This window comes from Sciurus carolinensis, chromosome 11 (assembly GCF_902686445.1).
Source record: "Sciurus carolinensis chromosome 11, mSciCar1.2, whole genome shotgun sequence".
In the NCBI taxonomy this organism is placed as follows: domain Eukaryota; kingdom Metazoa; phylum Chordata; class Mammalia; order Rodentia; family Sciuridae; genus Sciurus; species Sciurus carolinensis.
In genome coordinates, this window is record NC_062223.1 from 7257830 (window position 1) to 7326661 (window position 68832).

Here is a 68832-nt window from a genome sequence, read left to right on the forward strand (position 1 = left end):
TCCCACGGGGCCTTTCTCCACCGGTGTGAGCAGAGCTGCCACAGCATGCTCAGGTACGCGCTGCCAGGGCGGACGCGCAGAGCAGGCTCGCTGCATCTGATCAGGGAGCCCCGCTGTCTTCCAAAGCGCGTGGCCACCTCGGGCTGTGAAAGTCCCACCTGCTCCACGCGCTCCCCCGCGCTTGGTGTGGGAAGTGGTCTTGCTCCGCTCTCCTGATGGCCGGATCGGGGTCTCTCATCCTGGCTCTGACTTCCATTTCCTTGTCAGCTAATGATGTTGAACAACTACTTATGATGCAGTCTAGATGTGACATGTCCCCAAAGGCTCATGTGCGAGACATGTGAGAGGTGACAGGACTGGCTTAGGAGAGCTTCGACCTAACTGGCGCCTTCATCCCCTGGGGGGTGACTGGGGCAGGTGGGGGTGATGGGAGGAGAGGGGGTCACGGAGGGCAGCTCTTGGGGTGAGTCCCTGGTGGGGCCTCTGCTGCTTGGTGGTTGTTCCGCCATGATGTTCAGCCTCACTTGGGGCCCAGAATCATGGAGTTGAGCATCTATGGACGGCGACCTCTGAAACCATGACCCTCCAAATAAACTTTTTCTCCTCTGAAATTGTTCTTGCCAGATCTTTCGGTCACAGCCGTAAAGAAGCTGACTCTGACATCCGCTCTCCGTGTTTGTTCTTTGGTGAACCATTGGAGTAATTTGTTGCACACTTTATGATGGAGTGCAGTTTCCATACCGCTGAGCTCTTAGAGTTCCTTATATATTCGGCACAGAAGTCTTTGATGGATTTGCAGTTTGCAAATATTCGTTCTCAGTCTGTAGTCTTTTTCTTATTTTAGCAGTGTTATTCTCAGAGCAAATGTTTTCACTTTTAAAGAAATCCAATGTCTCAGCTTTTTCTTCTACAGGTTATGCTTTTGGGGTTCATATCTAAGAACTCTTTGCCTAATCCAGGGGACAAAGATATTCTCATGTATTTTCTTGTAAAAACCAGATAGTTTTATGAATCCATTATCTACTTTGAGCAGTTTTCACATAAAGTCTGCGGATTTGGTTGTGGTTCACACTTTTGCACATGAACCCGCCAGCATTGTGTTAAAAAGACTATAGTTTCTCCATCGGTATTGTATGATTGGATAGTATGCTTCCTATAAGTTGATTATTTTTTAATGTCATTTCAAGCGATTTTAGTTCACTTGCCTGGCCAAATAAATTTTAGAATTTGTTTGTCTATATCTACAAACAGTCATGCCAGGCTTTTGTTTGGAATTGCATGAAATATAAATCAATTTGGAGAGAACCGAAATCTTCACTATGCTAAATTCCAATTTATGAATATGGCATTTCTCTATTTATTTAGGTGTTCTTTTTCTTCCACAGCATTTCACAGTTTTCAGTTGATCCTGTGCATGTTTTCTTTGATTTACATCTCAATTTTCACTTTTTAGATGTCATTGTAAGTCAAATGTTTTAAAGATTTGGTTTCCAGTTGTGAGAGGCTAGTATATAAAAATATGGCCGTTTCGTGTGGGAAGCTTATATTCTGTGACTTATTTGTTACAAGAAGCTTTCTTGGGTAGATTTCTTGGGATTTTCTGTGTGAGTGGTGATGTTCTCTAAGACTAGGGGCAGTTTCATCTCTTTCTTTTCCATCCCTACATGTCCTATTTCTTTTTCTTGCCTCGTTGCGTGGGCTAAGGTTTCCACTCTGGTGTCAAGTGGGAGCGTTCACTGTGGACATCTTTGCCTGGCTTCAGTCTTTGGGGCAAGGCGTTTCAGCACCAAGTGTGTGCCAGGACTTTTGTAGATGCCCTTCCTATGTTGAGGTGTTCTCTTCTGTTGGTAGTTTGCCAAGAACTTTATTGGGAATGAACACTCAATACCGTAAGTGCTCTTTCTGTATCGGCTGAAGAGGTCCCATGTTTTTTCTCTTCAGGGTGTTGGTGTGGTTGGTTCCGTAGACGGGCTTTGAGGACTGAGCTAGCAGTGCATCTCCCGGTCACCTCCGCTGAGCGGTGGCGTGTTATTCTTTTCACATGTTGTTGGACTTTATTTGCTAACGTTTTGGTGAGGACGTTTGGTGCTTGTGTTGATGCAGGCTGCTGGCTTTCAGGGTTCCTTTCTGTACAGTCTTTGTCTAGTTTTGCTGGCCTTGTAACACAGGTTGGGAAACAGTCCCTTTTCCCCTTGTTCTGGGATGGGCCGTGCAGAATTGGTGTTATTTTTTCTTTCAATATTTGGCAGAATGAACCAATGAGACCATTTGGGACTAGGGTTTTATTTATTTGGGGGGGTAATTTTTGAAACCATGAATTAAGTGTATTTTATAGTTAATGGCTATTCAAGTTACATACTTCATCTTGCGTGAATTGTCAGTTTGTGTCTTTGGAGGAATTTACCCATTTCATCTAGGATGTAGGTTATGGGCCTGGGATTGTTTATAGCAGTCCTTTAAACCACTCTGGATGTCTATGAGGTCCCTTTTCTTTTGTTAGTCTGATAAAGTGCTGTCGATTTTTTTGATTTTTGTTTTTAAAGAAGACCCTACTGCGGTTTTATCCATTTTTCCTTTTTTGATTTCTGTTTAAGCTTTATTGAGTTCTGTTCTTGTCTTTATTGTTTCCTTTGTTCTTCTTATTTCAGGGTTATTCTACTCTTCTTTTTCTTGCTTCTTAAGCAAAAGCTTTGATTATTAATTTGAAACTTTCATTCTCTTCTTAAATAAGCCGTTGATATTCTTAATTTCCCTCTGAGCACTGCTATAGCTATATCTCACACATTTTAATATGTTGTATTTTTGGTTTTATGCAGTTCAGAATGTTTTCTAGTTTCTTTGAGATTTCCTCTCTGATTCATAGAATTTCAAAGCATGTTGTTTAATTTCTGATGCTTGCATGTATTTCTCTTATCTTTCTGTTATTATTGTGCAGTTTAATCACATTAAAGGACATATTTTGTATGATGTAAATTCTTTTAACCTTGTTAAGATTTGTTTAATGGCCTAGGACATAGACTGTCTTGATGACTACTAAAAATAATGTATTTTCTGCTGTTTTGGGGTAGAATGTTCTAAATGACTATGAGACCTAGATGTCAGTGGTTTTATTTCATCCTTCTATCATTGATGCTTTTCTGTGAGTTTTGTTGTTGAGAGAGGAGGACTGAAGTCTCCAGCTGCAGTTGTGGATTCACCTATTTCTTTTCAATTCCATTAGCTTTTGCTTCAAGCCTTTTGAAGCTCCGCTCAGGGGTTATGCACGTTTGGGGTCATTGTGTGAGCTGTGAATTGGCCTTTTGTTTCAGTGGTAATGTAGTGTCCGTTCTTTTAATCCTAGAGATTTTCTTTGCTCTGAAGCCTACTTTGTCTGAAACTATAGCTATTCAACATTTGGTGAGTTTTTAATTTTACTAATTATATATTTTTTGTTTCTAGAAATTCTATATCCTTCTTTTCCAAACCTGCTTGGTTGCTACTTATAGATTTTTTTCCCCCCTTGATGGTGTTTTAAGCTTTGCTTTTATCTCTTTAAACATATTAAACATTCATATTATTTCTCATGTTGACCTTTTCGACTTTGGAGTATTCTCGGGCTTGGTTCTGCTGTCCATTATTTCTGCTGGCTTCTATTCTGATATTCTATCGTTGTTGATTGTGAGCTGCTGATTTTCTGAGACGCTTCGTCTGCAGGCGCTTTTGAGGCTGGGTTTGACGTCGTACCCACCTTCTCCTCCCCTGGTAGCACTGTCAGGGGAGGTCATTTCCATCTCGCAGATAAGACAAGCTCAGGAGGTCTAGAGCCTTGTCCACGCTCGCTGGCAGGAAACGGCAGACCGAGGCAAGGGCTTGGCCCCAAGTTCAAGTTCTCAGCCTCGCTCATCCGGGCAGAGCTCCTCACACCCAGGCCCATCCTGCCTCCACTCCGCCATCCCCCCGCAGGGCCCTCTTCTGCACTGTGCCTTGCAGATGACCTCTGACTTGCAGTCCCACCAGGCCGGAGCTTCCAGGATTCGAGTGACAGGCTGTCTGCTGGCCGTGGCAGCCCGTGTGCCAGGTGGCTTGAAGCAGCGGAAATGTTGTCCTCTCACAGTACGGGCTCCCAGAAGTCCAGGGTCGAGGTGTGGCTGGGTGGGTCCCCTGCCTCGTCCCTGTGGTGGTCTGAGTCTGTCTTCGTGTGGCCTTGCCTGTGTGCTGAGGGTCTCCAAGTGTCCCTCTCGTTAGGAGGACACTGGGCCCTGTGTCTGGGGCCGCTGTCCCGTGCTAGGAGCTCAGTTGGACTTGATCACAAGTGCAGAGACCCTGTTTCCCAATAACGTCACATCCACAGGCACAGGGGTTGAGATGTGACCAGGACTTGACCTCCCCAAGGCCCACATTCCTGCTGCCACTGAGAGCAGAGCCGGGCAGAGCCGGGCAGAGGCTGCCGGCGCCGCCCCTCTGGCCCTGCCCGCCACTCTGGGTGAAGTAGGACCCGCCTCGGGGGCGGGGGTTCAGGAGGGCACAGGGACACCGTCCAGAGCAGGGCACTCAGCTCAGCAAGCTCCTGCCGGCCCCTCCCTGAGTGCCCTGCTTCCTGGCCACTCCTGGGCCTGCTCAGGGGTGCCCTCCCCTGAGCCTCATCCCAGGCCAGGCCCCTGTGGTCCCCACTGTGGCCCCAGGGCACTTGTGGAGGCTTCGCCCAGCTCAGGCCAGCCAGCAGCACTGCCCCTCAGCGGGGGCACCCAGAACCCTCTGGGGACCGTCAGGCTTCTCCTTCTGCCCAGCCCTCAGCGGAGCCCATCAGCTTGACCTGCAGGTGGACCAGGGCTCCACCCCTCCTGCCTCTCACTGTCCCGGGCACCAGCCCCTTCCACGACCCCCTTCCTGGCCTTGTGGGATTGTCCCCAAAGTGGCCCGACTCAGACCTGGCACAGACGTGGACCAGGCTTCTGTTTCCAGACTCCCACAAGTCCCCAGCCCCTCGGCCTGGTGGGAGGAGGCCTCGCCCGGTCTCGGGGTGGTCTGGGGCGCTCTGCCCCTCCACACCCTCCATGGCCGCCCCCTTGCAGGCTCCGCGAATCCTGGCTCCAGCTGCTGGCGTGAGTTGCTGCAGGCAGATCTCCCCTCCCCCGTGGTCCCACTGCACTCTGGGCAGTTGCCGCCTCCTCCATGAAGCCTTCCTGGGCCTCCCGCAGACGGCGGCTTCCCCGTCCCTGGGAGCCCTCTCCTGACATTCTCTGGCCCTGACTTTCTCTTCAGGGTTCATTTATTTCCTTAAACCCATTTCCCACTCCAGAGAGGCAGAAACTAGAACATAAAGACAGGGACTGGAGCAGTGCCAGCTTCTAGAACATTCTTGAACCAGGTTGGATAGTGTCCCCACAAAATCCACTTTTGAAATCCACGTCCCGCGCTTCAGGCCATGACTGGTAACAGGGTCATTGCAGACGGGATCTGATGCAGTGAGGTGAGGTCAGAACGGGGTGGAGCGGGCCCTAAATCCAATGTGACCTTATGAGAAGAAGGACATTCAGTCACAGGGACATGGGAGCAGCCACGTGGCTGTGGAGATAGAGGTGGCCACAGCTGGTCACCGCCACACAGTGATTTCCATCCATCCGGGAGCTGAAAGAGGCGGGCGTTCCCCCGAGAGCCTCGGGGGACAGCAGGCTGTGGCCCTGGATTGCGGCCTGCAGCCGCCGCCAGAGCCACGTCGGTACATCTCTGTGGTGTAAGCTGCTCGGTCTGTGGCACTTTGCCCCAGCGACCCAGGAACTCCTGCACTTCTCAAGGAAGTGCGGCTGGGTGGACGAAGGCCGGGTGGCAGGTGACAGGTGGACACAGGCTTCCCACCCTGGTTTGCTACATCTTCTGGGGGGTCCCCCACCCGTGAGTGGTTCCAGGTCACAGGGGTCTTATTCACTCGGGCATCTCTGGCACATAGTGGGCCTGTGACATAGCTCCGCTGTGGGACCTGGGCCAGCAGCGCTGTGACACAGGCCCACCTTGCTAAACGTGGCCCTGAGCGCTAAGACCTTGCTGGAAGGGAGCGTGGGACGCGCCCTGGGCCGACCCTGGCGCCTCAGGCAGCAGGAAGGGCGAGGCCCTGGGAGGGAGGTTCCAGCAGACACACAGCGCCGCTGGCTGAGGTGCCCAGCTCGCCTTTGCCCCAGAAATGGACCGGGCGGCTCTCTGTCAGCTGTGGTGCTGGCAGCGAATTTCCTGGAAGCTGCTGAGATATTTCAGACGGTGTCCCCAGGGCCTTCTTGGAGCCCAGGGCCCGAGAGCAGCCTCCTCACACAAGATGGCATAGCCGAGGGTGGGCCTGCCCCACCGCTGCGCATCAGGATCCAGGGCCTGGCAGTCTCCCGGGCGAGGGCGCCTCCAAAATATCTCTGCAGAAGTCCCGCTGGAGTCTGCCCCGCTGGGCGCTGTTGAAGTTGAGAAGAGGAGGACCCAGAGGTGCACCCAGGGGCGGTGGGAAGCGGGGGTCCTGACGGATCCCGTCCCAGGGAGCCTGACCCCCGACACGGAAGGAAGAAAGCCCGCAGGCCTGAGGCTGCCACACGTGGCGGGCACTCGCCCCGTGCCAGGGGCTGCCCTTTGAATAGGACGGACCCCGCCCGGGTGGGATTAGTCCAGCAGCTTTTCAGAAACGCTCTGGGTTCAGCGAAGCTCCACATCTACTTGCCAAGCTATTTTTTGTTCGATTGTTAAGCGGGGTGTATTCCAAGGGAATACCCTCTGTGCCCTTGGAGCCTCCTGGGGCTCCCCTCGCCCCTCCCCCGGCCCCCGTAAACAGGAAGCCGACTTGTGCCAACGCTGAGTGAACTTGAAGGCCAGGAGCACCCGGCTCGGCATGCAGGGCCCAGCCCTGGAATCTCAAGAGGGCTCTCGCCTGTCCAAACATCCTCTCCCGCTGCTGTGACGGCTCTCCACGTGGAGAGGGCGGAGGGCCAGCCCAGGAACTTCCGCGGAGAGGAGAAGTGCGGGCAGAGGCTGGGGCCCCGGGTCCTGGCGTCCGGGCAGGTGCCTCAGTTAGCCTCCTGCTCCGGCAGCAGGGACCCCAAGTTGAGATTCCCACTGTTTTCTGCTCAGGTGAGCGTGTCCCCAGGGTCCACCGCCCCCTCCCCAGGGGCTGGAGACTGACTGCAGGAGCCCCGTCCTTGGGAGACCCCATCAGGAGTCACTGCCTCCCTGGGCCTCGGGTTCTTGACGTGGGATGAAAGTTCAGCTCTGCCGGACTCTGAAGTGCAGTCCAGTGTGCTTCTAAAGGGAGACCGTTCCGGCCGGGCAGAGGCCCTGGCCAGCTACCTTTCCATCTCTGAGGACGTGGCACAGTGACCCACCCGCCACAAACCAGCCCAGAGAAATGGTTGCAGGACCCGGGCTGCCCCCAGAAGGGGCCCCGGCCCTCGTTTCCTGCAGGGGGACGAGGGGGACTCCTTGATCTCGACGTCGAGGGCGGGTGCCGGGGTGAGCGACGGGTTACCTGGGGCTCAGGGGTACCGGGGACAGGCTGAGGCCAGGGTCCCCGGCCACGCCGCACCTGCGTCTGATGTGTGGCGCCGCCCGCAGAAGCCCAGGTTATGGCTGCAGCCTCGCGGCGGGACCCCGACCCTTTGCCAGGCTTCATGGGACCCCTTTATGTCGGTGGTCACCACGCATGTGCAGCGGCATCCGTGTTGTCACCTGGGGGGTGACTGAGGGGGCTGGGGCGTGGAGTCAGGGCGCGGGCCCCACCGTCCCCGAGCTGTGTCCCGTGGGACCGTATTCCTCCTGCCTGGGGGCCAGTGGACGCCGTCCGAGCCCCGGGGAAGGCAGCCACACCCCGCGGTCCTTCCTGTGCTGTGCTCTGCCCCAGGGGATTCCCACGGGGCTGCCCGGGGCGCCGGCCAGCGGGCCTTCCTGCTGGCCAGTGCCAGGGAGAGCCCGGCATGGCACCTGCTTCCCTCTGCCACCCAGGCTGGGGCTGCATGGGTGCCTTTTGTTTGGGGTGAGCTGCTCTGTCCCAGGAGGGGCTGGGCCCTTGGGAAGGAGAGGAAGGTGAAGGAGAAGCAGAAGCCGGGCCGCGCTCACGGAAGTCCTCCTTTCGATTCTTCTTTGTCTGTTTCCCTCTGCGCGGGGCTGGGGCCGGGCCGGGAGCGGGTCACAGGATTTTCAATTCCTCCTGTGAGACTCCGGTCAGGTGGTGCTGGGGGAGGCTTGGTGGCCTCTGGGGCAGGGACGTCCATCTGTGGTGGAGGGGCTCCGTCCTGGGGGCCACCCAGATGGAGGGCAGAGGGGCCCCTGTGGACGCGGAGCCTCAGCGGCACTGCCGTGCCCGGTGGGTGCCAGGCCTTCGGAGGCAGAGTTTTCGACTCGGTAGGTTTGATTTTGGTTCCTGTCGTGGGTGGGGAGGACCTTGTCCCGCGCTGAGGAGCCGCGGCAGGAAGGTCATGCCAGCCCAGGAGTCGGGGGCAGTCCGGGCGGTGTCCTGAGTCCCTGTCACCTAAGGCGCGCACGCACACACACACCAAAACCAAATATCCCTAAAAGCAGAAGTGAAATGACAGCCCCATGACACCCGCTGTCCCACCCACGTGACACCCGCTCCCCGGGGTTGCATGCACCACGACCCCTCCTGTCCCTGCATCCGGGCAAGTGCCGCGCGGCTGTTGGCTCGGTGCCTCTTCACGCAGGCCCCACAGGGGCCTTGGGCCCGCAGCGCTGGGCCTGCAGCCCGTTCTGAGGCGGCTCTGGTGCGGGACTCGGGAGCAGACGACAGGCCCCGAGCCCCTGGGGCGAGGCCCCTGGGTCCCCTGGCTGACGCTGGTCCAAAAGCCGGGCTTCCCAGACCAGGCTACGCCCCACCTGTTACTGGCGGGGGCCTGGGAGCGGGGTGGCCACGCCTGCTGCTGTTCCCCTTGATGAGAGGTCAGTTCCGTGGCCACACAGGCTTGGAGCTGTGTCCTCACAAGGCCTCCGTCCCCAGCCTCTCCCTCAGGCCGGCATTTGGGTGCCCTGGAATTTCCCCTGAAGCCGTGCCTTGGACAGGCCCCTCCGCCAGCTCCCGACTGGGCTGTGCTCCTCGGCCTGGGAGGGGCTGAGCGGTTCTGCTGGGGTCTCCCTGGACCGGCTTCCCGCCCTTCGGGATCTGATTCCCAGGAGAGACTCCTCGGCATCTCTAAGAACCACAGCATCGGCCCTCCCTCCTCCCGCCCCTCCCTCCCTAACCAGAACCCAGTGACTCCATCCAAGGAGCTCCTAAGGGGCACTGAGGACCGTGACATGCCCTTGTCCTGGGGAGGACATCTGGAGTGGAGGGCAGCTGTGACCGCTGCCCGCTGCAGGGACGAAGCAGGACAGGCGTTTCGTCCAGCTTTGTGTCACGGCAGGACGGGGAGACCAGCCTGGGAGAGCTGGGGCCGAGGCCCAGAGGGGCAGCGGGCGGTGAGTCAGAGAGCAGCTTCCCGCCCGAGGCCTGTCCCTCTGTGCCCCTGGGCTACAGCTGAGCGCCTGGAGGAGGGCGTTGCTGCCCCGGCCTGAGTCGGCCCTTCCCACCGAGCCTTACTCGGGCCTCACGCTTCAGAGCCCTGGGGGCCTGGGCACCCCACCCCGATCTCCATCAGCCCCACAGACCTCGAGTGTCAACGGCACTGTCATTATGGACAGCATCACCGCCGTCCAAGGAAAGTGCCCAGACTGTCTTCATGTCGCTCTCACTGATTTGTAACCTTCGTGGGGGGAAAGGTGTGACCTCTGGTTTACGGTGGCCTCAGGGCCCAGGGTCGCCTCCGCTGAAGGACAGGTGGACTGTTCCTGCTGGCCCTGTGGGTTCTCCCCTCCATCAGCCCCGGAGCCCGTTCCCACACCGGCGGCCACCAGGTCCCTAGCACTGTCTGCCGGTGTCTGGTGACCCCTCCTTACCACCTGTGTCCCCCGCCCAGCAAGCCACCTTTCTAGGTGGCCACTGAGGACAGCTTGTCAGTGTGAAACAGAATCTTCCTTGTGACAGAAGCAGCCGCGCTGCAGCAGAGGCAGCCCTGGAGCGTGGGGAGAAGTCGTCTCACTCCTCACCTCGAGACCCGGGGTGCGCCCAAGGGTGTCCCCGAAGCCAGGCCGTGTGCGGCCGCGTCACCGGGGTCTGTGTTAGTCCAGGATCATCAGCCTCGTGACAGACGTAGTCATCAGCGTCATTCTTAAAAAAGCTCTTTACCAGAACTGGGTCGGTTAAAAAAAAGGGCGGCGAAAATGTTTCACGATGCATTTTTTTTTTTTTTTTTTTGGCTATTTTTTATGAGAGTTTATTGCATTAGGAATAAGTTTGGCTTTTATTTCACAGAATACTTTAAGAACATTTCAATTTATTATGCAAATTTTACAGCAGTTTGTGTAATACATTACAGTTTGATTTATATTTCAAATTAGTTTATCAATAAATAAATCTGCAAGACTACTTTTCAGTAGGATAAAATTTTTTCCCCAAGTCTTGTCTCTATAATCATTTTTTGTTGTTATTTTTATAACTCAGACCAGTATCGTGCATCTATACTCAGGAGAGTATTGTACATTTATGTAGTTTTTTTGTTGTTGTTGCTATTTTTTTAGTTGTAGATGGACACAATACTTTTATTTTCTTTATGTATTTGTGTGTGGTACTGAGGCTGGAACCCAGTGTCCCGCACATGCCAGGCAAGCTCTCTACCACTGAGCCACGACCCCAGCCCTGTAGGGTTTTGTTTTGTTTTGTTTTGTGGTGCTGGGGATTTGAACCCAGGGCTTTGTGTTTACAAGGCAAGCACTCTACCAACTGAGCTATACCCCCAGCCCTAGTTTTTAAAATATATTTTATCTCTCATATATTTGCACATACTGCCCTTTAGTTTTTTTTTTAATTTATTTTTATTGTAAACAAATGGGATACATGTTGTTTCTGTTTGTACATGGAGTAACAGCATACCATTTGCATATTCATACATTTACATAGAGTAATGATGTTTGATTCATTCTGTTATTTTTTTCTCCCCCCACCCCTCCCACCTCTCTTTTCCCTCTATACAGTCCCTCCTTCCTCCATTCTTGCCCCCCTCCCACCCCCCATTATGTGTCATCATCGGCTTATCAGTGAGATAATTCGTCTTTTGGATTTTTGAGATTGGCTTCTCTCACTTAACATGATATTCTCCAATTTCATCCATTTGCCTGCAAATGCCATAATTTTATTATTCTTTATAGCTGAGTAATATTCCATTGTATATATATATACCACAGTTTCTTTATCCATTCATCAATTGAAGGACATCTAGGTTGGTTCCACAGTCTGGCTATTGTGAATTGAGCAGCTATGAACATTGATGTGGCTGTATCTCTGTAGTATGCTGATTTTAAGTCCTTTGGGTACAGGCCGAGGAGTGGGATAGCTGGGTCAAATGGTGGGTCCACTCCAAGTTTTCTAAGGAATCTCCACATTGCTTTCCAGAGTGGTTGCACTAATTTGCAGCCCCATCAGCAATGTATGAGTGTACCTTTCCCCCCCACATCCTCTCCAACACCTATTGTTGCTTGTTTCACGACGCATTTTTGATAAATGGGTGAGGTGGGAGGGGTGTGCAGGCAGGACGGTTCAGTCTGCCCCTGAGGCTGCCGGAGACAGGGCTATGCGGAGGCAGGAGTGGGTCCTTCGTCTACACGTGGCCCAGCACGGGCTGCCCGGCGCCTCGCTAGGCCTCGGGGGCCAGGCAGAGCTCCGCTCCAGGTCCCCCCTTCCCAGGACCACAGCCCCTGCTCGGGGCGGGTCTGCTCCCAGAGAGAAGAGAAGAGTACAGACCCGGAGGCTGGAAGCTGTTCCAGCCCGAGGAAGGAGCCAGAGGCCAGTGGGGGAGAGGTCAGCAAGGGAGGCCGCCTGTCAGGCTGGACCAAGGAGGTTCAGATCCCGGAGGCTGAAGCTTAGCTGGGCTGGCGGCTGAAACCAGACTTAGTTCCTCACGTTCTGAGGCTGGAAGTCCAAGACAGGAGTGCCGGCTGAGGCAACTTTCCTGCAGGCAGGTGGCCACCTTCTCCGTCCCTGCGAGGGGTCTCTCTGGGTCTCTTCAGAGGCACCAACCCCACCACTCTGTCCCACCCGGGGTCCCCTCCCCAGGGTCTCCAGAGGCCACCCCACTGGGGCTCTGGTGCCAACAGGGGAAGGTGGCACGTGTCCCATCTGTAACACGAGGTGGCAGCAGCTTGGGGACAGGGTCTGGCCTGCAGCTGCCAGGCTCTGATGGTGGGTGGCAGAGGCCTGCAGGGAGCCCTGGCCTGAGGCTGCAGCCTGGCCTGCGGGAGGGCCCGGGGGAGGGACGGAGGCCCGGGGAGGGGAGGGTGGCCCAGCGTGGGCAGTGGGTGCTCCAGTGAGGGGCAGCGGCCCCGGAGTGGGGCTGGACAGCGTCCAGTACAGGGGCCCCAGTGCCACCGGCCGTCACGGGGCTTATGTTCCGGGCAACTGGGGAGCGAGGGAGGCCAGGAGCAGCTCAGGGCACACGGGACAGTCACGTCCACCACAGAGGTGAAACAGCGAAGTGGTAGCGCCCTTCCGAGCCATTCGTGGGTGCTCTCATTTCCGGGTGGCTTCTTGAACTCTGGGGGACACTGCGGAGGGCAGGGCCTCCCTCACCCAGCTTCCATGGAGAGAGCGGTCACGTCCCACTGGAGTTTGGGTCAGTGGCGTCTCGTTCTGCTCTGGCATCTCGACCACATCCAGGGCACAGCCTGGGCGCCCGCAGCGCTTCCCCATGCCCCACACTGCCCATGCCCCGCCAAGCCCCGCCAAGCCCCAGCTCCCGCCTCCGGGTGCTGCCTTCTGTCCCCGTGGACTTGACGGCTGGGACCTCAGGAAGGAGGCGCCCTGCGGTGAGTGTCCTCAGTGACTGGCTTGTTCCACCGCCTCATGTCCTCGGGGTCCCTCCAGGTGCAGCAGAGTCATTTTTCAGAGAACCTACAAGGTCTCCCCAGATAGCAGCCACTAAGGGGATCCGGGGCCCAGAGCCCCCCGCACTTGGCCCCTAGGGTCACCCCTGGGCCACCTTCTCGGAATCCCAGGGCTTTGGGGGTGGCCAGAGATCCTGATGGATGGGAGATTGGAGGAGGCCAGAGGTCACAGTGGGCCTGGCCGGCAGGCAGGAGCTGGACAGCAGAGCCCGTGGCTGGCCCGACGTTGCCGGGGGTACCCCGAGCGGCTCTGATAAGCCTCCGCCAAGGCAGGCTGGGCTGATACCAGAGGTGGTCCCTTGGGTCAGGTCGCTGATGACTTGTGTGTGGACATTTGGCCAGGGCGGTGGCCACGGGCCCGGGGGATGGGAGTCGATTCCAGCAAGGCTGGAGAAGGGGCCTTTGATCCCACGCCGGTTGCAGGCGCAGGGTTCTCAATCTTACCCACCTGCCTGGCAGAGGGGAGGGAAGACCTGCCCAGGTGTGACCGGGAGGCAGTGATCCCGACCCCAGGGTGCAGCCCAGGGACCTTTGTGGGGCCACAGCCTCACCTCTGGAGTTGGCCAGAGAGTCCTGAACCAAAAATGTGCTGGCAGCTGCCGCCAGCACCTGCCCCTGCCAAGCCCCTGGTGCAGGCACTGGGGAAGGTAGGGCGGGGAGCGTCTGGCCGCACCCGCCCGCTCTCTGGGCCGCGGAGGATGGTGGCTGGGCCCGGGAGAATTCTCACCAGCCAGCAGGACTGGGGGCCTGTGGCGGTCAGTGCCTGCTCTGGGTTCTCAGAGGACAAGGGTCCCGTGGGATCAGGCTTTGCGGCTGTTTGCTACTTACTTATTTCTTGAAGCACTTTTAGGTTAACAGAAGTCTCAAGCAGGAAGCTCAGCGCTCCCACAGACCCCCCAAGACAGTTTCCCTGTGGCCGACGTCCCCCATCAGTGGGGTACACTTTTAGGGGGGTACCAGGGATTGAACTCTGGGGCCCTTAACCACGGAGCCACATCCAGCCATTTTTATTTTATTTTGAGATGGGGTCTAGATAAACTGCCAGTCGGGACTGTCGGAAGCTTCAGGAAGCATCTGCAGGACGGCTCATATCCACATCCCAATGTGGCCTTGGTTTGGGGTCCACCTGCACCTCTTTGCTTTATCTTTAACCCTGAATCATTTCCGTGTCACTAAACTGGCTTCCTAAGGCTGCTCTGTGACGGTCACACTGGTGACATCCTGAGAATCGTGTCCAGGCGCTGCTCAGCTGCGACTCTCGGGAGGTGCTTCCCCCGAGGGCACCGCAGTCCCCACACCGACCCTTGGGACAGGACTGTTGGGTGGGACTGGGGGCCGGGACCTCAGCGGGTGCCCGCGGGTCACAGCGGTGGCTGCTGTTCCGGGGACCCAGGTGCCTGGGTGCAGCTTTCCTGTTGGATTCTACATGACTCCTACTTGGAATTAGAGTGCTTTCCGATCAAAAATGGAAAACCGTTGGGAGAAACGTGGAGCGTTCAGAAACTGACAAAGAAAGAAAGAAACAGGCCCCGTGTAAACGCCCGGGGCTCCGCAGACCGGTCGTCCTCCCTCCCGAGGCGGGCTGGGTGGGCACACACGTGTCCCCTGGATGAGGCGTGCGGACCCCAGGCTGACATCGCCAGGAGCCCCTGCCACGGGCGTTTCCGTGGCTCTAAACCACCTTCTGGATGTGGCCGCAGTGACCCTGTGACTTCTCCTCAGGTGGATGTTGACACAGGCGCTCTTTCCTTTCTATCCTGTTTTATTTTAGAAACGCTTAAGGCCAATTATCATTTTCTTTTTCCGTGACTAAAGTTTTCTAGAAATCTTGGAAAATGCAGGTGACTACACAGAAGCCAGCGGGCCTCCCTTGAGCTCGGCCACTTGCCCACTGCAGTGCCAGCAGAGCCCCTGGGACAGCTGCCCCAGGCTGGCCAGGGAGCGTCCAGGAGCCCACTGCCCACGTGGGGTGGCCTGGGTACCCGGTGGCCAGGTGTGAGGCAGAGGCGGGTCCCGGAGTGGGATCCCGAGGGTCTTGGGACACAGCCTGGGCCTGCGGTCCTGCCCGAGCTGTGAGATCACAGCTACTGTCCCCACCGCACCCGCAGGGGGTCTCCATCTGGAGCTCCTGCTATCCATTCCCCGGTGGGGCTCGCTGGACGGTGCTGGTTCCAGACCTCAGCCTGTCCCCGGCAGCTGTGACCTTATTCCCACCTCTTGGTATTTTTGACTCTGGCATCTCTTGCTCCATCTGAACCAGACAGAGGCCTGCGTCTCCCTGTCACTGCAAAGATGCCCCAAGCCGAGCCCAGGGGGTCTAAGTGACAGGAGTCGGGTCCGGTCCCTCTCACTGCCCGCCCAGCCCCTCAGCCAGCCTCCTCCAGCCGGGACGGGAGAGGAAGGCCGGCTGGCTCTCTGGTTACCTGTCTACCCGGCCCCAGCTACTTATTTCCAGCTCTAACATCATCTCATTAAAGAGGCACCAAGAAGGAAAAGAGTGGAATTGATACCAAGTCCTTTCGAGTGGGGAGTGGCTGCCTGTGGCCCTGGGAGAAGGGCCGCCTTATGATCCGCGTCCAGCCTGTGGGTGCCCTGGGGCTCCTGCGGAGTGCTCCTGGGGCTCCTGCTCCATGCCAGCGGCCACCTCTGTGCTCACCACATCAGGGGACGGCTGCACGCTGCTTCAAAGTCCCAGCAACTTCTGAAATGGCAGGCACGCACACTGTGCAAAGTATCAATTTAGCAGCTGGTCGGCTGGGCCGGGCTGGGCAGGCGCACTGGCCAGATCTCCTCTCAGGAATGCCGTGGTCTGGAGTCCCGAGGCCGGGCCCGGGTGCTGAACTTGGCACTGACCAGCTGGGTGGCCTCGGAGGAGGACGTGCCCGTTTCTAGGTCTGTGGAAAACCGCCTGGGAGCCTTTGATCGGTTGGCTCTTGGCTTCCTAGATCAGATCTTGAGCCACTGGCTGGGGAGGGCCCACGAGGCATTTCCCAGCCCAGATCTTGAACTGACAGTGGAACTAGCCACAAACCTATGTGGGGGCTCCTGTAAGTTGTGACTCTTTTTGTTTTAGGAGGCAGAAAACTAACTCAAAGTGGCTTCACAGCTGGAAAGTGTGGGGGCAGATGGGCTCTGGTTGCCCTTTAACCAGGGCTCTGGATGTGTGGTTCAGCAGTTCTCTGGCTCTGCCTGTCTTTGAATTGGTGCTAACATATCAGTCTGGTTTGCCTCATAGCAACCAAGTAGCTGCAGAAGTTCCAGGCTTTGCATCTGCACACCTCATTGGCCAGAGGAAGAGAGGTCTGAACTGAAGAGAAATCTTGAACGTTGCTCTGGTTGGACCAACTTGGGAGCTGCTCATAACTGGCCTAGATCAACACAAGCTCCCTGCTGGGTGGGTGGGATTGTGCTCGGGTGGCCCCTCCTGTGCACTGGGGCTCTTGCCATTAGACTCTCGGGGAGGTTGGGCCGTCCATTTGGACCTCTTCAGGGAGGACCCAGAACCTGGGCCCCTTAACAAGGGTCCGAAGTGGCCGAGCCTGTCTGTGACAATTCTTGAGTAAATGCAGCAGGGAGAGCACATTTACTGAGCTCCTACTGTATGCCTGCATTGCCCCTTTGCTCTTCACAATGGTCTGCTGGTGTGGGCCATGACCCCTGTGCAGGGCAGGACCGGGAGGCACAGTGAGTGGGCTCTGGAGCAGGTTCTCCCAGACCCTGTGACCCACCCCCATGGCAGACCAGGGAGCCCCTGACTCCAAGGAGGAGTCCTGGAAGGCAGGAGTGGAATGTTCCAGAATCAGGACCATGGGTCATGCCAGTAATGGGTCCTGTAGGCCGTGGCCACTTGGGGAGGGGCTATGCTGAGGTTTTAGAAATGGAGGGCCTGGATTTGGGCCCACAGCCCCTTACCACCCAGGAGCTTCCCTGGACCTCCTGAGTTCCAGGGAAATGACAAGAATGGTCCTCAGGGACCCTGCTGGGAAGGGTGGCCCGGCCAGTGCCCTTGCGCTCTCAGCCCTCCCTCTGGGAGGACGCAGACGCGAGGGAGTCCCTCCCTGACCACAGTGCGGGGACCCGAGGGAGGTAGCTTCTTTGGTCTCTGGGATCTATAGGTTCTTCTAAAAAGATCCCATCAGGGTGTCAGCTGGCCTCCTCCTCGCGAGATCCATGAAATGACAGGAGTGGCCACATGGGTCACAAGAAAGGTGAACTGGGAGCAAACGGAGTGGGCGCAGGAAGCAGCCAAGGCCTGGAGTGTTTGTGGAAGGTTGGGGCCAGGGCAGGGGCCATAGCCAGGGCAGGGGCTGAGAGGAGCCGGGACGGTCAGGGCATGGCCGGGCCTGCCCCCAGCACGCTGGCCTTCTCAGGCAGCCAGGAACAGGGACGCTACCCGTCAACATCAGTGAGCCAAGGCTGAGGCCGGAGAAGCCCAGCCCAGGAAGGAAGCATGGGACAGCAGCAGCTGTCCCAGCACCATGCCTACCAGGTCCAGCACCCAGCAACGGAGAGCAGAATGCAAACAGAGCAAGAAAGCAAAAAGCAGAGGAGCTCACACGTGACGCCTTGTGAGAAAGAAACACTCGGGCCTCGCCCCCCAGAGGCTCAGAGCAGGCTCAGGAGCTGCAATCCAGGCCCCCGAATCCAGAGGGAAGGACCAGGAGGCGGGCCCAGGTGTCCTGTCCGCTCACTGGGCTTCCAAAGGTATTCACAGTGCAGACACCAGGTCCCAGCGGAGGAGGTGGGAAGAGCTTCCTGAGGGCAGCGGTGCGTGGCCCTGCAAGCTGTGGCAGGAGAGTGGAGTCCAGAGACCGTGGGCACAGACCATCAGAGCCCGCTGTGCAACGCCAGGCATCCACCGTGGTGATCTGGTGTGAGACACTGTGGAGCCCGCACGGGGGCCTCCCGCACCGGCCTGGCTCAGCGGGCCTCTTTTTGGTGAGAACAGCTGGAACCTCTTACTCAAAGCTGCGACCGTGGCCCTCGCGCCGACTCCCGTGTCTGCACTTTGTGCCCCTGGACCCACGTCTCGCCACCCCACACGCTGAACATTTCCTCGGGGGAAATTCAGGACAGTGTGGACAGAGGCTGCTGAAATGGTCCAAGGGAGGGAACAGGTCAGGAGCAAGGAGCTGCAGTCGAATGCGTGTCCACCCCAGCCTCCCCAGGCGTGGGAGGCCATCGGGAGGCTGGCAGGAGGCCTTGCGGGCCTCAGCGCCTGCCTGGCTGCAATGCTGTGTCCTGTGGAGGGAAGAAGAGGCCGCAGCCGGGAGACGAGCTGCCCTGGCCACCTTGCCCATGGTGCGGCGGGCAGCTGAGGTGCCACAGGAGGCCAGGTGTCTCTGAAGGAGGGTCCCAGGAGTTCTGGAGAGAAGGGGGAGCTCACTCAGGACCAGCGGGTGTTGGGATTAGGCGACAAAAGAGACTTGCTTCAGATGCCAGTTGGAGGCGCAGACCGTTTACTGAGGAGCGAAGGCGCCCGTTCCAGGCGAGTGGGGGCTGTGGGGGCACCGGCACCTGTGGGCGCGGTGACAATAGGACGGAGGCTGGTGGGCTGGGCTGGCGGTGCTGCCGGGCGAGTAGACGTCATTTTGCACAGGTTTCCCTGCGCTCTGCCCTGCAGTCCTGTGCAAGGGCAGGTCCAGGTGGCCCGGCCAGGGTGCGCTGGGGAGTCTGTAGTTCCGGTGCCCTCTGCGTTTCGGCGTTTGCGGGCACTTCCTTAGAAAGGGAACGCTTCCCCCCTGGTCGCTGGTCCCCGGTCCTGTCTCCAGGGAGCAGAGGGCCGGGGTCTCCGGCAGCTTCCTCAGGGTCCTGGGTGCGGGAGCTCGGTCCTCCTGGAAGAGAGCGGAAGCCGGCCACTGACAGGGTGGTGGTTCTGCAAGGCCGGTGCTGACGGGTTTGGGGAGCTGAGCATCTGGAGAGAGGTCTCCCCAGAGGAGGGACGGGTGGGGAGGGACGGGAGGACCACAGGAGGAGGGACAGGTCCAGAGCAGCTGAAGGGGCCCAGGGGAGGGCGCGGCGCTCCAACGGTGATGAAGCCACTCTGGCTGCACAGCGGAGTTGGGCCCGGAGGACCAAGGATGGCGGCCAGGGAGGCTGGGGCGCGGCCTGGGAGGCATAGGTGGCAGCGAGGAGCAGCAGCGCGTTGTGGGTCGGGGGTTTGCGGTGGGCCCGGGGCTTCCTTCGAGGACGTCCCTGTGGGATGGAGTGGGCGGCGCTCCCTCTGCCCGCCTTGCGTCGGGCCACTCGCAGACACCGAAGGTGGTAGGAGGGCAGGCGACGTGCTCGGCCTCTGGGAAGAGGCTGTTGCCATCTGTTGCCTGGAGCCCAGCTGTGCCCACCCTGGGGAGCTGCCCGCTGCCCACGGCCCCAGCCCAACAGCTGTGGCTGAGGGGAGGTTTCTAGCCCCCCTGTGCGGTGCCTGCGCCCCGCGTCCCAGCCGCCGCTGCAACACGCCCAGGGCAGCCAGGTGTCTGGGAAGGAGCGAGCGGTCTGCCGGAGGAGCCGTCTGAGCTGGGGACACCTGGACGCTCAAGTGTGCTCCCCTGTCCCTGTCCCCGTGAAGGGACAGCTGGTTAATTTGACTTGCTTTGTGGGGGCGGCTCTGTGGACCCGACAGGTTGGGGTGACATGGCGCTGTGGTTCAAGACCCACTGGAGCCCCGAGGGCACGGGCCGTGCGGTGGCAGCTCGGGGACCCAGGGGAGGGCGCGGCTGGTCTCTCGCACAGGGCGGCTCAGCTGGAGCTGCCTGAGCTCGGCGGGAGGCCTGTCCCTGGCATCACAGCTGAACAAACTGCTCGGGGTGCCTGCCGCTCTGGGGTTATGAGACCCAATTTCTAGGCTTGGCTCCTCTGCTGCTGGCTGTGTGCCCTTCAGCAAGAGCATGACCTCTCTGTGCCCCAGCGTGCAGCCCTCGACGTCAGGCATCAGGCCCTCGCTGCCTTCCTGGGAGGGCTCTGTGCCGTTCTTCCTCTGAGGCGGGGGCCCCACCACGGCCCCGGGCTTACCACACTTTCAACTCCAGCTGTGACCCTCGCGTCAGGTGGGGTGGATGTGCTTGAGAGCAGGACAAAGCTGAGGGACTTCTGTCCCTTTTCCTTTTGTGTGTCCCTTGGCTGCCCGGGCTCCTGGCTCCCTTCCTCGACGTCCGAGACTTGCGGGGCTTTGGCCGGAAGCTGGCGGTGCCAAGAAGCAGGACCGGGCGAGGGTGGTGGAGGTGGAGGTCCTCAGCCTCCCTCCGGGGTGGTGACTGCCCACGACCCAGCACCTACACGGGCAGCCGGGCAGGCAGGGGTCGGGAAGCCCCGGGCAGCACGTCCAGGCCCCACCTGCGCAGGATGTCTGGGCTTCCCTTGGTGTGAGGGGCATCGGGGTGGGGGCCGGCAGAGCCGCCGAGGTCTGCAGAGAGGACGTGGTGGGTGGGGAGGCTGGGCTGGAGGGAAGGACGCTGGTGCCGGGGGTGGGGGTGGGGGGCAGACTCCTCCAGGTGGAAGGGGAGGAGCCTGGGCCAGGGGGACCCCAGCCGGGTGTCCCAGGGGGAAGGGCAGCCCAGCAGGGGGTGAGGCCTCCGACCAGGGACTATTCAAGCCTAGGCTCCTCTTGGGAACGCTCTCCTCCTGAGCCCGGCCCTCCCCCCTGTATGCGGAGGGAGGGGCGGAAGGAGGGGGGAGGGCAGAGGAGTGAGGCCACGGTGCCTCCCTCAGCCTGGTGGTCACCTGCTCCTTCCTGCACGTGGGAGCACCTGGCTGGAGGAGCGGTGCGGAGGCCACCTGAACTGCCCGCGGCTCAGCTTGGCCTGGTAGGAGGACAGTCCCCCTGCTGACCCGGGGCTGGAGGACCCCAGTGGTCATGCTGTCCTCAGCAGTGCCGGGCCCTCGGAAGGACCTCCGTGGGGGTGGGAGGACCCTCCCGCAGCTCCCAGAGTGTCGGTGTCTTGGGCTCCAGGTCCGACTCTGACCACGCGGCCAGAGGAAGATGGCCCATCTCGGGCTGTGCTAGCCACCGAGGCTCATCCTGAAAGCTGACGGGCCCAGCCCTCGGGAGGACCCTGCCCCCAGCAGCGTCTGTGCGCAGACACCGGGACGCAGTCTCCCGCCGTCCCCACTGTCTCCACGTCCCGAGGCTGCCAGCTCTGTCTCTGCACTGCAGAGTGGTCTTGGGGTCTCCCAGAGACCCACAGGTGGGCAGCTCCAGCATCTGGGATCCTTGGGGTGCCAGGGATGCAGGTTAAAGACACCCCACTTTTTGACCACCCAGCTAAAGCCTCAGCCACGGCCATTAGGAGAGCCGCCCTTGGGGCACCAGCCACACCCCGTGGGAAGCTGCTTTGGCGACTGGCTGCAGAGCCGGGGGCACCTGTGCGGGGTCATCTCAGAAGCAGGACAGACTGGTTCTCAGATGGTCCCAAACACCGGCATGTAAGGACCACCTGGGGTCAAGAGGTAAGGTCCCTAAGACGCCACCCGCACAACGGTCGCACCTCCTTCCCGATGGCCCCAGACCCCTGACCTCCAGCTCTCAGTTGGGACGGCTGAGTGGCTTAGGACTTTGCCTTTGAAGTCAGGTGGACGGGCCAGCACCTTCTCTTTGCCACTTGCCAGTCAAACAGGCAAGTTAGTTGCTGATTCATTCCAGCTTGGGGGGATGTGACACGGGGAAGCAGTGACCTAGGACACCTGTCCTCCTGGGCTCTGACGGGCCGGGGAAGGGTGGAGGGAGCAAGCCCTGCCTTGGAGTGGGTGGCGGCTTGGAGGGTGCGCCGGCCTCGGTGGCTCAGCCTCGTGGGAGGCCTGTTATGAGCGGGTGCGTCACTTTCTGGCATCAGGCCTCTGATTGGGAGCCTGAGGCAGCTAGATGTCACCTGCCACCCTCAAGAGCCGCACTGTCATTGGTCTCGTTGGGTCACTGGGTGAGAAGCAGGAGGAAGATCTCGTCCCAGATGCGTGTGGCACACACAAGTCCAGCCTCGGGAGCGGGTCACTCCACAGGCTCTTCGCAGGCACGTCACCGCAGAGCATTCAGAATGCCCCCCAGCCCCGAGGTGACCGAGCGTTTCTGTCCAGCTCCAGCCTCACCGACGGCTCCCCTGCGACAGGAGACGCCCACCATGCTCCGCGCAGTGCCCTGCCGAGCTCATGAAGTCCTTTGGTGAGGCCAGGAAACCATGCTCCCGGCCTGGACGCGTCCTCCCCATCCCTGCCTCCCTGCCTCCCTGCATCCCTGCGGGAGGTTTGCTGAGACGCCGCTGTCTGTCCAGGGTGGGCTGCGGAGAGTGGACCCTGGGGGACTGGGGTCTAGTGGGAGGTCTGCTCATCCCTGGTGTGCCCTGGGGGGCCGCAGGCTCGAGCCCCTCCCCACCCCCTCTGTCTTTCCTGGCCGTGGAGTGGACGGCGTGGCTCCGTGGTGCGCAGCCCCCACCCCAGAGCTGCGGGCGCACCTGGTCACCACCCGGAACTCTACGCCTGTGAGGCAAGAGCACCCTGCCCCTCCATGAGCTGAGCAGGTTGGAGCTGCCACTGTGACGAAGCCTGGCCACACGGCGGGCCTCAGGCCTTGCACGCCAGGCGGTTCACACTCGGCCACTTCGGATACGAGGTTCCAGGACAGGCAAAGCTCCCCTGTGGCGATGAGGTCAGGGAGGGCACGGCTGGGGCGCCAGCTGCAGGGGGGGTTCCAGACCAGCCCCCGTGGTCCCAGTGCACCAAGCACAACTGAGACGTCATTTAGCTCAAGTTCAAATGTCACGGCATGGTGTGTGCGCGTGCGTGTGAGATCTCGTGAATGTAGTGGGGAGGCCCCGGGGGGCTGCCTGGGCGGGTGGAGGAGCATCTGGCGGCTGGATCCTGGGGGTGAAGTGTGGGTTTAGGCACATATGAACGTTCCCTGGGTTTAGGATTGGCTCGCACACTTAGGAGTTACGAGTGCAAATTATACCTCAAAAAAGGCACGAGAAGGGCATACCACAGACAGACAGGTAAAAATCTCCAAACTACCCAACAGCCGGCATCCTACTAGCACCATGCCTCTCAGGGACAGACTAGCTGCTTCCCCCGAGGACCAGGAACGTGACCGATGTGTTCTGCACCCTGTATCTAACACTGTCCTGGAGGATGGAGCCGGGACAATTGGTCAGGAAAGAAGGACGAGGCAGCAGCTTAGAAAGGAAGCAGCAGCTGCAGTTGTGCCAGAGGTGAGCTTCACGTAGAGAATCCCAAGAACCCGCTTAGAAACCACCAGAACGAATGAAGGAGTCCCGCAGTTCCAGAATGCAAGACCAAGGTACCAAATCAGTCGTTGCTGCATCCTGGGTTGTCCGCAGACAGACCAGGCAAGCCCACGTACCTGTGGTCAGCTGCTCTTGGAGAGGGACATCAAGACGGTTCCACCCAGAAAGGAGTCTTCACTGGGTGTCCCCTGCAGAAGGATGAATTTGGACTCCTACCTCATGTGGATGGACCCCAAAGACCTACAGTGAAGAGAAACAACTCCACCATTGTTAGAAGGAAGCGGATTTGAATCTTCAGAACCTTGGATGCTTAGATGTGGCATCGAAAAATATATATATATATAAATAAACCAAAGAAAAATAAATGAATTGGACTTCCTGAGACTTAGAAATGTGTGTATCCAAGACCATCAGGGAAGTGGGAAGCCGGCCTACGGAAGGAGAAAGGAAGTCTGCAAAGCTCGTATCGTATCGGCCAGGGCTACGTCGGAAGCCACGAGGCACTCGGAGTCAGCCACGCGGCCAAGGGCTCGAATCCACGTTTCTCCGAAGACATGCAAAAGGCCCCTCAGTGCAGGAGAGCACCCGTCAGGTTATGTATCCTCGGGGATCACAAATCCGAAGCAGAACGGGTGCCGTCTGCAGCCACCTCAAGAGCTGGACTGAAACGGCACGGGCAGCTCATGAGGTCTAGAGAAACCCGAGCTGCCCCGTCGGAAAACCGGGTGGCCACGCGGCCAGCAGCTCCACTCCCAGGTGCGCCCAAGACACGGACGCACATGCCACCTGTACGTGGACGTTAAGTGGACACAGCCCCAGGAAAGAAACCAGCCTGCCGCCCACCCACACGGGACCTCGCTCAGCCTGGGGGAGGGAAGTTCCGCCCACGCTCGAGGGGTGAGCCCTGGGCCACGCTGGGCGACAGAGCCAGGCGCCCAGGCTGCTCATTCTAGGGTTCCCTCCACACGCAGGCCCCGCAGACAGAAAGTGCCCGCGCTGGCTGGGGCGGGAGCGGCGGATGTGGCCCCGGGTGGTGGCACTGGGATTTCCTTTTTGGGTGGTGGAAATGATAGTGGGGACAGTTGCACGACTCTGGGAATGACCAAGGCCACTGAACTGCGTCCTCTGATGGTCAGCGAAGCTGCGACTTGAAAAGATTTGCATAAACACTGGCGAACGCCCCGCGCCAGTACAAAGGCCACGTGTCCTGCTGCAGAGACCGGCCCCCGGCCCCGGCAAGCAGAGAGGGGTTCAGTCCCAACGTGCAGGCGCTGCGGCGAGGAGCCCTGACCTCACCCCAGGGAGGCCGAGCAGAGACCCCGGGTCCCGGCCCTGCGTGGAAACATGCTCATTTTCCTTTGGTCGTAGGGATTCCTGCCTGTCGTCGAGAACTGGGGATGCAGGGAACACCAAGAGCAAAGTCAGGCTCACCTGCGACCTGGAAGAGGGCTGAAGGGGGCTGAGGGGGACGCAGAGAAACCCCGAGAAGGCTCTGGCGGGGTCGCCGTCCAGAGAGCAGCTGCACACCACGGCCATATTGGCTCGCATTGGCCCTCGGTGGCCGGAACACGTTGGCGCAGCAGCCCCTCCTGAGACTCCACGGAGGCTCTTTTCCTTGTTCCCCTGAAGCGACTCTGGGCACCAGGCTTTCCCAAGCGTCCAGTCTTGCTTTCGTAGAACAGCTGGCCCTTGCACTTGGGCCTCACCCGCGCGTGTACTAATCAAGGACATCAAGTCCAGCCCACAGGCAGTGTCCTGGAGAGCAAGGGCCAGCCTGGAGCAGTCAGCTGGGCAGGGCCAGCTCCATGGGGGCGAGGAGGTCTGCTCTGCAGTCCCCCGGTTCCGTGCCTCTACGTGTGGACACAGGTCCATGAAGTGGGAGATCGTCTTCCCCTGTGATTATCTGTCGCCTCCGCAGCTCTGTCCACGCACATCCTGACTATCTGCAGGGGGAACCCAAGCTCCCGTCTCTCACCTGGACACCGGGGTCTGGACCAAGAAAAGAGGCCCATGAAGAGGGGAAAGCATGTGTAGGAAGGATTGGGAGGAGCAGACAGGCCAGTGGCCCTGCTGGGCTCTCGAGGGGCCTATCACCAGGGGCACAGGTGGCAGAGTCCCCGGGCAGCTGCGTCCGTTGGCAGGTAGGTGTCGGTTGGACGTTGACGGCCCTCGGTCAGGGCTGTTTGGGGGCAGGGGTCATCCTGGATGGCGAAGCAGGGCTGTTCGCCCTGGGTGGGTCAGTCAAGGAGGTGGCCATGTCAGTACGGGAAGGGCCTCTCAACTCAGCGGAAGGTCGCGGCTTTGGGAATTCTCTGACGATTTGTGATCATGATTCTTTTTCACCAGCAAAATAAAACCCACTCTGGAAAGTCCCCGGGACGGTGCTTCCCACCTCGCAGGGGGTTCCAGGGTGTGCAGGGACGGCACTGTCCTGTCTCAGCAGGCCGCTCAACACTGCGTGGGCAGCATGGCCCGGGTCAGCAGGCCTGGACCCGGGTCCACGCCTCCCAGCAGGGGACACACCGTCCAGGCAGGTCCTGGAGCCCTGCTGGGGGTGGCCTGGGGTGAGGACATAACCCGGGTGGGGTGTGGGAGTGTCCCCCCACCCCACCCTCCAGAGCCTGGCAAGGACGTCCGTCCACCGCGCCCACCCAGCCGCCCCTCCCTCCACGCCCACTTCCGTCACCCGCTCCTCTGCTGGCCCAGCCTGTCCACCCTCGCTCCTCTACACTCCCTCCTCCTGCTTTCTGGCCATGCCCTGGCCCTGTGCCGGGCTGGTCAGACCCTGGCTCACCCAGGGCACAGCCAGGCTCAGGTGCAAGAGGGGTGGCCCCGGCTGGCTGTGGAGAGCGGGTCAGCCCACCTGAGCGGGAGGGAGCAGGGGCGGGCGGGCCCAGCAGGGGTCCAGCAGAGCAGGGAGACCACCTGTGTGTGGCCAGTGAGGAGGGCACAGGTGAAGCGCAGGGAAAGGCTCCGCCTGGCGACCCAGGACGCTGGGCAGGGGCGGCCCCTGTGGGAGGGAAGGTGAAGCTGGACACAGCGGGGGCAGATGGGAGGGGTGTGGCCCGTGCAGGTGTGCCCGCAGGGACCCAGTGCCCGCCCGCACCTGCTGCCCAGCTGGTTCAGGCTGATGGGCAAACCGTGTCCCCTCTGGGCCGCCTGGGCCTGGGGCTGGCGCGGGTGGGGTGGGGACCCGCAGGTGAGGGGCCCAGGGGCTGCCTGCCGAGACCTCCCTGGGCTCCGGCTCCTTCCAGGCACCCTCCTGCCAGGCCAGGGCCCTGGGTCTTTCTGACGGCAGCAGGACTGGTCCCTGGGCTGGCTGCCCCAAGGCGGGGCTGGGGGCTCCCTCTGTGTGGACGTGCTCATCCGAGGTCCAGAGGGGAGAGGGTGGCAGGCTCCACCTGCAGGAAGTCCCAGGTGACCTGGGTTGGAACCTGCGTGAGCTTTTACGCCAGGAAGGTTTCGCAGTCACGGAGGAGATAGGGCTGAGGCCGGGATTGCCCGCGTACCCCCGGGTGCCCCTGTGGCTAGCACAGCGCCATCGTCATGGCCGAGGGACCGCCGGGCACGGCCGTCCTCTGCGGCTTTCCTTGGCTTTGTCCTGCGCCCCCGCCGTCCTGAATCCCTCCTGGGATCCCGCGTGAAGCGTGGTGTGTCTCTGGGCTTCTCCCGGCTGTGACGACTTCTCAGACGGCCTTGATTTTGGCGACCCGGGTGGTTTTGAGGGTCCTCGGGTGTGTCACGGGCGCCCCTGGACGGGGACTTGTCTGTGGCTGACCTCATCATCAGCCTGATGCTGTGGGCTTTGGAAGGAGGGCTGGAGGCCAGGTGTCCCTTGTCACCTCCTATGGGACACATGGTCCCGGTTGTCACTGTGGGGTGGGCCGCTACCTCTGCTCCTGAGGTCTGTGGGGAGGTCCACCCTGGGCTGCAGAGAGGCGCTCAGAGGTGAGGTGGCCGAGGGCGTGGCCTCTCCCCTGCTCCATTTGCACCGCGCTGGCCTGTTTGCAGTGGGCCCTTGGGTCCAGGACCCCGTTCTGGAGGCGTTCAGCACCCTGGGTGCAGCTGCTGCCGCTGGGCTCACCCTGCTGGCGCTCCTGGGCAGAGGCCACCTGGATGCTCGGGCCTGCCGTGACCTCCCTCCCGTGGCAGGTCCACTGCCTCCCTAGCCCAGGACAGTCCTGCTACCTGGAGGCCAGTCCAGCCCCTAGCAGTGTGGTCATCGTCACTGGGGGGGTGGCCAGGCTGCCCTGCTCTGCACACAAGGCCCTGCTCGGGGCTGTGCCACGCGGGTTGGCATTCCGGCACATTCCTGTGGCCCCAGACAATAGCTGCCCTCTCTCCTGCTGGCGGCCTCTGTGAACAGAGCTCCGTTGACAGCCCAGGCTGCTCACTCCCCAAGAATTCCAAAAATGGAACAATGTACGCGCGGCCTGGGACTCGGCTGCTGCCCAGAGCAGGGCCCCGGCAGGCTGCGGGCCAGGGCGCCTCTGAGCTGAGCGCTGAGGCGTCTCCATGGGAACCCGGGTGGGGCAGAGAGAGGAGAGGAAGCGGGAGCGCGCCCAGCCACCGCCCCAGCCAGCACCCTGCAGGCTGCACGCTGCCCGTGGCGAGGGCCATGATGCGAGGCCACCCAGGAGGTGCTGGCCGGGTCCACGCAGAAGGACTGTGGTCCACAGCTTGGGGTGGCCATCCTGCTCCCCACTGGCCGAGCAAAGGGCTCTGGGGGGGAGCAGAGGGGAAGGGACTCTGGCCAGGGCCTGACCAGGCTGCGTCCCCAGGACCTCTGTCCTCAGCCCGTCCAAAGACCCTGTTCCTCAGGACAGCCCTCCTGCACCCCAACCTTAGGGACCAACTCGGGGAGGCCCTGGCGGTCTGAGGCATGTCCACACCTGGAGCCACACCCTCGGTGCTGGGCTTCAATGCCGCGGCCGCGCTGGTGTTGGGCTGGATGATTCCGGTGGTGGGGACTGCGCTGTGCCCTGCAGGATGCTCACTTCATCCTGCTTCTACCCCAGCGGCTGCCGCACTCCAGGGCACCCCAAACGCCCACCCTGCTGTCGGCCACTACGTCTGCGGCACTGTGACGTCCCTGGGGCGCGTTCACCAAGGCTGGGGCCTCAGAAGGTCCTGTCCAAGCCCAGGAGGTTTTCAAACATGGCTGCGGGTCCTTTGATGCTGCCTACGGAGACACAAGGGTGACGTGCCCCTCCTGCTCTGGGTGGGCTCCAACCTGCTCTGCCAAGGCAGCACGGAGGACGTGGTGCCGAGTGCTTGTGAGGCCGGGTGGTCGGAGGCCAGCGTTTGCTTGTCATGGGTCCTGCTGAGCCTGCCCAGTCTCACACTCCAGGTGCCCAAGCCGTGGGAAGCCCAAGGTGCCCGGAGAGGCTCCAGGTGGCCCTCCAGTCTGCGGTCCTAGCCAGGCCCTAACCGAGGCACCAGACGCGAGTGGAAAGGTGGAGGTGGCAGGTGTCTCACCTGCGGGCCAGCAACCTTGCGCAGAGGAGGCTGCAGCCCACGCCTGCTCGCTTGGCTCCTGAGTGACCAACTGGCCCCCAACACCCTGGGCAGTGTCCTGCACGGCAGCGGCCAGCCAAGAGCCTCACAGCAAGCCCAGGTGGCCAGGGTGGTCCCAGGTCCTCGCTGTGCAGACAGACTTGGCCCCCTCACGCAGAGCCAGACCTGCAGCCTCTCGTCCTCCCCGCCGGAATGTTGCATGACCGAACCCCTCCACATGGGACTGCAGTGGGGACATCCACACGCTCACCTGCCCATCATCTCTTCCAGCTGTTTCTGGACACAGCCCCCTGATTCTCCTGAGGCTCAGTGCCAGAGATGGACCTGGCTCGGCCCTTAGTCTAGAGATGGCCACCTAACTCATCTAGAGATGGCCACCTAACTCAAGCCAGGGCAACAAGAGCCAGTGAACATCAGCCCAGGATTCGGCTTCAAACCCCTGGAAGAGAGAGCGCCTGATGCTTGGAAGAGATGTAGGGAGGGCAGAGTCTGCCTGAACTCATCCAGGTTCTAGTGACGAGCTCCTGGAACCAGCTATGCCTGAAGCTATTTTGCCTCAAGTAATTTTCTTCTTGGTGGTGGCCAGTTTTCTTTGGCTCTGTCACCTACAAAGGGAAGGTTCTGGTGGAGCTCAACTTCCCTAGCCAACGGCAGGCTGCTGTCTCCCCAGTCTCTGCTGGTTAGGCAGAGATACGCTGTGGGGTCCTGGACTGTCACAGCCACCCAGACTCTTTGAGCCTGCCGCCTGTTTCAGTGCTGGGGACCATGACACAGGGCATCCACGCCCCTCGAGGTCTGCTTGCCGCCAGTGCCCCACCCCCCGGGCGGGCGGCAGCCACCAGGCCCTGCCCCTCCCTCCTCCCCTGAGGCCGTATGCTCCCTGGCAGGTGCTCAGGACCCCTGGGTGCGAGGGTGGCGGCAGGGCAGGGGCAGGGACTTGAGTCCACCCCGCCTCAGGTTCTTTCCTGGACCCGTGGGTCCCGGAACGAGCAGGCCTGTCTTCACACCTGGAGTCCCTGGAGGCAGGGAGGCTGCACTGGTGAGGCCCCCAGGGAAGACGGCCATGGGGGTACCTCTGCCTGGATGGACTCTGGGGACAGTCGGGGTCACCAGCCCCGGGGGTCACGGCAAGTCCCGCCTGGACACAGAGTGTTGGGAAATCTTCACAGAAGGGCCTGGACCCAGCAGCCTTTCCCTCCAAGCCCTCTGGCTCTCCTGCTGGAGCCGGGGACTGTGATTGTCCACGACCCACATCTCGCTTGGCTCTGGCTGGCGCCCAGGCCCAGGGGTCTCTGGTCACGATGCTGAGTGGGCCCCCCTTGCTGAGGGCCACCGTGTGGCAGGCCCTGGAACCCAGGGCTTGGGCCCTTCGTTCCTCTGTCGCTGCAGGCTGGAGGGACCTTGAGGGGCCACTTCCAAGGCACAGCCCCTCCCTGAAACGGCCTCGGAAGGCCCGGGGCTGCTCTGAAAGACCAGGTGGTGGCCAAGGTCTCTGTGAGGGGCAGCGCAGGGCTGGGCCCGGCCTCCCGGCCCCTTGCCTCCTCTGTGGGGTGGGCCTGGCCTGGCCACGCCACGAGGAGCGCGGGGAGGAGGCCGGATGGCGTCGCCGCGGGAGAACAATTGGACGGGGACAAGGGGAGGGAGGCGGAGGGCCTCGCTCGTCCAGGGCTTCCTGTTTGCCAGGCTGGCCCAGATGGCACCCATTGTGCTGCCGAGGCTGGTCCCACGCTGGTGACCTGGGGCTCCCGCTGCCCATGACCTGGACCCGCTCCTGCTTCTCTGGGGCGGGCAGGGGTCAGAGGGCAAAGCTGACGGTCGGGATGCGGCCCAGGGGCTGCTGCCCTGTGATCCCGGGCCGAGGAGCAGGGCCGGGCACGCGGTCCCCACGGCCTGTGCGTGGACGCCCGGCTCGGCCACAGGGTGGTTGGACGGTGCCGGAGACGCGTGCCTCCCAGGGTGGCTCCTCCGTGACATGAGAACCCTGGGCGTGGCCTCCTCCCCTCCCGTCGTGGCCCTGTCCGCTCTCCCTGGCCTCTGCCTGGACTTAGTGGGGATGAGGTGGGAGGTGGGGTTCCTGGGACTCGCCGCACCCCACCGCTGGACGGCTCACCTTCTGGAACTTTCTCCCCCGCTCTGGGCCCCAGACTCCTCCGCTGCCTCCTGTGGTTAGACCTGCAGGGGCTCGGGTCACCCGAGGACTGTGGCTCCCCATCAGGACTGGTTCACCAGCGTCACGGGGGCCCCTGCTGAGGCCAGGGTGTTGGCGCGGGAAGCCGCGTGCGGGGCAGGGTCTGCGGGAACTCTGTGGGCCTGACCCTGCTCTAGGAACTGGTCTTGCAATTTAAAGACAAGCAGAGTCCGAGCAAGCCCTGCGCCGGCTTAGGGCCTCGGCGACTCTGTGCCCGCAATGGCGTTCCTAGGCTCTGCCCCGCATGGGAAGGAGAAGGTTCCCAGGGTTCCTGGGGCCGTCGGAGAGCACGGTTTTCCTAACGTTGTGGAAATAGCTCAGACACACATCCGGGTCAGCTCCTACACGTACAACCAAAACCAAATCAAGCGTCTCGGTGAGATGGTGAAGGTCCATGTCGCAGTCACAGACTCCCTCGCACCTCCCAGGGTCAGAAGTCTAAAACGGGTCTGAACGGGTGGAAGCCCAGGTGCTGCTGGGCAGATTCCTCCTGGAGGATCCAGGGCAGAATCTGCTTCTTTGTCTTCCCACTGTGCCATCCGCCCACTGGCCTGGCTCCCCTGCGCAACCCTGTGGCTCTCCTTGCTATTCCTCTGGCATACCTCAGGGCCTTTGCACAGACTGTCTCTTCCTGGACTTTCTTTCCCAGTGTCTGCTGAGTCTCCACCCTGATGCCCTGGGTACCTCCTGCTCTGCCCATGTCATCCTGCATCACTTGGCCGCTCCAACGGACCCCATGGCTTTCTTCTCTCCTTGCCCATCTGCCCACACTGGAGTGGGGCCCAGCAGGGTTTTGTTGTCTTGTCGGCTGACACTGCACCTGGCTCCCATGGGTGCACCTTAGGTTTGTCCAGAGAGGAGGCTGGCAGAGGCACCCAATGCTGAGTTGGTCACATCTCCAGGGATTTGTGCCCCAAGCAGAGTGGGGAGACCCCACCCCCACCACCTGGAGTTGGAGTCCCCTCTGCTGCCTGAGCCCACGACCCCCTTCAAGGACCCTGAAGCAGATCACTGGCTCACACACTTGCGTGGCAGGTGCCCAGGGCGGAGCCAGGCTGCCCCCACCCGCCCTGCACGTCCTGGCCCAGCCCCACCCTCAGCCCTCGGACGGGGGCCCAGCCGTTGTCCCGTTCTCCTTTGGGGGGCAGGCTCTCCGGGCTCCTCATTGTCTCTTCCACCCTCCCGGCTCTGGGAGATCGGGACTGCGGACTTCAGAGCCAAGCAGCTGGCGCACAGCAGGTGCCCAGAGACGCGGCGGGAAGGGACTAGCTGCTGGCTGCATGACCAGAGAGGCCAAAGGAGAGGGTCCGGGGCTGGGGGCGCCTGGGCGCGGAGGAGGGCGGCGCAGGCCGCGAGGTCTCCTGCCGCTGCGGGGAGACATGCACCAGGAGTGTGGCATCGGGACTGACACCCACGGCCTCTCTGGGCCTAGCATCCCGGCTGGCCCTTCAGGCTGCACCCTGAGCTGCCTTGGAAGCAGCCTTTGAGCTGGACTCAGCGCCTGCCTCACGGCTCTCCAGCGCTCTCTGAGTCTGTTCCCATTTCCTTCTGCTTCCAGACACGAGTCTACCTGGGAAGCAGCAAGGCGTCATCAGCGACCGTGTTGCCAGCTGCTGCAGGTACTAGGCAGCCACAGAAGGTTGGACAGCGGGGGAGGAACTTGAAAGGCCATCCCAGGCAGTGGTGGTGAATCGCTGGCCCTTCGGGTTCTGTCTTCCTAGCGCACCAGCTGCAGGCGGCACCCCAGGTCCCAGGGCTCTGTGGCCTGGCAAGAGGCCACGGTGTGGACGAGGCTGAGGACCAGGCAGGGAGGCCTGCTTCCTGTCCGAGACCCCCTGGCGGGACTGGCCCAGACTCCCGTGAGTGGGGAAGAGGACCGCGCTAGGCCAGGGACTCTGGACGGCTCTCCAGGCCTCTGGCCCACACTGGGGCCACCTCCTCCCCAGAGGAGTCCCAACTTTGTGGACTGCAGGGTGGCCCCTGCCTCGGAGGCGCTCCCTCGTCGCTCCTGGGACGCTGGCCTTCGGGGACGCCGGGAGCTCCCGTGCCAAGAGGGACCCAGCCCCCTTCCTGCCTGCCCGGGGTCCCCAGAGCCGCCACAGGAACGCAGGAGTTTGAATTCACCTTCACGAGTTTGCAAGTGGCCTTGACCCCAGCCCCTGGGGGTGGGCACAGGGACGCCCGTCCCCACCCTGAGCATCCGATGCGGGCGCTGGGGGCTGAGCGGTTCCCAGTGCCGGAGGCTATTCTTAACCAGCGGCTGCGCCCAGGGCTAAAAATACGCCCGCAGGCCTGTGGGAAAGCTGCCCGCGCTATTTCCGCTGCTTTGTGCTCGGGCTGGGACCCCTGGGTGCTGCCAGGGTGGGGAGGGCCGCCCCCTGTGCTGCTGAGCCCTCGGCTGCACTGGGCCACCCGCAGCCTCTGCTGCTGTCCCGGGAGGCGGAGGAGCCCAGAGTCCCAGCTCCTTCACTTTGGTTTCGGGGAAACTGACTCAAGAGGGAAGCGAGTCCCTGAGGCCAGAGCGGGGACTGAGAGGGGAGGCCCGGCGCCCTCTCCCTGGGAGGCCCTCACCCGGGTGGTTCCGAGCGACTTCCCAGACCACGGACATGTAGGTCCCCCGAGCCTTGTCCCCCCAGTCAGTGGACATGGCAATGTGGGCCCCTTGCTCTGTCACGTGGATGCGAAGTCCACAGCCCAGGAACCTGAGGCTCAGCTCTAGGTGGCCACTATGAGGGGCCAGGCCACTGCCCAGCGGTCAGTGTGGGGACCTCCTATGGCCCCTCTCTGCCTGCAAGGCCCGCTCAGGGTCCCTGCGCCTGCCGGTGTCGGGTGGGCCTCGTGCTCTCGGGTGGGAGGGCCCTGCCCGTGGAGGTGGCCTGCCACGGCGGCCCCTGTGGCCAGCAGCCGTGAGCCATCTCCACCAAGGAAGAGCCCTGGCAGGTGAGCGTGCCCATCTTCCGGACGGGCGGCACCACGTGCCCCGTGCCCCACCTGCCCCGAAGCTTCCCGAGCCGGCTGAGGGGCCCTGCCCACCATGCCCCAGCACCAGACCCGGGCCCCTCCATGCGCACCTGCTGCCTGGGGAGGCTGAGGCATGAGGCCCACCTGGAGGGCTCGGAGGAGCCACTGGAGGGGCCCTGAGGTGGCCTGGCCAGCTTCCCAACATGGGCACTGCAGCCCGAGAGCCTCAACTTGGGTGTAAAGACACCTGCTGGCCAGTGACCTCGGGCAGTTGGTCAACTTCTGAGCGTCTGTGAGCAACGTGCCATTGGCCGGGGTGATGGAGGCCCGTGCTCGGGAGGACCTCCATGCCCGGCAGACACCCGTGGCGTCAGGAGAGGACGGAGGGAGCCTCTGCCGCCAGACTGCTGGGCTGGGCCCGGCCGGGGAGAGAAGGGCAGGGGCCTCGTCTGCTTGCGGCATTGCGGGCAGAGGTCGGAAGCCGGGGGGTCGGGGAAGGACGGTGACCTGGTCTGCGAGGCGGGCAGCTTGGGCAGGGCCCCTACGCGTCTGTGCCGTGGCTCCCCCCATGCAGAATGGCCTCCCCGGGAGGACAGAGATGCGGAGGCACCGGGGCTGCCAGGCTGTCCCGCAGGCGCTGGGCTGGGCTCCCCAGCCTCCTCGGTCGGAGGCCTCCACAAGATTCCCTCTGGGCCTGGATTTTGCCCCCGGCTTGGCGTGGGCCACCTGGGCAACGGAACCCCAAGGAGGGCTCCAGGCCAGCACGTGGATGCCACCTGGCCCCTTCCGGAGGACCAGCCGGGCTGGGCCCCACAGCACGTGCCCTCACGCTGGCCGTGCCCAAACGCCATCTCTGTTCTCAGGGGAGAGAACAGCACAGGGAGGACGGTGGCCTCCCCGGGGGGCCAGGAGCAGCCCCTGAGGCCCTCGCCCCTCGGGGCTCCCTCTCCTTTCCCCGAAGTCAGCCTCAGCCTCAGCGGACTCCGGGTCCTGCTCCCCCACCCTGCCCTCCTAGTCCCCCACCCCACCACGCTGAGTCCCTCCCAAGCCTTGGGGACGGAGGCTTGGCCTGGCACTCTGCACTGCTTCTGTGTACAGGACACCCCAAAATACCCAGCCCGCGGGAGGCGACCGCAGCCTCAGCCCCTGGGAACACACTCGAGAGTCTTGGCAGGGTCACGGCCCAGGGAGCTTAGGGCGCGCAGAGCCGGTGGCCAGGGTTGGGCCACCCCCATCCCAGCGCGGCTTTTGGGGTTGAGGCCAGGAAGGGACCTCAGGAATGCTGCGGCTCAGTGCTGACACACATTTTCCTGCCGCTCACTCCCAGCATAGGGACAGCGGGGCAGGGCTGGGGACACAGCAGGGCCAAGGGACGCAGCCAGACCAGGGCCGGGTGGGAGTCAGGAGCCTGCGTGGAGCCCAGGTCCTGGGGACTCAGAGGTCTGCGGATGGGCTGGGCCCCCTGTCCCGACCCGCGGGACATCAACGCGGACGGCAAACCTAAGAGAGAAGGAATGAAGGGACAAGAGACGCAGGGAGAGGCAGCAAGACAGGAATTCTGATCAAGCTGCAAATTTTTATTGTTCACACAGGGGTATTTATATGCTCAGGGAATGAGGGGTATGACGAGGTGCAGCCTGGTTGGCTGTGTTCTTCTATTGGGCTCCTGATAGGCTGCAAGTTCGCGCCGGCGGGAAGGTGAGGTTCGCAACGGCAGGAAGGTGAAGTCCCGGAAGAGAAGCAGGGACGGCACCATAGGCGCCATACTGTCAGAATTATCAGCCAGGAGGGGGGAGGGGCGCTGCTGCTTATTGTAAAGGTCAGAATGTTCTCAGAATGAGAACTTCTTGGTCCCTGACAGCCCCAGGTCTGGGAGTGTCCCCTGTGTGTCCCCTCCCCGACCTGGGGCCCCACAGATGGCACTGCCCCCGTGGACAGCCCGTGGAAGGGCAGGCGCTCCTCTGGGCCCCTGGCGTGCTCGGGTCTGAGCCCCACGGACGCGAGCCACAGCACCTTCGACTCTCCTGGACACCACTGGTCCCAGAGGCTCGGGCCCAGCTCAGTGGGCCCAGGAGGCAGACAGACGCCACAGTGCTGGCTGGAGCCAAGCTGGGAGCCCAGCCCCAGACCCTCCGGCTCACGGTGCCCTCGGAGGGTCCTACCTCGTCAGCACACCACCTGCCCCAGGGAAGGAACCTGGGATGAGGGGCACAGCCTCCCCTCCCCTCCTGGTGTCTGGGGTCAGCGTCTGTTGAGTGAATGACGTCTGTGTCCAGTCACGTCAGGAGCATCCCCAGTCCTGGCTGCGGACGCCCGAGCCCCGTCCGTCCTTTCTCCCCTGGACCCGCCTTGACAGAAGGAATGAGAACCGGGACCTGGACCGGCCACTTCCTGGCTGCACCACGTTCCATGTGCCTCTGACCCTGTTTCCTTACCTGGGGCTGATCTGTCACCCAACTGCCTGCGGGTCAAACAAGATCCCGTGTGCAAAGGGCTGGAGACCGGCCCATGCGTGTCCCACGCGACACCCAGGCTCAGCTCAGGACTAGGTGCGCTGGGCAGGGGTAGGAGGTGAGGTCAGGGCCGGAGGAGGGACTCTTCTCCTGGAGCTGCTTGTGAGCCACAGGCCTCATGCTCCAGCCACAGAGAACTGTGAACCCCGCTCCAGCCGCTCCGGGCAGACCCCAGGGGCCCCCGGATGCCGCTGGGGCTGCAGGGGGTCCTTTGGAGGGCGACGTGCTGGAGGCCTTGAGTGCCACCCAAGCACAGTAGGCCTGGGTGGCGGGCTGCAGGCGTCTTCCTTCTCTGCAGAAACCCCCAGCTTCCCTGGGGCCTGAAGCAGCCCCTGTCCCCGAGACCTCGCTCCTGGTTGAGGAGGGACATGCAGGCCACCGAGGCCAAGGACAGCCCAGCCTCAGAGGGGACTGGGTGGGGGTTCTTGGGTCTTTCGCCTTGCTGACAGGTTCATTCTGTCGTCCATCCACCACTCGGTGAGTGTCCACAGAGCAGGACGCTTTTGAAAGAGGACAAGGGGTAGGTGCTGGGGTTCGGGGCTTGGGGAGGGGTGCGGCTTCCATGGCAGACCAGAAATCCGACTCTGGGCCATCCCGCCTCGTGACCAGAGCCTGGGCCGGATCCTTCCGCCTCCACCCTGCAGGGTGGTGCCTCACTCTGTGACTCTGCTGTCCACCTGGAAGGCTGCGGACACAGCTCGGGGGGTGTCAGGCAGAGCCCGAGAAGAATGCTGTTCCCCGGAGCCACACAGAGGCTCGCCTCGCTCACGCCCGGGCCTGTGGCCCTGCAGTCGGGAGACTGAGCCCAGAGAGAGGGTGCTGCCCGCGTGGGCTCTGGCCGGCGAGAGGACACCCCTGGAGCCTCAGCCGCCCCCGGGGGCCCGGGGCTCCGCTGCCCCAGACAAAGGCTCCTCTTTGAAGCGCCTCAGCCTGAGACCCTGGTTTCCGGCACCAGCCCAGCAGCTGCCTCCGTCCGCAGCCCCGCCAGCCCGGCCGCCCGGCCCTGGTTCATTGTCCGCTTGGCTTCCCTGCCAGGACTATGCTCCAGCAAATGCCGCCAGCAGGCAGAGCAATCGCGACCATCCGCCTGGCGTTTCTCTCTCATAAAGTGGGGTATGGTGGGCTGCCCCCCAGCAGCCCCCGCCAGAGAGAAGCCCCTCTGACCAGGACCTGACCGCAGAGAATCCCACAGGCCGCTGAGATCCAAAGCCACGGGCCGGTCCCAAGACCACTGTCCTCAGCCTTCCCAGTTGCTTCTGGAGACGGAGAACCGGGGACCCTTCCCTCAGGGACAGTCTCTGCTTATTTAGCCAACAATGACCAAGCCCTCGCCCTGTCCCAATGCCTGACAAACGGTCCCCATTTTATCCTTACAAAAACCTAGGAGGTAGGCATATCACCATCCATTTTATAGAGCAGGAAATTAAGGCACAGAGGGGAAGGAAACGGGCCCAAGGACACACAGCTAATGAGAAGCTGGGCTTCCACCCCTGGCTTGGGCTCCAGAGTGTTCATCCTGGACCCAGAGAAGCTTGGGGTGGGGCCCATGGGCAGGTGGCCCAGCACCCCGACAAATGAGGGAAGGGGCTGCAAACCACAGTACCCTCCCTAAGGCGCCGGAGGCTGAGCAGCAGGTCCCTGAGTTCTTCCTCACAGGGTCAGGAGTCAGGGGTGCCTGGGACCCGTCCCCAGGTTGAAGCTTTGGCCCCAGCACCGCCGAGCGAGTGCTTGCTAGGAGGTGGGTCTTTACAGATGCAATCAGGTTAAAGCAAGTCCGCCAGGTGGCTCGAAATAAACTGGGCTGGGTCCTCGGGCGAAGAGGACTGACCGCAGAGGACCACGTGTAGACCAGGGAGACACTGCCTGCTGGCCGAGGAGAGTCCTTGGAGGACCCGGCCTGCGGCACTTGGCTCCCCGCCTTCTGGTCCCCAGGGAGGGGACAACCCTCGACTTTAGCAGCCACAGGCAGGAAAGGCGGCAGGGCAGGCTCTTCTCAGGAGCACCCAGAGGGAGGTGGCTCCAGGGGCACCCAGCGCTGCCCAGAGACGGGCAGGACTCACCTCCAGGTCAGCTCCGACAGCGATGGGGACAGATGTCCGCTCACCCTGCTCTACAGGACACGAACACAGCAGGGTGAGTGGGAACTGGGGTCTTTGGGCGGCGTCTTGTGCTTAATAACACACATTTTGCTGCAGATGCAGTTGGTCAGGCGCAGGGACCGATTCACTCAACCAGGGTTCCCCACGCACACCCTGTGTTTCGGGCACTGACCGGTTGGCCTGTGTTGGCAATATTGGGAATTAACCCACCAGCAGCCTTCCTCCCTGCCTTGCTCTCAACCATCCACCTGCCCTCCGTCCATCATCCATTCTCCACCCACCCACCCACCCATCCATATGCCAGCCAGCCAGTCGGCCATCATCCATCCATCCATCCATCCCACCATCCATCCATCCACCTATCTATGTCAGTTATCTATCCACCCACTCATCTATACACCCATCCATCCATCCATCCATCCATCCATTCTCCACCCATCCACCCGTCCAGCCATACGTCAGCCATCACACATCCATCATCCATCCATCCATCCATCTACAACTATCCATCCATCTATTCACAATTGTCCACCCATCCATTGACCCATCTACCCATCCACCCACTTGTCCATCCACCCATCACCCATCCATCTGCCACCCATCCATTCATCTGTCCAAATATTCACCCATCCATTTATCCATTTACCCACCATCTTTCCATCTACCATCCATCTATCTATTTGTCCAACTATCCATCCATCCATCCATCCATCCATCCATATGTATCCATCTATCCATCTATTCATCCAACCATCCATCCAACCATCCATCCATCCATCTATCCACATGGCAGCCATCCATCCATCCATCCACATCTGTCTCCTCGCCCACCCACTCCTCCATCCTCCATTCCACCGCCTTCCTTCCTGCACCTGGAGCCTCTGAGCTGGGGAACCCTCAGTGGTCTGGTGGTGCCTGGCCCTACCCCTCCAAGTCGGGGTCTGGCCCTCTGCCCACAGGTGCTCAGGGCTGCCATGACTGCCCTTCTGCCCTGCAGAGGGCTTTCCTTCTGGCCTGCGGTGTCTGCTGGACTTGGTTCCCCTCAGGGTTTCTCTTGTCACAGGACATCAGTCCCGGCAGGAGCTGGAGGGTCTGCCTGCCGCCTGCAGTGTGAACAGCCAGGTTCTGGAGGTAAAGTGGCTTGTGGCCCTGGGTGAGGGACACCCTCCTGGAGTCCCAGTGTCCCCATCTGTAAAATGGAAACCGAAGCATACCGGCTGGCCCACAGCTGCTCCAGGACTGAATGGGGTGAAGCTGGCGGTTCTGGGCTGTGCTGACGAGGTGCCACGTGCCTGCTGGAGGGGCTGGTATGCAGAGGGTGCCCAGCGCAGGGCCCACGGTGCTAGTGGGATGTGCAGGAGGCCCCTCCTGGCTGGTGGCGTGGGGCCCTGAGGGCCCCCTGGGAGCCACAAGGCCTGCTGCTCCTGGCTCCCTCCTCGGGCCGCCCCGCGGATGACCTCGGCCTCTCCAACCTCTCCACGCTTCTTCTGTAGATAGGTGGGGCTGGGGCACCTAGGTGTCCACCAGGGGCTGCACTGTCCCTGCCCCGCTCCCAGCCAAAGCCACCACAGTGGGCACCTAAACACGGGGTCCAGGGGAAGAGGACTCCCGTCAGGCTGTGATTATACACCCCTTCCCAAGGGCTTCACAGGAGGCAGGTTTTGGGGTGAAGAACGAGCCCCCAACAATCCTGAGGGTGGGAGTGTCAAGCAGAGGGACCCTCAGAGGACTGCCCTGCTCCCAGGATTCAGAGATTCAGAGAAGAAGCAACTGCAGCCATGACCAAGGAGCATCCCCAGCATGCCAAGGGGAGAGGACATGGACTCCCGCCCGAGCCCTGAGTGCCCAGGAGGCCCACACGTCGCCCCTGGGGCCGGGCGCCTCTCCGGGCCAGCATGGACTCCTGGGAACTCTTCCTGGGAAGCCGCCGGGGTCCTGGGACCTGCTTGCTCGGGGCGAGGCCTGCAGAAGGAGGGAGCTAGTAGGAACCACTGTTGGTCCCAGCGCAGGCCGGGCAGGCCAGGCCTGTCCTCCCTTGCCCACCCCTCCCCTGCTTGTCCCCAGAGCGTGGTGGCAGAGGCAGCCAGGCCCCTCCATCCAGGGCCCACGCTCTGGGGCGGTCACCCGCTCAGGGGCAGGTGGGACTCAGGAGGGTACTTTCATTCGCAGGTAGGGGACCTCACCTGGTTGTCTTGCTGGTCGTGAGGGGACATGAGAGTCTGGTAAACATGTGGACAGCACCGACCCTTGGTTATGGGGCGAGGAGCCACAGGGAGGGTCAGTGGAGGCTCTGCCTGAAGCCCAGAAGGCCACACCTGGAGCCCGACTCGGAGCAGGTGGTCTTAGGAACCCGGAGAAGGGGGTCTCCCAGCCAAGGGGTCTGAGGAGAGGTGGCTTCCGAGCAGGCTGTGGGCGAGGGCTGGCGTGGGCAGGTTGTGGCTGACTGGGCGGCAGCAGCAAGGTCTGTAAGGGGTGCCAGGTGGGCCTGGGTGGAGGCTCTGGCCAGGCACCAGGGTGCGCGGAGGACAGGTGTGGAGGCTCCTGGGCAGAGGCTGCTCCTCCGCCCTCGGCCTCCAGGTTACCACAGGAACTTCTTGCCCCTGGTGAGCACCAGGCTTTTCTGGATGAACGTGATAATGCCCTCACTGACCCTCGCTGACCCCTCGGAGATCAGGAGGAGCGCTGACGCCCCGCACCTGCTCCCTGCTGTGCTCGCTCCCGCCGTGCTCGCTCCCGTCCTTGGTTATTTCATAGCAAGGCGTAGCGCTCTTATCTCACAAAGTGCCCACTTCATAAGATCGCCGACGATGCTTTGAAAAATGTTCCTTTCTGCACGTTAAAGTGTCTCTACCTGGAGGGGGAGCTGGGGGCACCTGGGCTCTGAGAGGCCCCGGGCTCTGGGCTGGGCATGGAGGGCGGGTGCAGGTCCTGGGCCGCCGGCCACTTCCCAGCCTCCACTCCTTGGCGGGCTGAGCCTCCTCCCCGAGGAGCCCAGGCTGAGGCAGAAGCCAGGGAAGGCCTGCGCCGTCCCCGCGGCTGCCCTGCTGTCCAGGCCCACGGGGCCCTCTTGGCTCTCTGCCGTGGGCAGGGGTCTCACGTGGCAAGGGCCCGGCGTGAGCCTGCTCTCAGCCGCCCAGACCCGCCGAGCCCCGTGGCCCGGGCTTCCCGCTCTGCGGTGGGGAGTGGGCCGCCGCCGTGGGCCTCGGTCCCGGTCAGCCCCGAGCAGACGCTGCACGCGGACTTGGGTTCTGGCTTGGTTCCCACGGCCGCCCAGAGCATGGTCTCATTTTTCCAGAATGTTCTGCAGGTGAGCCGGGGAAGCCCGCGGGGCCCTGGCCTGGCCCCTGTGCCCATCTGTGCCTGGGGCTGGGAATGGTCTGTTCTCTTCCTATCAGCCCGATAGCCTGGCCTCGGCGGGAGCCCGGACCCTCCGGCATGCCGATGCGGCTGGGCTTCCTCAAGACACACTCCCAGTGGCCTAATTTGAGAAGACAATGGGCCCCGTCCATATTAACGACCTTCGGGTGACCCCTCTGGGCGCCTGTGTCGCGGTGCACAGGCTGTAATCAGCAGGGCTCCGGGGGCTCTGGCCTAATTTGGAGGGACAGGTCTTATCATCACTCTTGATTCCCGTGACCCAACCTGACAGGCCCAGGCCGCCTGTATGGCGCGGCCACGTCAGAGGCGGCTTCTTCCCAGAGGCCCACCCTGGCGCTGGAGGACGGCGGCGGCCGCGGGGCGAGGAGGGGCCGCACCGGCCCACTCGCTGGGAGAGGCCGCCGGGTGTGGGGAGGGCAGGGTCTGGTCAGCTCGGGGAGCATCAGGCCGCTCCCCGGACACACGCTCTCGACCACCCACCGGCAAGCGTCTGCTGCCTGCTGCCTGCCCGCACAGGGACTGGCACAGGCTGGCCGCCGGGAGGGGCCCGGAGCTGGGGGAGGGTTGGGGCAACCTCTGCCAGGCGGCGCAGTCACCGGCCGCCAGGGTAGGAGAGCGGAAGCTCCGCGGAGTGCCCAGGAGCTGCCTCAGCTCGGGCTGCCGCACCCTCGCACACCAGGGTGCCTGGCACGCCCCAGGGAGCCCTGCAGGCTAGCCCTTGACCTCGGGCATAGGACAAGGTCCCCACGATCCGGGTCAGGAGCCCATCTGAGGCCCCAGGCAGGCAACGGCAGGAGGAAGAGACGTCCCTGAGCCCCGGCTCTGACCCTGGAGTGGGGCTTGCAGGGTGGTGCTGGGCCGCAGGGCTTGCCTGGGCCCACAGTGCTGTCCCCGGTTCCTTGTCTGAGGCCTCAGTCCCCAGGTGACAGTGTCGAGGCGGCCTCTGAGGTACTCAGGTCCCGAGGGTGGGCCCATGGTGTCAGTGCCCTTGAAGGAAGAGATGCGGGGACCTGGCCCCCTGCCCTCCTCCACAGGGCAGGAGCACCGGGCAGGTCGCCCTCTGGGACCCGGAAGTGGCGCTGGCCACACGGGAGCTGCCGGCGCCTTGGCCTTGGCCGTCCAACCTCCGGCGCTGTTCACGGTGTAAGCGCCCAGCCTGCCTTGCTGACGAGCAGCCTGAGCCGAGGAAGCCGGTGCTTGGTTCAGAGGGACACAGGAGGGGTCCTGGGTACGTGGGGTCCATGCCCCGGGGCTGAGTCTGCTTGGGCTGCCCGTCTGGTGCAGGAGGGTGGAGAGCTGCCCGGGCACCTCATGGAATTGGCAGAGCCTCAGTCCTCTGCCCCGGCTCTCCTGCTGCATCCCATGACCAAAGTCCCGCCACCAGGACGGGCCCACACTCTGTCCCAAAGGGGAGAGCCGCACAGTCCCGGGCAGAAGGTGTGGACAGACGGGAGCCACGGTGTCCTCCAGTTCCCCACCCACCCTCAGGACTGCCTCCACTCTCCTCCAGGAGGCAGGCGGGCCTCCTCCGTCAGGCCCAGGCCTCCTCCCAACCTGCCTCCCAACCCGCTGCCCATGGGCATCCCTGCTTGGGGCCCGGCCCCCCAGGCAGAACCCCGTCCCCAGCACTGCTTCCCTGCACCTCCAGCAGACTCCACTACCCCGTGGCCTGGGGTGCCTCCTCCATGGGGCCTCCCTGGACCCCAGGTCTCCACCAGGGCTCCCTGTGTCCCCGGGACCCCCGCTTCTCTCCTCTATCCACCTCTTGGACCAATCAACCCACATCTTCTAACATGGTCGTTCTGATAGTCGGCAGACCCACCTCGTTTTCCTTTCTGCCCCTGGGGCCCCACGGAGCCCGACGTCCCCCCAGTTCAGGAATAAACAGGTGGAAATGTGCGGGCAGTTCCTGTTCTGGAGTTTCGTGATGGAGAAGGCAGTCTTTGCAAATATGGCCTCCGGTGTCAGCCCAACCCCGAGCTGGGCAGCTTCCTGGCCCTGGACCTGCCTGGGGGTGGAGTCCAGAGGGAGCAGAGCCTAGTCCCCGTTCCAAAGATGCTCCTGGAGAGGAGCCTCCAAAGGAGACAGCAGGGCTATTCATTTAACGTAATTTAGTTCATTTCAATTTGATTCGGTTCAACTCATCCCAGGCTCAGTTCAACTGAGCAAGTGCTTTCTGAGTCCCTCTGGGGGTTGGGCTAGCCTGCACTCACTCAGTGGCTAGCCTGGGATAGTCCGAGTTGTGGGAAGGAAGAGTACCTCTCTCATGCCTTTCAGGCCCTTCCAATCTAGGGGGGCCAGAAGGCCGCCCGACGGGGTGGGGTCCGTGACCGGGCAGGTGGCCAGGCCAGCCTTGGCCTCTCTCCTAGAGGCAACCTTCCCACCCTGTGGCTCCTCTGGTTGGAGCAGGGAAGAGGCTCTGTGTCTGTCCTGGCCCGTCTCTGCCCTTGAACCTGAAGGCAGAGCCCTGGCTGCCCTCGGGGTCTCCCTGGCCAAATCTCAGGGACTGAGGGCTCTGCGTGGTGAGGGAGGGACCCCACCTGCCTGTGGGGGGCCTGTGCCTCCTACCCCGCTGCCTCTGGATCTCCCATTCCAGTGGGGTTCAGTCCCCAGGTCGAGCCCCCGTGGTCACTCTCCTCTCTCTCTCCCCCCACCAGCCTCCAGCTGTTCGGCAAGTCTGCCAAGCTGGGCAGGCCTGGCCGCCCAGCACCCATCGGGCTCCGCCCTCTCTTACCGCCAAGGTGCCAGCAGGACCCTGGTCAAGTGCCAGCTGTGGGCCCCCAGGCCTGCGTCTGCAGGGTGGACAGCACCGGCCTCCTGCAGTGGGGAGGGAGGCGGAGTCGGTGGAGCCAGGAGCGGGCGGAGTCAGTCTTCAGCAATGTCACCTGCAGCCCCCTCCCTGGCCCCGTCAGTTTCCAAGCCTCGCTTCTCCTGTGGCTCCTGGGCCTTCCGCGTGGCCTGTTGGAGGGCAGGCCCTGCCTGCGGACCTGCTGTGCCCTCTGCACCTCCCACAGTGCCTGGCTCTCAGTGGACATTCAGAAGACACTTGCTGAACGAACGGACAAATGAAGGACAGGGTGAACCTCTTCACGACGGCCAGCCATGCCCAGCCCCTGACCGGCCTCGACAGGATCGTGGATTCCGTTCCCTGAACCTGGTCACGCTCCACCTTCGACCCTGTGCCACTCCTGGCTGCTCCTGGGAGCCCCTCTTCTGGGGTCATGGGAACCTCCCAGCCTGACCTTGACCCTTCCCTGCCTGCCTCCTGCCCCTCCGGCAGCCTCCAGGGTCCTGGGCACACCCCATCCTCCCCGCTGACCCTCAGCCTCCCTGTCTCCTCCTGGATTCTGAGTCGGGCTGACTCAGTGAGATGGGAAGTGAGGTCCCCAGCCCAGGGCTCCGGGCAAGAGGCTCCCCAAGGCTCTGCGCCTCCCCTGGGTCCCTCAGGGCTCCTCTCGGGGATGTCAGCGCCCAGCCTCTGAGGCGGGCGGCCCTCCCCCAGGTCTCGCCAACCAACTCCACAGGCCTGGGTCTGCGCTGGGGGGACGTCCATCTCACTCCCCGACACTGCCACCCCACACCTGCTCCAGGGAGCCTTAGATGGAGGATGAGGTGCTTTGACCAGTGACCACCATCCTCCTTGATCATGCTGGGCGACTGGTTCTTCCTGGGCCACATCTGAAGAAACTGGTGGCCTCTGCTCTCCTGGCCTCCTGCAGCAGAACCCTTGGAGGGCCGGGGCGAGGGCCACTGCCCGTGGCCTCTCTGGTCCCTGGGTGGGGCCTGGTGACCTGCATCCCAGCTTTGCTTGAGGAGTGTGGTCCAGGAAGGTCCAGGAACCGCCTGCTGGCAGGGCCCAGGGAGCCCTCACTAGCTCCGGGACCACCTGAGGCTCAGGAGCGCTGCCCTGGGTGCCAGCAGAGCTGCCCTGCCCGCCTGCCCCTGCCCTCCCCTTCCCTCCACCCCAGCCAAACGAGGGAGGGAGGACACGGCCACACTGGCTCCTGCCTGGTGTGTCGCCAACTTAGGAGCAACCGCGCCACTCTCTGTCCTTCCCATCTGTGTGTTTCGGGCACCGTGAGGCTGGGCGTTCCTTCTGTGGTGCCCCTGGGGCCGGTTGCCCACTCAGTCTCTTTGGCTGGCTGCATGTCCCCCTTTCAAGACGGTAGGACTCCCTCTGGTCACCATGTGGTGACTCTAGAGTGAGATGTGGAGAGACCGAGAGTGTTACCCTCCCCCGGACCCGACCCCAGCAGCCCAGAAGTCCCGGAAGCCTAGGGGCAGCTCCGGACCCCTCAGGTCTCAGTTGGTCCTGGAAACCCCACAGCACGGGGCACCCACAGGACCACGCTGGAGGACGGGCCCGCAGGGGGCTGCCGGTGCCGCTGCGGCCTGCTGTCTCTCCCTTGGTGTTTCCTGTTGGTCTGCATTCCCGTCTGCAGAGCTGTTACTTGGAAAGATCAGCCCTTCAAACCATCGAGGATGCTGCCCCCGCTGAGAATCTGCTTGCGAGGCTGCGGGGCCGGGCGCGCCCTGTGTCGGGCGCTGCTGCGCTCCGCGTTGCTCCCCACCGTTGGGCACAGGCTGAGGTGGGCTGCCCGCGCCGTGCCTTCCTGCTTCCGCGGGGTCTTCTGTTCTTGCTGCTCCTGAGGGTTCTTTAGTAAATGACTGAAAACAAAACCCAGAACCTGGTCTTGGCTGAAATTACGGCAGGTTTTCTCAACCCACGTGCTGCACTCCAGGGAACCAGTCCCTAAAACACAGGTCATCTTGCGAATGGCACTTGTGGCCTGAGAGCCTGGAGATACCCAGGTGTGCCTTCCCCGGGCGCTGACTCTCCTGCTTCGCTCGCTGGGGGACCTACCTCCCAACCATCTCCAGGGGCCTGGGCTCCTCCAGGGCCACCTGATTTCCTGCTGCCGGAGACTTGCCAGACTGCAAGTCCTCGACCCGCAGTTCTCCGTGTCACCTGCTCCCCTCTGCAAGGGGGGCGGGCCCTGGCAGAATGTCACCAGGGCAGGGAGTTCTGGGGTCTAGCTTCCAACCCCGCTGGCCCAGCAAGAAACTGCTCCAGCTTCTTCCAGCCCAGCCACCAGGCGCCACGGCCCCTTGGCCGGTCTTGTCTTCTAGGGCCCGAGCCATGCTCTTGTCCCCCGGATGCTGAGAGGGCAGACCGGAAGTGTGCCTGTTTCTACGCAGGGACATTGTCTGGCTGCTACACCGGCGTGGGTGGGACATGAGGTGTCCCCCGAAGCTCCCCCGTGAGGCACGGCAACAGGGTTCAGAGGAGAGCCTTGACCAATCAGTTGTTGAATCCCCTGCTGGGGACCGAGTGTCAGCTGAAGTGGTGGGTGTGGCTGGAGGAGGTGGGCGCTGGGGCGAGGCTGTGGGTGTGTCTGTATCTGGAGAGTGGAGTCTCTCCCTGTTTCCTGATGACGGGAGCTGCTTCCCTCTGCCACGCTCTTCAGCCACCATGTCCAGCCTCACCTCGAGCCCTGAGGAATGGAGCCGGCCTCCAAAACCATGAGCCCCCAAAGAAACTTTTCCTCTTCTATAATTGTGCTGGTCAGAGCCTTTTAGTCACAGCAGGAAAACAAAACCAAAACAAAACAAAACAAAAAGCTGACAAAAACAGACACTGAGAAGAGACCGTGGTCAGACATTCCTCTTCTTTCCCAGAAGTAGCTGTGACCCCGCATCTTGTGGAAATTGAATGGCAGGGTGTGTTTTCTCTTTTTGCATTGGCTTCCAGGGAACTCAGAGTCCAATTTGCCACCCACTCAACGACAGGGTGCTGGATGGGGCATTGGACTCCTCTTCATCCCATGTTTTCCCCACCGGCTGACTGAGATCCTGTTGCACTTTGTGTATTTTTGTAGCCACCTCAAGCCTTTTGTGACACTACAGGGGCACAATGCCCAAATGGACCGCAGGCCTGGGCTCCTCGCCTCTGGCGGCTCTCTGGTTGCCCAGGGACTCTAACCTCCCTCGCAGCTGCAGGTGCTCTGGTCCCACCCACCACCTGCTGGTTTCTGCCGCCACTTCCCTCTTGCTCTGGCTCAGCAGGCGGCTCAGCACAGCTCTCCCCCAGCCTCCCCTCGGCAGGCCTCGTCCACGGGGAACCTTACCTCTGCCCCTCTTGGCTGGAGTCACCAGACGGTGGCCGCTCCACAGAGGCCAGGTTCCAGGGACAGCAGCCTGTGCCCATGTCTCTCCACAGGCCCCCGTGGGGCACCTGATACTGGGTCTGACCTCATGGGCACCAGGAGCTGTCTGCAAAGTACCTGCAGGGCCTCCACAGGATGTGGTCTCCAAAGTTCTGTTGTGTCCTGGGTGGGGACAGCCTGGGAGACCCTGGGCACCCGGGGTATGTATAATGCCACCTTAGGGCATCTTTGGTCTAAGGGTTATGGGTCAGCCTGGATCCCATCTGGGCCCCAGCATTTAGGAGCTCTGTGACTCTGGGCAACCTCCTTACCTTCTCTGTGCCTGCCTTTACTCATAAGCAAAAGGGGTAAGAAGAGTAGTCCCCTGAGGGGAGGGAACAAGAGGACATACCAAGAACAGAGGAGCTGCTTGTCAGGTGGCGAGTGCTCAGTAGACGTGAGGCTCTGTCATCTAGAGTCTCCTAGGGCAGAAGCCCCTCTGCTCCCCAGAGGTCCCTGAGGTCTCTGTTCCCCAGAAGTAGGAACGGCCCTGGCTGAGAAGAGCAGGCATGGGCACGGCTGGGTCCAAATGCCGCCGTGCCGGGCCAGCCCCTGACTCTGGCTGGGGAGTGTCACCTGCCCGAGGGGCCATGCTGGCCATGCTGGGCTGGAGTCGCAGGTGGCAGAGGTGGAGGTGGGCGTGGACGTGAGCCCGAGGCCAGGCCCCACCTCCGCCGCCTGCCTGGGGCTGCCTGTGCAGATTTCTGACTTGTCCTCCAGCTTCCTTCCCCTCCTCGCCCCATGGCCAGTGGGCTTCCGAGGTGCCCTGGCCGGGGCACTGAGCCCTGGGGCTCCTTGGCTCCCAGTCTGGAGCCCCAGCAGCTGAGGGGACCCACTTCCCCTGGCCGGCTGGAGAAGGCTGGCGGGGCCCCAGGCTGTCAGCTGCTGGGGGACGGGCTGCAGGGGCGTTGCCCTGGAAACCCAGGCTGATGTTCTAAACAGCTCAATTATTTGTGGTTTCTCTGTCGAAGGTCCCAGCAGAGCAGGCCAGGATGGTGGCCGGGAGGGCTGGGGCTTGAGCAGCCCGGGAAGGCGCCCCTCCTAGGCCCTCGGCCCTGCCTGGGCCTCTCCTCGGGGAAATGGTCCAAGGACACTGAGAAGCTGGGAGACAGGAAGGGTGTGTTTGGAAAAATGTGCTGAGGTCATCAGGTTTGCTTCCAAAAGAGCTTCTGAGGGCCAGCTCGGCCAGCGCGCTCCTCTGCGGCGCCCACTCCCGCCCGGCCCCTGGCAAGGCTGCCAGTGCGTCCCGCAGAGCCTGCAGCCACGCGTGGGCCCCAGGCCGCGGCTCCTTATTAGTCCATCTGCCTCTGTGGCTCCCAGGACTCCAGAGCCTCCCTCTGCTCCTCTGTGGGATGGGGACAGCGTCCCTTGGCCAGGAGAGAAGCTGAGCACGGAGGCCCTGAACGCAGGAGAGCTGCCACTGGGAGGGCACCGAGGTTCCGGGGGCAGCAGTCTGGGGACAGGCGAGTTGCAAGGCGTCCCCAGGTCCAAGATGTGCAGCTGCTTTGCTTTTGAGAAAGTAACTTGAACCAGGCATCTTGCCACCTGGGCGCCCGGCTCCGTGGGTGGGCAAGCAGGCGGCACCCACGCTGTGGGGGACCAGCCTCCGGCTCCTGATCAGCCAGAGGCCCGGGGCCCACGGCAGACCCGTCCCCACACCGGGCAGTGGAGGGTGGGGGCCTGGCATGGGTGGCCGAGGGCTTATGAGCTGTGACGTCTTCTTGAAAACCCTCCAGCGGGGGGAGGGAAGCTCTTCAAGGCACGAAAGCCGTTGTGCATTCCGGAATGTGCCAGAAGAGCGAGCCACACTCCGGCCGCCCGCCACTGCCTCCAGGGCTCCACAGACACCTAATTGATGACAGCCGCTTCCTGCAGTCTAGACTCTCCCCCCAGATCATCGCAGGGACACCCGGCCGGCAGCCCTCGCCAGGTCTACGCCCCGTGCCCTCCCTGCACCTGACCCAGTGCCAGGTGCCCTGACTTGTGTCTGCAGAGGGCACCCAGGCCCTGGAGTGGGGGAGCTGGTGTCCAGCAGCAGCCTTGCTGTCCCGTCCCGTCTTTCCCTGGGCTGCGTGTCCCTCTGCTCTCCCAGGGCCAGGCTTGCTGGGAGGCAGTGGGCAGAGGTTGTTCCCGAACTCCCCACGGCCGGACACCACCAAGGAGCCTGGCGTGTTCTGACTCCGCAGTTTGGGGCTAGCCTTGGATCCGACCTCTCTCACCAGCTCTGCAGGCTACGCCAGCACCGCAGGAGGGGGCTCCCGAGCCACAGGGCTGCAGATGACCCTGGGGCAGGAGGGGCGCTGAGAGGACCAGGGGAGGAATGGCCAACCCGGACTCCCCATGGGAAGGGAGCAGCGGCCCCGTCCTCTGCCGAAGGACAGGGGTTACAGAGCTGCGGCCCAGGCTCCTGCACCCTCCCAGAAACTGCCGGGCTTGGCCCCTTCCTACGCTGGAGAGTGACGGCGGAGGTGGCTTCCCCTGAAGACATCTGCTCCGCTGCAGCCCCGGAGGCCTGAGCCGGCAGGGTGTGGGCTGAGATGGGCAGGGCCACCCTCTCCCACCGCCGCCCAGGCTCTCTCTGCTGAGGACCGGTTGCACTTCACAGCAGGAGAGGCCCGTGGTTTGGGGTGCACCCGCCTCTGGGATCTGTCGCAAACCTGCCGTCCAGCTACCACGGTGCGTACAAAGGACGCCCAGCTCAGCCACCATTTGGTTTGTTCACAGGCTCGGTGGCTCAGGAATTGGGACAGGGAGCAGCAGAGAAGGCCTGCCACTCAGTCTGGCGTCTGCTGCAGATTCTGTCTGGACCTAGGGGTGCTGCTGGCCACGACACCTGGGTGTGGCCTCATCATGTGGCGGGGGCTTCCTCCCAATGTGGTGGTGAGGGGACAGGGACTGAGACGGAAGCCACACTGTCATGACCCGGCCTTGAAAGTCACACAGCTCCACTTCTAGCGTGATCTGTTTGCCCAAAGTCACCAAGTCCAGCCAGGCTCACTTACGGAAAATACAGTGTGGCGCCCGCCGCCCTGGCCACATCCTCCCACATGCAAACACGCTGCTCCTCGTCCAGGCCACACCCCGTCGCCCGGACGCTTGTCCCTCGGCACTGGCAGGATCGAAGCCAGGATCCCACCCTGCAAGTGGCGGACACTCTCCCGATGGGCCTTCTTGGGTGCAGGTCCTCTGCACAACCCCAGAATAGGGTTCCCCTCAATCTGTGCGACTGTGAGCAAGAGCCCAGCTGCCTGCCTGCACCCCAACCCAGCGGGCAGGCAGAAGAGGCCTCCATGGACACCCGACTCGGAGTGTAGCTGGTCTACAGCGATGCTGAAATCCAGTGGGCATGTGTCGGGGACTCAGCTCCTGGGATGGGTCCCTGACGTTTTGGCTTTGTCCTCTGCTCTCTTGGTTCCATCCTCTGAGTCCACTCCTCTTTTCGAGAAAAAAGTGACCATGCTGGCCGTTGGTCAATGTCCATCCTGCCTCCTGCCTGTGGACGCTTGGGGGCGAAGGCCTCTGTTCTGCAGTGCCAGCAGGGCTCAAGGACTTCCTGGGTTTCTCCTGCGTCGGTTTCTAATCCACGGTGCCAGGTGGCGCCCTTCCCTCCAGGAGAGGTCCCCCTCCACCTGGCCATCTGGTGGGTTGCCATGGGAGCCCCTTTGACTTCATGCCAGGACCCCGGCCTGTGCGGCGCTCTTAGGGAGCAGTGAGCGCAGCACAGAGGTCCTCACTCGGCTCCTTCGACCTTGGTGCTGGAGCTCGGCCCAGCCTGGGAGTACCCGGGAATCCGGGAGTGGAGACACCCTGCGTTTCGTACGCAGAGGGTCTCGGCTCCCTGCTGTGTGACGGGCCATTCTTGGCTCGTCTGCTCTCACCCTGTGTGGGGCTGGGCTCTGCTGTGTGTGCGGGCAGGACTGGAACTGCCCACCCAAAGATTCTGAAGAAAAGCAGAACAGGGAGGGAGGGAGCCAGGCCGGGAGCGGGGTCTCACCAGGGGGCTCTTTCTGTGTCCAGTTGTGCCTCAGGGTGGGCGTGGACTCCCAGCAAGTGGCGTGGGAAGGTGCTGAGGTGTCAGGGCACCCCTACCCTCTTGTTGGCTGGAGAACTAGGTACAAGAGCCCAGGCAGCCACTGCTGCCCCTGGAGAGTGAAGGGGGAAGACCCAGAGGGTGAAGGAAGGGGGTCTCCTATTTCTGTGTGCACCACCACACCGGTCCCAGAAACTATTCTGAGTATGTGACAGACTCAGAATAGAATAACAAAGGCTTAAAGAACCGAATGAGGTTCCAACCACCGGACATACGGGTCGAGGTGGAGCTTAGAGTTGCGTCTCATCGGTTGATTGATAGCTACGCCAAGCACGAAGCCTCCTTCAGTAGAACATAAGACAACTCAGACTCAAAACGGACTCAGAGCCACATCATCCAGCTGGAACTCAAAATGACTTGACATTCAAAGGATCAAGAAAAGGTGACCCACTGACAACCAACAGATGTTAACCCTAAGAGATTTATTATGGTTTAGATATGAAGTGTCCCTCCAAAGTGCACATGGTAGACAAAGCAAGAAAGTTCAGAGGTGAAATGACCAGTCAGTGCTGAATGGATTAACTGGGTGGTGACTGTAAGCAGCAGGGGTGTAGCTGGAAGAAGGGGGTCACTGGGGTTGTGCCTTTGGGGTATATATTTTGTCCCTGGTGAGCGGTGCTCTCTCTGCTTCTTTGTTGCCATGAACTGCTTCCTGAGCTGAGCTGCTCTCTTCTCCACCCACTTCCGCCTTGAGGCTCTGCCTCAACTCAGGCTCAGAACAATGCAGTCAGCTGTCTACGGACTGAGACCGCTCAAACTGGGAGCTACAGATAAACTCTCCTCCTTTATGATATCCTTGTCAAGTCATTTGGCCACAGTGATGAAAAAGCTGGCTAAAACATGACTCATATGTTGGAAGTATCAGACAAGGACTTTAAAAGAACTATTAAAATTATTCTTCATACAGTGATGAATATAAACCAAGAATGAAAGAAAAACTATAAATCTCTAGAGAGAATAAATATAAAGATGACCCACAAGGAAATATTTAAACTGCTACATATTAAGAAGACAGAAAGGAGTAAATGGAAGAATAAAAAATAGAGAGGACAGATGGACAGCAAATAAGAAATACAGTAACTCTAAATCCAACCAGATCAACAATTACACTAAGTATTAATGGTATAAATATATTAATTAAAAGGTATGAGATACCTGAATAAAAATGTAAGACTCAACTTTATACCTATAAAAATGTACTTTGAGCACGAGACACAGGTTGAAAGTAAACATATGGAAAAAGGTATACCAGGAAAGTAGACAGCATCAGAAGGTCAGAGTAGTTGCATCAGTACCAGATAATGGACAGCAAAGTGTGCTTTTTGAGACACAAGGGACATTTCATCACCAGGAAAAGGACAGTCCATCTGGAAGTCAGTTTTAAATGTGGCTGTACCTCCTAGTGGAATCTCAGGATGCCCAAGCCCATACTGACAGGATCGAAAGGAGAAACACACAGTTCCACCGCGATCAGCAACTGATAGAAGAACTAGGCAAAAATCAGCGAGTAAACAGGAGATTTGAAAAACACTATTGCCTATCCTGACCTATGCTTTGAAATTTGTAGGAACTATATTTAAATATTGTAGGATAGATATCCTTTTTAAATGCTCATTTTATATTCACCGAGATAAACCAGCAATTTTAGGCCAAAAAAATTAACAGCCTTGATGGAATTGAAAAGTTTCTCAAAGAATAATAATTTACCAAAATTGACATGAGAAGAAGTGGAAACTCTGAAGATCCCTACATCCTTTTTTAAAAATTACAGTCATTATCAAAAACATACATGAGTTTCTTAGGGATGATGTTAGCAAATGGCCACCAACTTAGTAGTTTAAAACAACACAGATCTACTCTCAGGTGAGTCTAGAGGTCAGAAGGCTACCATCAGGGTCATCAGTTCTCAGCCCCGCTCCTTCCCTGTCTACATTTCTCCTCCTCCTGCTGACCTCGATCCCCGGCTTCTCGTCCAGTTCTGTGCTCACCTGGCTGGTCCACGAGGTGCCCACCTCAAGGTCCTTCACCTCATCTGCAAGTCCCTTGTACCACATAAGATCCCATGGTCATGGACTCTAGGGACTCAATGTGACAGCTGGGAGGACCCTTGGTCTCCCATCCCGTCAATGTGTGACGTTTCTAAATGCTCAGTGGGGCTGTGGGTCATGAATTCTAACGGGAACTGCCAGGCAGCTCCTCTCCACACCACACTCCCCAGACCTGGGCTGGAAGACTCGCAGCTGGCAACCCTGTGTGTACCCTCGCGCCCTGGCAGCTGGTGTGGGCTCTCAGCTGAGACCTCGCTGGGCTTGCTGGTGGAGGACCCTGCAGGCTCCCCATGGGGCCTGGGCTTCCTTGCAGCTGGGGGGCTGGGTGCCAAAGGACATGGTCCAGAGAGAGACAACCAGGAGGAAGCTGGGCCCAGCCCTGGCAGCCCACGCCTCCTCTCCCGTGTCTGTTTGGTGCAGAGGTCACAAAGGTCACCAAGCCCCACAAAGTCCCGGGAGAGGAAGGCAGCCCCACTCCTCCTTGGGGTGGGGAAGCACACAGGCCAGAGCAGCCGTGCAGGCATTTGGAAAAGCAGCCTGCCGAGCCACAGTGGGGCTGACGAGCGGGAAGAGCTGCTCTTTTCTGAGGACTCACGCGTTCTGGGGTTGCGCAGTCTGGGCAGCTCCTGGGGGCAGCGCATCTTACAGGACCAGCCCGAGAAGCCTACTGGCTTCTGCCTCCCCCTGTGCTGTCCAGACCGGGCGCTGTGCTGCTGGGAAGAGAACCGGCAGGTTGCTTCATGTCTGGGTCTGAGAGGGATCTAGTCCCCGTGCCAGCACCAGCCCGGGGACCCAGACCTACATCAGTGGGCCAGGGAGAGGCAGGAGAAAGGTCCCTTGAGGTTTCTCTATCTCTCAAAAGAGTGCCTTTGGAAGAGACAGTCCCCAAGTCCCCAAGGCTCAGCTCTTCCCTCTGGACACTGCGGATATGAAATCTGGTAAGCTGCAGCCCCCTTGCCCTGGACTAAGACTGAAAGCACGGGTGGAGCAGGCAGAGCCCGCAGCCTCTTGAGTACCCTGGATCAAACCATCCTGACGTCCACCTGGTCCTAGGTGGTTACATCAGTCAGTGCCTTGCTGGATTGTTCAAGTCAGTTCAAAACAGGCTTTTTGGTATTTGGAGCTCAGTGACGTGTAGTATTTTCCCACTTTGCAGCTGATGATATCAAGGCTCGCAAGGGAACAGAGTGCGCTGAGTCTCGAGGCCATAAGGACCCCCAGAGATCCTGCTAAAGTGCAGAAGCTGAGTCAGTAGGCCCAGGGCAGGGCACTGGGCTCCCGAGTGTCTAATGAGTGCCTGTGACGTGGCTGCCACCCACTTGAGGGCCACACCTTGGTATCCAGAGGGTCCCCAATGTGCCCAAGGCCACATAGCTGTGTGACAAAGCCAGGCCGCACACACAGGTCCACCTGGCTTACAGGCCCATTTTCTCTCCACCACTCCCTGGGAATGGCCTGAAGCCAACCTGCCCTTCTTCAGCCACAGGTCTGCGGGGCAGGGCTCCTGTCTGTGGGGAATGTGACCTGGGCGCCTGTCTCCTGGAGTCGGAGGAGCCCCAGTGTGCCGGTGCCAGCCCTGCACCCGTTGGCGGGGGAGAGCCGAATCCTCAGCTCTGACGGTGAAGATCTGCTCCGCAGGTCAAGGGTCGGGGCAAGCCAGCTCAGCCCTAGAGAACGTGCTTTCACAGGGGGCACGACACACCCGGGAACAACGTCCCCATGGCAGAGGGGGCTCAGGTCCAGGGCTGCAGATGCCTCGTCGGATGCTGACTTGCATCCCGGGTGGGACTGAGGGTATGTGTGTGTGTGTGTGTGTGCACGTGTCTGTGCATGTGCACATGGATCCACACGTGTGCCTTTGTACAATCGTGTGTGTGTGTGACGAGCGCGCCTGCATCTGCCCGTGTGTGCATGGTGAGCGTGCCCATGTGCACACGTGACAGCGGTTCCCAGGGGTTGTTGGGAAGGTCAGGAGGAGGGCTGGAGCCCCAGCCACCTGGCTATGAGCGCCGGGAGGGAGCGTCTCTGCACCACGCGGACGTGGGGACTAGATGGCCCCAGGTCACCTGAAACGTAGAATCTAATTCTGTGATTCCAGAGAGAACAGGCAGCCCTGGATGTCCACGGGGCCTGGAGAGTCCTGTGGTGCTCACACGCCAGGGCAGAGGTCGCCGGACGGTGTTCTCAGACGGGACGTGCGCTTGCCGTGAGGCTTGAGGAACGCGCGCGACGCTCGTGTGGCGGGCCTGGTCCAGTCAGCCGCGGGCCGCGGGAGGGACGGTCTGCCCGCAGACGCCCACCTGAGCTGCAGCATCGCCCCTTCCCCGGGCTCCAGCCTGCCCTGCAGCCTCCATGACACACCAGCGGTTCCTCGGTGACTCTGCCTACGCACGCGCGTCCTCTGAACCGTTTCTCAGCGACGCCTGACCCGGCGGGCCTCTGCAGCGTCTCCCGGGGCTGCCATCGCAGGTCACCTCTGGAGCTGGCTCCCAGGTCCCTGGCTGGCCAGGGAAGAGGACTCAATGGGCTCAGGGGCCAGGGGACCAGGACAGCCTTGACCCAGGCCAACCCAAGCGGCTGTTCTTGCTGAGGTGGGTGGAAGAGGGACAGAAAGTCCCAGAAGATGTGTGGAGTGTGGCACTTGGCCTCGGACTCCAGTGAGCATCCTCAGGATGGCCTCCCCTGCAAGCCCACCAGCCAGGGGAGCTGCTGGGGAGAAGGGCCGGCCCCGCCGTGGCGGTTTGGGAAGGCCTTGGCTGGTTTAAGTGGAGGAATCTGGTGTGTGCCCTTGTCCCCACGTTGGTGGCTGTGTCGCATGGGGAACCTGGACGCAGGAGCACCAGGCGGCTCTGTGCCACCTTGTGCATCACCATAGGTGCAGACCCTTCTGCCCGGCTGCTCCTTCCTACCCGGGTGACTTCTGGCATCAGGGCTGGAGGCTGGCCGAGCCTCCAGGAAGAAGCCAAGGAAGGAGCCGCACCTCCAGGAGCCCCACGCTGGCCCCTGTCTGCATGTCTTCGGCCATGGCCACGCTGACAGCCCGGAAGCTGGGAAGCAGGGTATTTCGGTGGTCGGGATGCCACCCTGCACGCTGTCTGCACCGTTAGTGGAGGGGACCGTCGGGGGGCAGTGAGTGCCGACTGCCTCGGTTCCTCCCAGGACTTGATTAGGGACCCAGACGGTGACACCGTGCTAGTGGGCTTTCTGCTGCTGGGGGGACACACCACCCGCCGGCCCGAAACAGGGAGGTGGTTTCAGTCCACAGCTCTGTGGTTCTGGCCCTCCGTCCAGCGGCCTGTTGCTTTGGGCCTGTGGCGCAACTGCCCATCGGGGCTGGAGCACCTGGGGAGCAAAGCCACTCACCTTATCACCAGGGGTGGCTGGCTGTGGACGGGCAGGTCTCAGTCCCCTTCGGACATGCCCTGGTGACCTAAGTCCCCCAGAGGCCTCTGCCACCACCCAGCAGCCTCTCGGGGCCAAGCCCTCAACATGGGGACCCGTGGGGGCACTGCAGTCCCAAGCACGGCAACCACAAGGCGACGGCAGCACCCCACCGGCTCCTCCCGAGTCACCAGCCCACGGGCTTCCTCCCCACCCTGTGCCCTCCTGGGCACGGGCACCTCCATCTCCTGCCTCAGTTTCCCTCTCTGTCCCTTGCTCTTTCCTGTCTCTGGGGTGTCTTTCTGGTCCAAAGACTCTGGACCCAGATAGACAGGTTCCTGTCCCAGCTCTGCCCGTGAAGGTCACAGGCCACCTGCAAGCCATCACTGGCCCCACTGGACAACAGCGGTCCGAGGCTGGGGTTCACTCACAGCAAGTGTCCTGCACGCAGGGTCTGTACCATCGCCACCGTGGGGCTTTCCTAGGGGTCTGTGGGGCTGGAGCTGGGTGGCCTCCTCTGGGAGGAGCTGTGGGGTCAGACAGGGGCCCTGGGAGGCTGGCCCACGGCTGGGGACCTTCCAGGAGATGGAGGTAGAGGACACCTGTGTGACTTGCCCATGGTCATGTGGAGGTCAGGTGTCTGGAAAACAGGCTCCCATGCCATGGCTGAAGTTCCGGAAGGTACCTCCACTGAGTTTGTCCCTTACTTTCTTCTGTCTCAAAAAAACAACAAAAGTGCCCAAGGAAACTGCGGTGAAAGCAATACAGTTCTTCCTGCTGGCCCTCCCTCCTCCCTCCTCCCTCCCCCCTCCTCCTCCCTCCTCCCTCCTCCCTCCTCCCTCCATCCATCTTTCCCTCCCTTCCTCTTCCATCTTTCCCCCTTCCGTCCTTCCATCTATCCCTCCCTCCTACCATCCCTCCTTCCCTCTTACCATCCCTCCCTCCCTCCCTCCCTCCTTCCACCTTTCCCCCTCCCTCCTTCCATCTATCCCTCCCTCCCTCCTATTCCTCCCTCCCTTTTTCCCTCCCTCATTCCCTCTTACCATCGCTCCCTCCCTCTAGCCCTCCCCACTCCTTCTGTCCTCCCTCCCCCCTCCCTCCACCTTCCCATGCACAGCCCTCCCCCCTTCCTTCCTTTGCTTGGTGGCTCCTGGGAGCCCACCCCCACAGGGCTGTGAGCTGCAGCTCTGAGCTCCACCCCACTGGCTTGGTTGAGGACACCATCACCCTACTCCCCTGGCACCTGGGCACCCCCGATGAGCTGGGTCTGCCTGGACAATCGTCCTTTGGAGAGACTGTCCCAAAGCCACGAGGTTTCTGGGGCATCTCCCAGAGGCCGAGTCCTCCCAGAAGGGAGGCCACGAGGTCCCTACCTGGCTGTGCTCACAGGTCTGATGGAGGCCTTCCAGGGACACTTTTCCCCACATAACCTGCAGGGACGCTAGTTCTGTGGCCACGCACTCTCCACTTCCGGGCAGGCTGTCCCCCTCTTGGCCAGCTCCGCCTCCGAGGCCCTCAGCCCCGGCAGCAGCAGCTCTTCCATGGAACCACCTACCGTGGCTTAGATCTGCCCTGGGAGGCGCGTGCGGAGCCACAGGATGCAGCCGGTCTGGCGGCCGGTACAGAGTGGGCCTGGCTCCTCCGGGCTTCTCCAACCCACCGGCCCCACCCGGGGGCCTTCCTAGAGCAGCCGCACGAGAGCAAACTTCCCAGAAGGAGTTTCCATCTCAGACTCTGAAGTACTAGCAGTCTCTGACCCCTCGCCAGACACCCAGCCTGGGGACCCCACCCCCAGGTCTGATGTGCCCGGAGGGGCCTCCCACCAGGTCCAGTTGGTGCTGACCAGGCATCCAGGACCGGTGGGTGCAGGGCAGGCCACACAGGCCTGTGGGCATTGGCACAGTGCCCGTCCCTGCCACGCATGGCAGCCTCTGTGGGCAGAGGTGGGCAGAGGGGAGCGGAGGCAGCGGAGGCCGAGGGACGGGGCACCAGCTCCCCAACCTCACCTGCCCATCCGCCCACAGTGGGGGTCAAGCCCTGTCCCCCTGAGTCTTAGAGTGAAAGGAAATAAATAAATAAGACAAAAAAGGATCCTATCAGATGCCAAAAATGAGATACGCAGGAGGAAGTTTATTCGGATGAGGAAATCCCTCATGCGGCTGAAACTATGCTTGGAATGGCTAATTAGCGCTGGGGCCTCGGAGGAAGCGCCATCTGGCAGCCGCGACCCCGCAGGTTTCCCTGTGCTCAGAGCTTATCTGCAGGAAACGGCTGGACCTTCTGAATCCCAGAGAGCCGTCCGTGACTCACCCTGGGCAGCGGACCAGCCTCCACGGTGGGGACACAGTGGCAGCTCAGGGACAGCCTTCCCAGGGAGGGATGGGAGGAGACAGTTCCTGCCCAGAGCTCCTGGGTGCACATCTGCTGGGCCCGCCACACCGCAGGTCCCAGTGACTCACTCTGCACGTGCCGGTGGGTCACTCCATGAAGGGCCCCAGGGCACAAGGGTTCGGGGGCCAGACGGTGCCCCCAGCACCCTGGGACACTCGGCCATGGCCTGACTGTGCATATGAGGCCAGTTGGAGCTTCCAGATGTTCCGTCCACCTTGGAAATGAACGTCTTCCTGTGGGGCCGTGGCCCCGAGCCCCGAACTGAGGAAGAAAGGGCTATTTCTGGAGGCTCAGATGACCCCGTCCCCGCCTGCCCACCAGCTCCGCAGGAAGAGCCCGGGAAGCCCCACATTGGAGGCGCAGAAGGTGGCCTGGTTCCACCTCTGCCTGCGGGTGGGGCTGGGGCCCAGGCTGCACCGACCTGAGCAGAGCCAGGTCCGAGCTGGCGGCCGGCGGGAGGCCGCACAAGGACCTGGCAGCGTCCTCGGGTGGCCACGCATTCCCCAGAGGTCAGGGTTTGTCCTCGGCTGCCTGCTGACGGACATGCCCATGGGCCAGCGTGCCGGCAGCCTCGTGCTGGCGTGAGTGTGTCTCGTGACAGGACCCCGCTTCCCCGCAGCCAGGAGCCCGCTTTGGGCTAGCGACAGTCCATGGCTCAACGTCCGTAGTGGCCCATGGGGTCCACAAAGGTGGCACAGGATGCCCGGGCCTCTCAGAAAGCAGCTCTCCCGGTCCCTGTCGGGCACCCTGTGCGGCACTGCCAGGACTCCTGGCCTTCCAGGGAGGGGCCACCCCTGGGCTCCCTGCTCGTTACCCTCCACGCACCCCTCCCCCAGGCCCCGGACGCCAGAGGGCCATGGGGTTGGGGAGGCCGGCGGGACTTCACTTCCCCACCGCCCGCCTGGATCATGTCCACTGTCCCCAGCAAAGGGATCCTCTGTGCGTCCAGCAGGTCTCCAGGCCTGTGCCGCCCGCCCTGCCCCACGGCACATTTTTCCAGCCGCCGGGGTCTCTGGGGATCACGCCCTTGCGTTGGCACTGCCAGCTGCCGCTGTCGCGTGACGCCCTCTCGGAGGTGCCGGGAGCTGCGTGTCAGCCCAGCAGAGCACACGGCTCACTGGGGTGAGGGCAGCTGCAGGCCAGGCGGGCTCAGCCGGGGTGCAGAGGGGGCGCGGCGGCAGCTGGGTTTCTCCTTTAATCTCTGGCTTTGGGGGTCGTGACTGAGGACTGAACCCAGGGGCGCTTCACTGGGGGGCTACATCCTTTTCTTTTAAAAATTTGAGGTCTCACTAAGTTGCTGAGGCCGGCCTAAACTTGCGATCCTACTGCCTCAGCCTCCAGAGTTGCTGGGATGACAGGCTTATTTCCTCCTTGGACGCTGACTCCAAGGTAGCCCACAGCTGCCTGGCTTCAGGGACACCAAGTCCTTCATCTGGCAAATGTGGTGGAGCACCTACTGTGTGCCCAGCATTCATCCAGGCACAGGGGTGATGAGAGATGGAAGCAGAACAAAACCCCTGCCCCAGAGAGACTCGTATTCCAGAGAACAGAGGCCCAGCCTAATAGCCAAAAAAATAGAATTCTAAAGTCACCCAGAGGGGAACACAGGCTATAGGGCAGAGGGAGTCAGGGCAGGATTGGGCAGTGCTCCAATTTTAGAAGGAGGGTCTGGGAGGGCCTTGACAGTTCACAAAGAACTGAAAGGTGACGGGGAGGCACATGGACACATGGGGGAAGCATGGACTGTGCAAAGGCCCTGGGGCAGCGGGATGGTCAAGCTGTTCCAGGAACTGCAAGATGGACAGGACCTCAGGCCCACTGGGATCCCTTGCTTCCCTCTCCTGGCAGTCTGGCTAAGTGGCTGGGCTGGCACACGCTTGGTCCATTTTCCCCCATTCGCTCTATCCAGATGTCCCTCCTGTCTTCCTACCCGGGAGCCTCTCCAGCCCTAACCTTTGGTTTGGCCTCTGAAAGTCCTCCTTGGTCAGTAAGTGTAGTAGATGTGCCCATCTCACCATCTGCAAGTGACAGCTGAATGCGGAGGTTTGGAAAACCCTCCTAGTGCTGGGTCCTAACGTGACCTGCCCTGGCCTGACCAATACCTGTCTAAGCTCACAGAGAAGAAGTGGAAATAGCTCACGTCCCCTGTGCAGTCCCTGAAGATGGTGCTGCTCTCGGCCTGGAAGGAAGAGCGAGAAGCCGCAGCTCATGCCTTCTCTCTGCAGGTGGTGACCTACAGGTGGCAGTCACAGGTCAGCTGGTGACAAAGAAGGGGCTGGACGGCGGGTCTTCTTGCTTGGGAGGTCAAAGCCTCGGGCTGTGGAGACACTTCCAGCTCTCTGCTTTCTGGGCAAAGGGTAGAACTGTTCTTCTCAGCCCCCTTGAAGTCGGGCGCCACTGCAACATGAGCAGAAAGGACTGTGTCACTGTGAGTAGTGTTCACAGCAGTGGAAGCACAGGTAGAGAGGATTCTCCATGGACCTGGGTCCCTGGAACATGTGTTGCGCGGGGGCCCCTCCTCCTTAGATATGGCACAAGTGAAACTCAGTCTTGGCTACCTCAAGCCAGGGAGCAGCATCCTCCAGCCCAAGGGCCAAACTTGGCTCTGTTGTTATAAATAAAGTTTTATTGGAACACAGCCCATTCGCTTATGTACCGTCTAGAGCTTCTTTTGTGCTACAATGACGGAACGAAGGTTCACCAAAACTGGATGTCCATAGAGCTAGGATATTTATCATCTGGCCCTTTACAGAAAAATCTTGCCAGCTGTGAAGCCGTGGAGGTCTGGGGGGCAGGGCTACTGCAGCATGACCTGGTTCACCTACTGATGCCTGTTCAGTTCTGCCCATGGCTTCTGAACGCCAGGTCACGAGCTACCACACTTTAAAATGTGTGGCATGGGAAGCTTCTCTGCCCTGTGCCCACTAGCTGCTCCTGAGCCCCCACCACAGCTGCCACTTAGCACATAGGACAGGAAGGTCCAGGGACGTATGTGACTGGTCTGCAGTTCCGTCCGCTGAGCCACAGTAAAATGGATCCCCGAGTAATTTAAGGTTTTCTCGCACTGCCAAAGCCTGAGTGCAGGCTCAGGTCGAGAAACCCCAGAGTCTTTCTATCCTCCACTCCATCCAGGCCCGAGGAGAAGTGAGAGGCGGCGGCGTTGACTTCCCGCTCGGCCTGGCTCTGCTTTCTGCTTCCTTTGGCATTCAGCAGCCCCCTCCCAGGCCCACGCTGCAGTGGCACGGCCGGGCCTGGGGGCATCGCCCTGCGGGTTCCAGCATCGGTTTCCCCATCCTGCATCCCTCTATCCCCGTGGGTGCTGCAGAGCCCACTGTGATGGGTCCGGGGTAGGGGCACCTGCTCTGCCACCCATCACGGTGGCTGGGGAACCTGGGCTTCTGCCTGGAGGGGCCTTGGTTGTGTGGAAAGCCTGGGAGAGGCACCTGCCCCGCCTCCCCGCTGCCCTGGCCGGCTTCCTGGGCGCCTCTCCTGGATCTCATACCACGCATTCCCCAGCGCAGCTCCGACAGGCCCAGGAGTCGGAGTCCTCGCAGCTCGGGATGGTGGCCCTGGATGAAAGTTTGAACAGCTGCAGGGCCACCCGCCCACGATCTCCAGCCACATACTTTTATTTTGATCAACCTCTTAGGCTTACGTAACACACTTGGAAGTCAAGAGGCAGAGCCGCATTATCAACAGCCCAGGAAGGGCTGGCCAAACACTTGCTGCGAAGAGATCTTTCCATTGACAAAAGTCCCCTGGCACGCCCACTCCTGGTGGCTCCGCAGGCCATGGGGCGACGGAGAAGCCCAAGCTCTGTGTCAGGCTCCTGGGACTCAGGCCCGCTTCAGTCCTGGTCTCTGCCGACATCATCAACCACCAAGACTGGTGACCAAGTCCTCACCATGTGCCTGGCCCGTGCAGGGCCCCACACGGGTTACTCTGCTGGCAGCTCTGTGACCAAGGGCCATGCTGCCGTGCCTGCTTTAGAGGAGGACACAGCTCAGAGAGGAGGCGGGGGGTGGCTTGGCCAGCATGCCCCCACCCCATACTGCCCTGGGCAAGTGCAAAGCAGACATGTCCCCTCCTGCAGGGGAAGAGCCAGTCCCCAGAACTGGGCCCATGCAAGTGTTTAAGCCACCTACTGTGCCATGACCCCAGCACCACTGGTCAGTTGCCCATTTGGACAGCCGGCATATAGGATTTGGGATCCCCTTGTCCATGCTGTTGTCTGGGCCCCAGGAATCAGAAGACCAGAGACCAGTCAACAGAAGCCTCCTGGCGGGGACACCCCACTGCCCTGCCCACCCAAACGCAGCTTTCACAGGGATCTCTGGAAACCGGCACCCCTGTAAATCCAAGAAGATGGAACCGGGTGCGTGTGGGCACGCGGGCTCCACCGGGCAGCCGAGGGGCCCAGCCTCACGGGGCACTCAATGAATTTGTCAGGGGGCTGGAAACAGATGACTTCAATCAGTGGGAAAAAAATGACTGCATGGCCACAGTTGACTGCAGGAGGCCGCGCTCGGACGCCAGGCCCTGCCCGGAGGCCTTCCAGCAGGCCAGGCCTGCTCCTCATCCGCGGCCGGGCTCCCGCGCGGGGCGGCGCGGCGCGGGCCTTGGAGCGCGGGGAGGCGGGCGGGCGGCCAGACTGCGGGGCGCGGGGCGGGGCGGGGAGCGGCGGCGCCCCCCGCACGGCTGCCTCGCGGCGCTTTCATGAATGGCCCGGCTTCCCAGGCCGGCGATTGGCTGAGCCCCGGGCCGCGAGGCCCAATCAGCGGCCGCGGCCGCCCGTCTCCGCGCTGGCTGGCGCAGCTGTCCGCCTGCCTGGCCGCCCCCTCCCGCGCCGGCGGAGGAGGGGAATCTTCTCTTTTTTTAGTTCCCGGGACCGTTCAGGGTTCTGGTGCAATTGTGTCATTCCGAGGCTTGGCTGCAGCTCCTGACAATAGCCGCGGGGCTCCCCTGTGGCTGCCAGGGTTGACACTCAGGATCTTGTGACAGGGAAAGGGCTTGGTGGTTAGAAACGCAGCTCTTTGCCAGAGTCTCAGATTGGGTCCTGTTGCAGGGGACGCACTGCCGCCCTCCAGCATGAGCAAAGGGACAGAGAGCAGAGGCTGCTGGGGACAACGTAGGGACTGTGCAGGGAGTGGCCAGGCAGATCTGGCCAATGCGGCGGGCTAAGACGCGGTTACCAACCGGAGGGCTCTGCACGCCCCAGGTCGCTGGCCTTGGGCTAGCCTCCTATGCCACGTGCATGTGAGGGTTGGGGCCCCAGCCGGGAAACCCAACCACTGGGCTGCATATCCCGTTAAATAGGAGAACGTTCTGTTTGCTGATGGTACAAAGAAGGCATGTGTTTACAAATGCCGCTGGTAGCGTGTGGTTCACGGGGGTTTCTGGCCTCCCACCCAGATGACGTGATTGTGTGGCTGACACAGAGGGGCCTGCCTTCACCATGAGACCCCCTGGCTGGGGAAGACCAGACTCAACAGAATCCAGAACCCAAAAGCTGGCCAGGAAGTGCTCTTGCAAGGGGGGTGCAGGTCCAGGGTGGGGAAGGCCTTGAATGCCAGCTTAAGGAGGTGGCTCACGCTGGGGACTTCTCTGCCCCTCCACCCACCTGTCGTGGCTGGGGCTGACCCTTTGAGGCACTCCTGGCTATTCCTATTGAAAGGCCCCCAGGGTGCGGCCCCCACTTGAAAGATGAGAAAACGCAGCTCCGAGTGAGGGCCTCGCAAGCTGGGAGCAGCAAGCACAGGACTGGCTGGGTGCTGCCTTGTGGGTGAGCTCAGCCCATGCGGCCAGGGCCCCTGCGAAGCTACTGCAGAGGATGCAGCTAGATCCCTGAGCACCGGGTTCGGGCTGAGTCGTGGCTGCAGTGAATAGGACCAGGGCCGCCGCAGTGTCTCTGCGCCCAGATGTCTGAAGGCCAGCCTCTGGCTCCCCTGCAGTTATGCAAGGCTTGGAGTGAGCAGCGAGGGCCCAGTCAGAGGAATTCGCAGGTTCCCACTGCAGGCAAGTCCTCGCTGGCCATTTGCATGGCACCTGCTGCCCTCGGCCAGCACAGGCACTGGTTCAGTTCTTGATTTGGGGACCCATTTGCATCTTAAAAATAATTGAGGACCCTAGATAGAGTTTGTTGATATGGTTTTTCTGTTGCTATTTACTGCACTAGAAAAGAAAACCGGCCAGGTGCAGCCGCTGGGAAGGCTAAGGCATGAGGATCTCAAGTTCAAGGTCAACCTGGGCAATTTAGTAAGACCCTGTCTCAAAATAAAATAAAGAAGCTAGGGACGTGGCTCAGTCAGAGCGCCTCAGGTTCAATCCCCAGTACTGTGAACAAATCAAACAACTGCTGGGCGTGGTGGCGCAAGCTGTCACCCCGGCAACTCTGGAGGCTGAGGCAGGAGGAGCACAAGTTCAGAGTCAGCCTCAGCAACTTAAGGAGGCCCTAAGCAACTTAGCCAAGACCCTGTCTCAAAGTAAAAAAAAAGTGTTAGGGATGTGGTTGGTGGTAAAGCAACCCTAAGTTCAATCTCTTGTACCAAGAAGAAGAAGAAGAAGGAGGAGGAGGAGGAGGAGAAGAAGAGAGAAAGAAATGAATGGAAATGTAAATCAACTACGTACTCAATAAGCGTGGATCCGTTCTCTGTGAGCGCAGCAGTGTCATCGTGGGTCGGGATTCTGGGAAACCGCGCTGTACGGTGGGGGGCAGGTAAAGGAAAAAGGAGATCATGTCTTGGTACTTCCACAAAAATGACCGGCTGGTCCGAGTGCCCCCCACATTCCCGTGCCCTAGAAACCGGGTTCCGTGGTCCCCACTGCAGCCGTGTTGAGAGCTGGACCTGGGGCAGGTGAATGGATCATGCGGGCTCTGCATCCCTTCCCGGGTAGGTGGCTGGATGGGTGGCCAGGGGAGTGGCTCTGTGACCAGAGGCCGGCACCTGCCTGGGACTTCTCTGCCTCCAGACCATGAGCCCCTTTCCCTTATCAATCCCCCAGCCCCAGGTGGGACGGTAGCGACTCGGCCTCCGCCCCAGACGAACCACAGACCTGGGCGGCACCGCGTGCCCGGCTGCAGCGTCCCCCCCAGGCGTCCCCTGGCTCAGTCTGGCCACGAGAGGCCCTGGTCACCTCCTCTGAGGTGCTGCCGCCTGCATGGACCACGTGAAGAGAGCCGTCTGGGCTGCGCTGAGTGACAGCGTGTCGCCCCTTCCTGCTTCGGAACAGCACCGCCTTGCTCTCCTGCTCCCGCAGGCCAGGACGGAGGCGAGGGTCCTCAGAGGGCGGTCCTCCTGGTGGACTCCCTGGGCTCCATGGGAAGGGTCTTTGTATTTGGGGCCTCCAGCAGGACAGCCCAGCGGGCACCCTGGCCAGCACGGGGATCAGGCCCTGGCCTCGGCACCCTGCTTTACGTTTGCAGGCCGTGGGGTGCGCCTCCAGCCACGCCCTCGGGAGAGCGGAACCCTGGGCGGCGACGCCGCTACGGAGCAGCCATGGCTGTGGACCAGGAGAGGAGCCCCGGGTGGCCTTGGTGTCCTGGGCTGCAGGGCACCTCACGCTCCCTGTGCGTGAGTACAGCGAAGCCTCCCTCACAGTCCTGGGCACAGCCTCGGCCCAGGTGTGGGACGGGGAGGCAGAATCGGGGGCTGCCGGCCGTCCTCGGTGGTCTCTGGCCCGCGGGCACATCCCTCTGGCTGGTGGTCTTGCTCTTTGTCTGTCTGGCTGAGGAGGTGGGCCAGGCAGCACACCCAGCTTCACCCGCGGCCTGCGGCCTCCACGCCAGCGCTGGGCAAGACTGTCGCCCAGCCTCTCTTTGTCCTCTTTGTCCTTCCATCTCCTACAAGGACACCTGATGCCGGGCCACCCGGTCCAGCCTGGTCTCCTGTAACTTCATTACGTGTGCAAAGGAACGTGGAGCCAAGAGAAGGGTGTGGCCTCCCCCTGACCCCAGACCACCTCTGGGTCACTCCGGTGGCAGAGCCTGGTGCCCTGGTGTCAGTGCCCGTGTGGCTGCCGTGTCTCTCTGCTCCCCGAGAACAGCTCAGGGAAGTCAGCCAGCCCGTCAGCACGGGTCCTGACGTGGGTGGGGAGGAACCACTGTTCTCTAGGGGCTGCAGGGGGTTCACTCGCTGAAATCCACGGCATGTCAGCCCACCTCCCCTCCACGCCACAGGTGAGGCTGAGAGAGAAGAGCTGGTTGGAGGGCTCTGTCCCTCTGTTCTGTCTGTCACTTGGGAGTGTGTCTGTGTCTCTGTCCATCTGTCTCTGACTCTCCAAGGCTCCTTCCCGTAACAGCAAGGCACAGCGGCCAGGCGGTTTAAATGGCGCCCCCGGAGCACGGGCTCCTCGCCGGCTCTCTGCCCTAGGGAGGGGGCAGGACGGAGGGGCTGAGGGCGGGGCAGACGTAACACGTCTGGGGTGGGGTCTGTGGCCTGGCGGCCGAGCGCAGCCCGGGATGCCGGGGCTGGGGGGGCTGGGCCACCCGTGGGCCCCTGTGAGCCTTGGGAGAGGCTGGGGACCCCGTGGCTCTGTGGCCAGGGAGTGAGCCCTGCACTCAGTCCTCGCCAGCACTGACCTCCCTGGGCAGTTGTGGCCTGCTCGAGGGCAGGAAAGGCCACTGTCCCCAGAGTCCAGCAGGCTGGGTGCTGGCCTGCAGGGCTCCTTCCTTCGCTGCTGCGAGCCTCAGTTTACCCTGGAAAGTGGAGGCGCTGGTGTGGGCTGGAGCCCAGGGGACCACTCCATCTGTCCAGCCATGACAGGTGGCCATCTGAGGCCCGTGTGCCCGACTGGGCTGTTGGGCTGAGAGGCTGCCCGGAGCTGAGTGGAGAGAACCAGGCCCCACAGCAGGGGAAGAGGCCACCGTACCCGGGCCCAGAGGGAGGAGGCGCCGACATCTGGCCC

General features: G+C 61.4%; 1 protein-coding gene across 1 annotated transcript; it reads left to right on the plus strand.

Annotated features, from left to right (window-relative positions):
* The first annotated feature begins 5033 nt into the window (after positions 1-5033).
* Positions 5034-33911, plus strand: LOC124958425 (uncharacterized). The gene is made up of 6 exons (XM_047516448.1): positions 5034-5081; positions 5505-5713; positions 6821-7080; positions 21188-21372; positions 32420-32480; positions 32583-33911. Exons 1-6 carry the CDS (start codon positions 5034-5036, stop codon positions 32744-32746), a joined length of 927 nt encoding a protein of 308 aa, XP_047372404.1. The 3' UTR covers positions 32747-33911.
* The last annotated feature ends 34921 nt before the right edge of the window (positions 33912-68832 follow it).

Excerpts from the sequence above, each read along its gene's own strand:
- LOC124958425 (XM_047516448.1), top strand. The coding sequence starts at position 5,034 with ATGGCCGCCCCCTTGCAGGCTCCGCGAATCCTGGCTCCAGCTGCTGGC. Across the intron at positions 7,081-21,187 it reads TCCCACTGTTTTCTGCTCAG|CTAAAGCCTCAGCCACGGCC; the intron begins GTGAGCGTGTCC and ends TTGACCACCCAG. Across the intron at positions 32,481-32,582 it reads CGTGTTGCCAGCTGCTGCAG|CGCACCAGCTGCAGGCGGCA; the intron begins GTACTAGGCAGC and ends CTGTCTTCCTAG.